This window comes from Lucilia sericata, unplaced genomic scaffold, assembly GCF_015586225.1.
Source record: "Lucilia sericata isolate MDLA Ls3-8-SP2 unplaced genomic scaffold, ASM1558622v1 Contig001637F_arrow, whole genome shotgun sequence".
NCBI classification, from domain to species: Eukaryota; Metazoa; Arthropoda; class Insecta; order Diptera; family Calliphoridae; genus Lucilia; species Lucilia sericata.
The window spans coordinates 8449-80537 of NW_023995551.1; the positions used below are offsets into that span (position 1 = coordinate 8449).

General features: G+C 31.6%; 1 protein-coding gene across 1 annotated transcript; it reads left to right on the plus strand.

Annotated features, from left to right (window-relative positions):
• Positions 1–457: 457 nt before the first annotated feature.
• LOC119612246 lies at positions 458–22142 on the plus strand (the record flags this gene model as incomplete). Its single annotated transcript, XM_037968003.1, has 4 exons — positions 458–622; positions 2666–2746; positions 9105–9185; positions 20950–22142. Coding segments are annotated over 4 exons (1463 nt in total), but the record flags the coding sequence as incomplete, so codon positions are not given.
• Positions 22143–72089: the final 49947 nt, after the last annotated feature.

Sequence of the window (72089 nt, forward strand, 5' to 3'; positions counted from 1 at the left end):
TATGACTAGACTATGACTAGACTATGACTAGACTATGACTAGACTATGACTAGACTATGACTAGACTATGACTAGACTATGACTAGACTATGACTAGACTATGACTAGACTATGACTAGACTATGACTAGACTATGACTAGACTATGACTAGACTATGACTAGACTATGACTAGACTATGACTAGACTATGACTAGACTATGACTAGACTATGACTAGACTATCACTAGACGATGACTTGAATATAATTACGCAAACTTTTAACCGGAAATGATTTTATTCCAAGAAAGTACAACATATTACAAAAGTTCTTTATCCTTAAGGGAAATAAACCCATTACATTTCTCCCATAATTATAAACAAATTTACTACCAACAATATCTTCCATTTCCAATTCAATGAAAATAACGTTTCCACCACTTGATTTTTGATATCTTTTTACTTTGTTTCCTCTACAGATACCTCACGTGCCGGTGACAAATATGAAACGACTTCAACGGTTAATGGCTATACCAAATATATGAAATTAAAAATACGTAATGTGGGTCCCAATGATTTTGGTACTTATCGATGCGTAGCAAAAAATTCATTAGGCGAAACTGATGGCAATATAAAACTTGATGGTAAGTAAATACGGGAATATTTTCTTTTATTTGTACAATTTAAAATCAACCACAAATTAAAGAAATTGAAAACAACAGCTTTAAACGTAGAGGAATTTTTAAAGAAGTATTTAAGCGAAGGAAATTTTTTTTCGATTTCTGTCTATAGAAACTTTAAGTTTTGTTCTTTATTTACAATTCACCTTGTTTTCGTTTTTTAAGGTAAAATTTCAACAAATAGAAAAAAGTCTGTTTCTGTCAATGTCTGACAAATTTCTTTTTGGCTGTTCTTTTAGTGTTCAATTTGCCATTTTTTTCGCTTTCTTTTCTATTTAATATTTTAAACATTAATTAACTTTCAGTTTATTTCCATTCCATTAAATTTTGTCTCAATTTCCTTTTGTTTAGTTAGTTTCCTATTTTTTGTGTAAAAATTCGTTTGAAAATACAAGGGGTTTAGAAAATTTGAAGGAAATATTCCAAATACAAGACTATAGATTAATCTATAGACAAGACTATAGATTGATCTATAGTCAAGACTATGAACTGGTCTAAAGGCAAGAATATAGATTGATCTATAGAAATGACTATAGACTGATCTAAAGTCTAGACCATGGTCTGGTCTAAAGACAAGACTATAGACTGATCTATACTCAAGACTATGGACTCATCTATAGTCAAGACTATGGACTCATCTATAGTAAACACTATAGACTTATCTATAGTATAGACTATAGGCTGATCTATAGTAAAGACTATAGGATGATCAATAGTAAGGATTATAGGCTGATCTATAGTCAAGACTATAGACTGATCTATAGTAAAGGCTCTAGACTGATCTATAGTCAAGACAACAGAATGATCTATAGTCAAGACTATAGACTGATATATATTCAAGACTGTACACTGATCTATAGACTGATCTATAGTCAAGACTATAGACTGATCTATAGTTAAGACTATAGACTGATCTATAGTCAAGACTATAGACTGATCTATAGTCAAGAACATAGACGGATCTATAGTCAAGACTGTATACTGGCCTATAGTCAAGATTATATACTGATTTATAGGCAAGATTATAGACTGATCTATAAACAAGATCTATAGAGAATACTATGATTGATCTATAGACAAGACTATAGACTAATCTATAGTCAAGACTTATCTATATGGTCAATAGTATAGATTGATCTATAGTCATGACTATAGACTAATATACAGTCATGACTATAGACTGTTATTTATAGTTAAGACTATTGGCTGATCTATAGACATAACTATAGACTGATATACAGACATAACTATTGACTGATCTATAGTCAATACAATAAACTGATCTATAGTCAAGACTATAGACTGATCTATAGACAAGACTACAGAATGATCTATATTCAAGACTATTGAATGATATATTTTCAAGACTATAGAAGGATCTACAGTCAATACTATAGACTGATCAATAGTCAAGACTGATCTATAGACATAACTATAGGCTGATCTACAGACATGACTATTGACTGATCTATAGTCAATACAATAAACTGATCTATAGTCAAGACTATTTACTGATCTATAGACAAGACTACAGAATGATCTATATTCAAGACTATAGAATGATCCATATACAAGATTATAGACGTATCTACAGTCATTACTATAGACTGATCAATAGTCAAGACAAGAAAACAGAGATCTTTAGACTATAGGCTGATCAATAAACATGACTATAGACTAATCTTTAGTAAATACATTAATCTGATCTATAGTCAAGACTATAGACTGATCTATAGTCAAGACTATAGACTTACTTAAAGGCAAGACTATAGATTAATCTTTAGGCAAGACTATAGATTAATCTATAGGCAAGACTATAGATTAGTCTAAAGTCAGAACTTTTGAAAGGACTATCGAAAAATTTTCTATAAAACAATTGTGTGTGATTTTTGTGATAAAAACATAAACTACTTTACATATAGTCATAACATTTAAAATAAATTTTTCCATAATTTTATATAAATTTAATTATATTTTTCTTATAATATTATTTTCCTTTCTTTCCAGAAATGCCAGCACCCACCACTGCAATTTTATCCGAAATGGCCATGTTGAATCGCAGTCTAGGTACGATGTTCAGCCGAAAAAGTAATTTCATATTTTCTCTTTTTATTCTTTATGGTTTATATATTATTTTAAATGTTTCACCGAATTTACTATATTCTTTATACTTTTTGTACGTTAAAGTTAATGCTTTTTTGCTTGAAATACCAAAAAAATAGCTTACAAAAAGTCAATGTTATTAAATAAAGTTGCTTCAATATTTTTTCTGTTTAAATACAAATGAACATGATTCATTAATGGAATTAAATATTGATTTTACAGTTAACGTTTTATTTTCGTTTCGTTAAAAAGCTAATTTTTTGCGGATTTTTTTTTTTCCTGTTTAAGTTTTAAGTTATTTATTACAGCACATTGCACATTCATTGTAATTAATTAATTTAGTAAAAACTTTAATATTTCGTTTTTTTTTTAATTTTTTTTAACAAAATATTGCTTCCTTTTGATTTTACCGTACATCACCGCGTATACTTAGTATGTAATTTTATATGTTAAGTATACGCTCTGTTGTTTACTCACATTCACAGCGAGCTTATGATACGTATGTAATTCTTCAGAACAAAGTTTTGAAATAGTTGTTTATAAATATTTTGCATATATATTAACAGATTTCTTATTGATTTTATCATATAACTAGGCGTATACGTAATATTTTATTAAAAATATCAAGTATACGTTATGATGTCTAATGAAGTTTGAAGAGAGAATTAAAAAATTTTTTTGTATTTTAACCATTGCAAATCATTGGACAGTTAAGCAATTGTATGATAGTGTGGTAGGAATAAAAGCTATTAGGGAAGATTCTAGATTTAGTTACCTTAGTTCCTTGACATTCATTTCAGATTGCAGATGTTTATCATCGCTGTAATGGGTTAAGTAGTATCAATTGAAGACGTGGGTATCTTGAACAAGTTAAATAATTTCTGAGAAACACCTTCCATTGTAATATCAACAGAACAGTGAAATACAGCCATGTTGCGGCGGTGCTCATGTGAATCAATAGAGTCACCGATAGGTAGCTTCACTCTTAAGAAAGTGCTGAACAGGTTGCTATTGGGCGATAATTTTTAGAGTTATTAGCGTCTTCCTTTTTGGGAATTAATGTTACATTAGCAATCTTTCAGCATGCACGAAATTTGCCGGCATAATATTGAATACTGAAACGATTAGCTAATGTAGGAGCTAAAAGAACACTTTTTTTGAAACCAGTGCTGGTATATCATCTGATCCAGGAGACTTATTTTTGTTGATCCGTTAAAACCCTAAAACCCGAAAGAATACATTTTGCATAGTCGATCGGTTAATCGCTTTCCGGCAATCAATAATAACTCAGCTAAAAGGTTAGCTTTATCATTAAGGATTAAAGTCTGCCAAAAATATAGTCCAACTGAATGATAGAACAAGAAGAAAAGATTTATTAGATCATCTTATCTTGATTTGCAAGCTTCTCAAATCAAAGATTTGTCAATGCATGACAGTGAAACTCAATTGTCATTTTGCATACTTTAGATATAAGGAAGACCACAGAAGTTGTGTCAAGTATCTGATTCATAATAAGTCCTCATAGTATCACGTTTAACAGTTCCTACTGATGCTTAATATCCTACTGCAGCTTAATTCCTAATTTCATAGAGTTTTAGTTTTATGCACTATATTATCTTTATAAATTTAGATATAAGGAGGAGTTGCGTCAGTTCACAATGCCAATTATCAGATTTATAGTAAGTTCTCTGAGTTCTTTCTTTGAACTGTTCTGTAATCTTTAATATCTTTCTTTTTCTTTTCAATCAGGTCTTCTCTACAAGACCTAAATGAAATAAAAGTCATTGGCAGAGGAAGTGAAAAATATTCTCCTAATTGCATCTCCATCACCAAGAGTTGTTTTTACTAAAAATAGCCTTCGATGTATTTTCATCTATCTCTTTCCAAAGTGTCTTCATTTGCTGCCTTGTCCCAGAGTGTAATAGATTTGATGTTAAATTTTTCTCTTATGTTTTTATATAAAAGGTACAGGGCAGGTTAAACTTACTGAGATGCTGTCCATATCTGCTCCGATTCTCTTTTGTTCATTCAAGATTTTGTATTTGAAATAAATCATAACCTAACCTGATATTATTGCACTGAAGGTCTCTAATAATCGAATAGTGTCTAACTATAACAGATTATTGATGCTTCAATCTATTGACTATTACCAATAGGTTTGTTTTTTAATGATCCTCGGGTTGGTTACTGCTTTAGAACACAAACTATACGATTAATAGTCAGTTTTTCAAGTAAATGAATAAAGCAGTTTGTATTTTCAATAAAAACATTAACTTAACATTGTATGGAAGCTGTTATAGATCTCTCCATCAAACTTCATACAGATCCCGAAAGGAATTTCAAATGATGCCAAAAATAGGACGTTATAACAATGGTCATTATGACATTACAAGTTATTTATTTGTTCTGAAAAATACCTTCAGTTAGCTGAGATTTCGGCTTGTATAAAATACTAATGGTCTATTCAGGAACTTTCCTCATATAGAAATATTAGTTAAGGTATCATATGATATCGTGCTAATTGGTTTCACATGAGCATAAATCTACTTATATTAGAAAAGGTTAAGAGGCAATCGACAACAATTATATCAAGCTTAGCAAGTGAGTAAATATAACATTAAGGCGTTAAGGTGTGATTGGTTTTCATTTATGGAACGATTTCGATTATATAAGGTTTCATCATTGGGTAAAGATAATTTATATGAAAGGACGGACAGACGTTATATCGGACTGTACTCTTTTCTATTTACCTGCAGTTTTAAGTGAAAGTCACTATTTGATTCATTCGACAGTACACCGGTTTGCATAGATTTTATACATTTTACTATATTTAGAACATGTGGATCGAAAAGGATAGTAGTTTCAATTTCTTTTTGAAACTACTATGCGTATGATTAATATTTATTTCATATATTTTGCTTCACTATTTCTAAAGAGAAACTAGTAACAATGGAAAAGAAAGAGGGAGTGTTATCTCAGTCTAGGATCTAAGCAAAACTTAAACCAAAAGTACTTTTTTACATCAAGAAATTAACAAAAAAAAGCTTGTTTTCTATCCAACTAGTGCGTATGATAAATATTTCATTTAAAATATTGCGTATACGCACTAAAATATGTGACTGTGTAAAACTCAATCTAACTAAGTCTGTCCATCGTAATATCAGTATGTTAAAGATATAATAGAACTAAAGCAAAAGAACCTATGAAGATGAAATTTTCATCCTTAAATAAAAAGTGAATGTAATCTCAGACTAGAACCTGAACATAATGTTATCTTTTTACTAGAATACATAGCAAAACTTAAACCAAAAGTACTTTTTTTAATCAAGAAATGAACAAAAACATAAGGAACTTGTTTTCTCTTCAACCAGTGCGTATGATAAATATTCAATTTTAAATATTGCGTATACGCACTATATATAAAAATCTCATTTAGTAGTAAGCTAAATTCTAAATTTTGTGATTTTTTAGAACTCAATCTTATCAAGTCTGTCCGTCTATATATATATATATATCTATACATACGACAACTTTCTTATATATATCGTTTATTTTCATTCGTTATTCAAACAAATACCTTTTAAAACTATTATTTTGTTAGACTTTTTAATTCATATTCCCATTTTCATTATTTGCCTTTTTGTATAAAATTTGCATTTGCATTAAAACAAACAAAAAATCACTTATTTTCTTTAAGTATTTATTCTATTCCTTAATGCAACTTAATAATCTACCTCCTGTAAACAAGCACTTAATATTATAAAAATAATAATAAAATGAGAAACTCAAAAAAAAAGAATAATAAAACTATGAAAAAAATTTAAAAAAAATAATTTGAATCATCAAATTCATTATGAGCACCATCACTACTACCACCAACACCAATAACATCAACGTCATCATCATTATTATCATCATCATCTTCGCCAAACCATGCCATACTATGCCAATACTGGATTAAAATATAAAATAAAACTGCACCTTACATTGTTTTTAGATTTGGCTTCCATGCAAATACTTGTAATATTTACAAACAGCAAAAAATCAGCAGCATAAGCACTTGTATTCAATTAAAACTCCTTCCACTACTACTACTTACTATCACATTTCTATGTTTTTCCTTAATATGTTAAATTTACAGTGTTCCACGCAACTATAGCACTCAATGTAATTCCTTCTGGAATAATAATTGTCTACTGCTATAATTTTGTTCAAAAATGTTATTTGTCTGTTTCATACATTTTCTGCTATCCTTTCTTTGTATAAACTATTTTTAAATTATTTCTGAAAAACAGAACACCAAATCCTTTTGTTTGTTTCTTAACAGATCCTTGCACTTGTTTTTTTTGCACAATTTTTTAATGTTCGCTTTATTTTATGTATTTTTTTTTTATTTTGTGATGTTTTATAATTTTGTTCCTTTCTTTTAGTTTTTGTTTGTCCAACAATAATTTTTCACACATTTTCACAACACACCATCTTAAGTTCTAGTTCAGTTCTAGTTCAGTTCTAGTTCAGTTCTAGTTCAGTTCTAGTTCAGTTCTAGTTCAGTTCTAGTTCAGTTCTAGTTCAGTTCTAGTTCAGTTCTAGTTCAGTTCTAGTTCAGTTCTAGTTCAGTTCTAGTTCAGTTCTAGTTCAGTTCTAGTTCAGTTCTAGTTCAGTTCTAGTTCAGTTCTAGTTCAGTTCTAGTTCAGTTCTAGTTCAGTTCTAGTTCAGTTCTAGTTCAGTTCTAGTTCAGTTCTAGTTCAGTTCTAGTTCAGTTCTAGTTCAGTTCAGTTCTAGTTCAGTTCTAGTTCAGTTCTAGTTCAGTTCTAGTTCAGTTCTAGTTCAGTTCTAGTTCAGTTCTAGTTCAGTTCTAGTTCAGTTCTAGTTCAGTTCTAGTTCAGTTCTAGTTCAGTTCTAGTTCAGTTCTAGTTCAGTTCTAGTTCAGTTCTAGTTCAGTTCTAGTTCAGTTCTAGTTCAGTTCTAGTTCAGTTCTAGTTCAGTTCTAGTTCAGTTCTAGTTCAGTTCTAGTTCAGTTCTAGTTCAGTTCTAGTTCAGTTCTAGTTCAGTTCTAGTTCAGTTCTAGTTCAGTTCTAGTTCAGTTCTAGTTCAGTTCTAGTTCAGTTCTAGTTCAGTTCTAGTTCAGTTCTAGTTCAGTTCTAGTTCAGTTCTAGTTCAGTTCTAGTTCAGTTCTAGTTCAGTTCTAGTTCAGTTCTAGTTCAGTTCTAGTTCAGTTCTAGTTCAGTTCTAGTTCAGTTCTAGTTCAGTTCTAGTTCAGTTCTAGTTCAGTTCTAGTTCAGTTCTAGTTCAGTTCTAGTTCAGTCAGTTCTAGTTCAGTTCTAGTTCAGTTCTAGTTCAGTTCTAGTTCAGTTCTAGTTCAGTTCTAGTTCAGTTCTAGTTCAGTTCTAGTTCAGTTCTAGCTCAGTTCTAGTTCTAGATCAGTTCTAGTTCAGTTCTAGTTCAGTTCTAGTTCAGATCTAGTTCTGTTCTAGTTCAGTTCTAGTTCAATTCTTGTTGCCACAGAAAATATAATTGAAAATTTTTCTATCCAAGTTCCTTTGGCAGAGTCCGGCTGAAAATTCATTGTTTCTTTATACGATACACTGCGTTCAATTAGCTTCTTTCAACAAAATTTATTGTACAACCCTCGTAAATTATGTTTTTAAAATTATTGTATAATAAATAACACTAAAGATTTCTTTGAAAACCGGCTTAAAAATAATAAAAATTATTTCTTCTTTTCTCCTTCTCTTTTTTATCTTTCTTTTGTCCAAAAAAATATAATTTTTTATATTTATTTATTTCCTTAATGGCCCGCCTACCAAAAAAAAATATAAAAAATAAACCTTGCTAACAACCATAAAAAAACAACAAACAAATAACAAACATCTGTCTACTAATACCAACAACATTCATCAATGTGTTCCGTTTCCTGGTGAAATTGTTTGTGTATTATATGTGTATGGTGGTAATGTTCTTGAATATATAACAACAACAACAAAAAACTTCAACTACTGCTTTTACTAACTACTTGTGCTGAAAAAAATTATACTTGTTCCCCATTTTCCTCTGGTTAACATTATAAAATTTCGTATCTGTGTATTTCCTACCATAAACTGTTTATTTGTGTGCGGTCAACAACGTCGTCTTTGTTGTCGTCGTTCATTTGTTTTCTTATTGCTGTTTTTAATATTTTTTCACATTTATTACTTCAACAATCCTTAAATAAAATAATTTCAAATAAACACCACCATGCAACAACAATTTCTCTACAAAAACAACATCTGTATCCTGGCAAAATGCATGAATGAAAAAAAAACTGTAAAATAATATTAAAAAAACAAAAAAACTTAAATAAAAGATGGCAAGCGTCGTAATAAAAATAAATTAGACTCAAATTCTTTGCCCGACTATGGTGTTGAAGAGTGGCGTGATGGTGCCGGTAAGTACTTGTTTCTTATTTCTTTTGTATTGCTAGTTTTTGTTGCTTTTGTTTAAGTACAGCAAAAATAAGAAGTTAAATAAATATTTTAATGATATCCTTTTTATTTATTTTTTGGGACGAATGAAATAATTTTGTAAAAGAGAAAGAAACAAGAATATATACATACATATAATCCTGAGTTTTTTTGAGGCCAATATACGTATATTGAAAAACATATGAAAATATACATATCTAGTCATAGTCAAGCCATAGTCTAGCCATAGTCTAGTCATAATCTAGTCATAGTCTAGTCATAATCTAGTCATAGTCTAGTCATAGTCTAGTCATAGTCTAGTCATAGTCTAGTCATAGTCTAGTCATAGTCTAGTCATAGTCTAGTCATAGTCTAGTCATAGTCTAGTCATAGTCTAGTCATAGTCTAGTCATAGTCTAGTCATAGTCTAGTCATAGTCTAGTCATAGTCTAGTCTAGTCTAGTCATAGTCTAGTCATAGTCTAGTCATAGTCATAGTCTAGTCATAGTCTAGTCATAGTCTAGTCATAGTCTAGTCATAGTCTAGTCATAGTCTAGTCATAGTCTAGTCATAGTCTAGTCATAGTCTAGTCATAGACTAGTCATAGTCTAGTCATAGTCATAGTCTAGTCATAGTCTAGTCATAGTCTAGTCATAGTCTAGTCATAGTCTAGTCATAGTCTAGTCATAGTCTAGTCATAGTCTAGTCATAGTCTAGTCATAGTCTAGTCATAGTCTAGTCATAGTCTAGTCATAGTCTAGTCATAGTCTAGTCATAGTCTAGTCATAGTCTAGTCATAGTCTAGTCATAGTCTAGTCATAGTCTAGTCATAGTCTAGTCATAGTCTAGTCATAGTCTAGTCATAGTCTAGTCATAGTAGTCATAGTCTAGTCATAGGTCTAGTCATAGTCTTCATAGTCTTCATAGTCTAGTCATAGTCTAGTCATAGTCTAGTCATAGTCTAGTCATAGTCTAGTCATAGTCTAGTCATAGTCTTAGTCATAGTCTAGTCATAGTATAGTCATAGTCTAGTCATAGTTCATAGTCTAGTCATAGTCTAGTCATAGTCTAGTCATAGTCTAGTCATAGTCTAGTCATAGTCTAGTCATAGTCTAGTCATAGTCTAGTCATAGTCTAGTCATAGGTCAGTCATAGTCTAGTCATAGTCTAGTCATAGTCTAGTCATAGTCTAGTCATAGTCTAGTCATAGTCTAGTCATAGTCTAGTCATAGTCTAGTCATAGTCTAGTATAGTCTAGTCATAGTCTAGTCATAGTCTAGTCATAGTCTAGTCATAGTCTAGTCATAGTCTAGTCATAGTCTAGTCATAGTCTAGTCTAGTCTAGTCATAGTCTAGTCATAGTCTAGTCATAGTCTAGTCATAGTCTAGTCATAGTCTAGTCATAGTCTAGTCATAGTCTAGTCATAGTCTAGTCATAGTCTAGTCATAGTCTAGTCTAGTCATAGTCTAGTCATAGTCTAGTCATAGTCTAGTCATAGTCTAGTCATAATCTAGTCATAGTCTAGTCATAGCCTAGTCGTAGCAAATAAAAAATCAAAACTATTTCAATATTAATTAAAATTTTTACCAAAAACTCTAAAATATTCATTAAATTAATAAAATTTTTTTCACAATTTAAATTTCCCAGATGACCACTCTTGATCATTTACATAAAAATATGTATTCAATTTATATATTAAAATATATTTTAAAAAATATACCTTAGTCCTTTTAAAATAAAATATCATCCTTTATTCAGTTTTATATCATTTCTCCCACATGGTTAAGTACATTTACATTTCACTGCACATATAACGAGTATTTGATGGAAATATGTTTTCATAAATTTTTTATATTAATATTATTTGTTCTTTAATTTTTTTGGGACAAAAATAGTTTTTTACACTCAATCATATTTTAATTGAATTAGTTAAAAAATTTTATGCAAAAATGTTTTTGCCAGCAATCATTTTAATTTTCTTCTTTTTGTTATTTGCCACCAAAAAAATAAGTCAAACACATCTTTATTTGAATTAAATTTAAATAAAATACCCAACTCGCTGTGTGTGGTAGTGCAACACCAAATATGATTTATATTGGAAATTTATTGAAATGAAAATACGAAACATATGCAGCATTTGGACATGCGAACGACATATTAAATTATACAAAATATGCATTGAATCATCTGCGGAAATGCATACATACCAAATGTAAATATGTATTTGTTTTTATAAGTTTTATTTTCCTGTATATGAGAGTCATATGGACAAAACTACCGTTTAAAATACCGCCAACATTTAGATATTTTAACTACTTTATATCAAATAGAACAACAAAACCAATAAACCAAACAGGGTGTAGACGAAAATATGTTCACGATTTAATAACATAATAAAAAGAATGACTCACCTATGGCTCAGCATCAAAATATTTGCAAAAAGTTTTGTATTCCAGTTCAAGTTCTAGTTCAGTTCTAGTTCAGTTCTAGTTCAGTTCTAGTCAGTTCTAGTTCAGTTCTAGTTCAGTTCTAGTTCAGTTCTAGTTCAATTCTAGTTCAGTTCTAGTTCAGTTCTAGTTCAGTTCTAGTTCAGTTCTAGTTCAGTTCTAGTTCAGTTCTAGTTCAGTTCTAGTTCAGTTCTAGTTCAGTTCTAGTTCAGTTCTAGTTCAGTTCTAGTTCAGTTCTAGTTCAGTTCTAGTTCAGTTCTAGTTCAGTTCTAGTTCAGTTCTAGTTCAGTTCTAGTTCAGTTCTAGTTCAGTTCAGTTCTAGTTCAGTTCTAGTTCAGTTCTAGTTCAGTTCTAGTTCAGTTCTAGTTCAGTTCTAATTCAGTTCTAGTTCAGTTCTAGTTCAGTTCTAGTTCAGTTCTAGTTCAGTTCTAGTTCAGTTCTAGTTCAGTTCTAGTTCAGTTCTAGTTCAGTTCTAGTTCAGTTCTAGTTCAGTTCTAGTTCAGTTCTAGTTCAGTTCTAGTTCAGTTCTAGTTCAGTTCTAGTTCAGTTCTAGTTCAGTTCTAGTTCAGTTCTAGTTCAGTTCTAGTTCAGTTCTAGTTCAGTTCTAGTTCAGTTCTAGTTCAGTTCTAGTTCAGTTCTAGTTCAGTTCTAGTTCAGTTCTAGTTCAGTTCTAGTTCAGTTCTAGTTCAGTTCTAGTTCAGTTCTAGTTCAGTTCTAGTTCAGTTCTAGTTCAGTTCTAGTTCAGTTCTAGTTCAGTTCTAGTTCAGTTCTAGTTCAGTTCTAGTTCAGTTCTAGTTCAGTTCTAGTTCAGTTCTAGTTCAGTTCTAGTTCAGTTCTAGTTCAGTTCTAGTTCAGTTCTAGTTCAGTTCTAGTTCAGTTCTAGTTCAGTTCTAGTTCAGTTCTAGTTCAGTTCTAGTTCAGTTCTAGTTCAGTTCTAGTTCAGTTCTAGTTCAGTTCTAGTTCAGTTCAAGTTCAGTTCTAGGTTAGATCTAGTTCAGTTCTAGTCGTACAACTCTGCTGTTTTTAATTTATACGAATTTAACAGTCGTATTTGTTATAATATCTGCCTTGTTTTCAACACACACAAACTCAATGTGTCAGTGATGATGAAATGCAATTTGATAAATTGCTAAAATGTAATAAAATAAATTAAAACCTCCACCATTCCAACACCACTACTACAGCTGCCTAAAAATACTAACATTTTCAATATACATACATATAAATGTATGTATGTATGTATGTATGTATTCTAAAGTATTTTTCAAATAAATACATGCAACTGAAAGTTAGAGTTTTTGTTGCATTGTTTATTTGATTTGATTAGTCATGTTCTAGTTCATTCTAGTTCAGTTCAGTTCTAGTTCAGTTCTAGTTCAGTTCTAGTTCGTTCTAGTTCAGTTCTAGTTCAGTTCTAGTTCAGTTCTAGTTCAGTTCTAGTTCAGTTCTAGTTCAGTTCTAGTTCAGTTCTAGTTCAGTTCTAGTTCAGTTCTAGTTCAGTTCTAGTTCAGTTCTAGTTCAGTTCTAGTTCAGTTCTAGTTCAGTTCTAGTTCAGTTCTAGTTCAGTTCTAGTTCAGTTCTAGTTCAGTTCTAGTTCAGTTCTAGTTCAGTTCTAGTTCAGTTCTAGTTCAGTTCTAGTTCAGTTCTAGTTCAGTTCTAGTTCAGTTCTAGTTCAGTTCTAGTTCAGTTCTAGTTCAGTTCTAGTTCAGTTCTAGTTCAGTTCTAGTTCAGTTCTAGTTCAGTTCTAGTTCAGTTCTAGTTCAGTTCTAGTTCAAGTTCAGTTCTAGGTTAGATCTAGTTCAGTTCTAGTCGTACAACTCTGCTGTATTTAAATTTATACGAATTTAACAGTCGTATTTGTTATAATATTTGCCTTGTTTTCAACACACACAAACTCAATGTGTCAGTGATGATGAAATGCAATTTGATAAATTGCTAAAATGTAATAAAATAAATTAAAACCTCCACCATTCCAACACCACTACTACAGCTGCCTAAAAATACTAACATTTTCAATATACATACATATAAATGTATGTATGTATGTATGTATGTATGTATGTATGTATTCTAAAGTATTTTTCAAATAAATACATGCAACTGAAAGTTAGAGTTTTTGTTGCATTGTTTATTTGATTTTGATAGTACATGTTTTTAAATCACACACACATACACAAACTTGCATATATTAATCTATACATGTGTAAAAGTGTCCATGGCTAAAAATAGTTTAGTTCTGATATATTTGTGGCAATTTTTTATTTGCAACAAACACCCAATTTAGCAAAAACTGCCCACAAAAAAAAACTACGACTAACAAACTGTGCAAGCCTCTATATTTACAAAAATCACGTACACGTACTGTAGTCCAATGGCTTCGGTTGAAAATTGTTTAACAAAAATTTTATTTGTATCATACGACAAAATGTATTTTTTTGCTGTTGCGATACATTAAAACGTTCGACAATAGTGACAAATTTATTTTGACCCAATTGCATTTGCATTTTGTATGCAATAGTTGTGGTGATATGTGTATAGGAGGGTTAATTGGCAATTAAATGGTAAAGTTCTAATGATTTCAAATGGACCTCAAAATTATGGCTGAAGCATATTAAGGAAAACAAAGATTTATTTGATATTTTTATTTGTTAAAAAATAGAATAAAATAAAAAATTATTCAAAATTTAGCTAAAATTTCCTTTATGTTACTATTCTCTTCTCAACTCTAAAACTTTCTCTTATCTGACTTAGCATTTCATTGTTGACAATTGAATATTTTTTCCAAACTCTAAGCAATAAATACCACTCACACAAAAAAAAGAACCATATTTGTTGCATGAGCAAATATGCCGTTTTATGTGGCAATATATTGGTTTTCCTTACAGGATATTTGTGTAAAGTTTTACGTTGCACATGTTGGTTTTTTATTTATTTATACAAAAATAGTGATTGAACTACACGTTTCAGCAACTATACACACGTTCAAAATCCAATAAAAAAACGCCATTAAATTCATATATTTTAAGTCTACTCACACACACATACACAAATGTATGCTGTCATGCAAATGCGCCTGCAAAATATTTGATTGACAGTGACATTGTTGTGTAAAAAAAGTATGAAAAAAGAGCTGAGAAAAATAATAAAAAAACTACGTTAGAATAATACAAAGCTGGTGTTGCTGATATCATCATATTTCTACAAGAACAATAACAATAAAACATTGATATTGTTTTTATTTATTTTCCATTGTTGTTTTGTTAATCCAATACAAATTGTATTTTGAGTAGGGATGCCAAACGGGAATTCCCGATTCCCGAAAATCCCGGGATTTTCGGGATTTGAAAGTACCGAAAACCGGGATTTTAAAAAATGAAATCCCGGGAAATTTCGGGATTTTAAATTCCCGAATTTTTAAGTATTTTTCCGCTATTTTATACATTATAAAGTACTAAATAAGAGAATTTAAAAAGTTTTTGGACTTAAGATGACTCTACTAACTTACAAGCTGAAATATCAAAAAAAAGTAAGAGTGCTATATTCGGCTATGCCGAATATGCTTTTCTATAACCAACAGGGTGATATTACTCATCAAATTTACTGATAGGACCTTATATGAGAGGTAGGGTGAATCATTGACCGTTTTTATAAAATTTTTCATAATTTTTTTAGACCAATTTTGGTTCATACACTTTCCGGTTGGAAGATTTACGTTCCTATAAAAGTTTCTTAGCTTTTGGCGAGTAAGAAACTTACTTATCTCAAATTTCATCTCTACACTCGTACTTGTAAGCCAGTAATGAGCGTTAAAGTATTTATCTGGATGGGACCTTATGTAGGGGTAGGGTCAATTATGGACCGAAACACATAAAACTTGGTAGAGAGATTTTGACTCGCATGAAACATATGTGTATCGAATTTCATCGCTATACTCGTATTTTTAAGCCAGTAATGAGCGTTAAAGTCATTTTTTTAACGGGACCTTATATGGGGGTAGGGTCAATTATGAACCGACCAACATAAAATTTGGTAGAGAGGTTTTGGCTCGTCAGGGATTTACGAATATCAAATTTCATTGCTATACTAAATAGGCATAGATACTATCGGATATATAAAAATAACAAGTACGAAATTATAGGCGGGCGAGGCCGACCATATAACCCCAGTTATGAGAGTAAAATGTAATTTAGTTTTCATTATAAAAGTATACCTCGCCTCCGATATATTCTAGCACTTTATTGTTAAAAAACTATTTTTCTGAAATATGCTTGGGGAAGGACGCCATCATATGAGTCGATCCTCATAAAATTTGGAGGGCGAATTTACGGTTACATAAAATGTTTTATGCTGAATTTCATTGCGACAGTTCTCTTTTTAAGCGAATTGTGGACACTAATTCTTTTTTAAAGCTGTGTTTTGTATGGGGGCTCGGATCAAAAGCCCGATCATTTCAAATTTCATCAGCGTATTTTAGGACAGTATAAAACAAAAGCACTACTCCGGAGAAACCCAATATACCATCCCTACTAAGGGTATAAAAAGGGCAATAAATAGGCATTGATACTATCGGATATCTATAATGGAAGTCAACCTGTCAATAAGATGGCGAGAAGATAATTCCCTTGGTTAGTGAACACGGGATATAAGGTGGAGGAGAAATAGGTGCAGTACAGGTGCTCTATGTAGCCTCGTATGGATCCCCATTACACATAATATTTAAATATTATTTGGAAACCATTGTAAATTTGGATATCATGGGTATTATTTCAGGTTTTTATTCTACTATTCAGTGCCTGGGATGGAAAGATTTTTATTCTAAGTATGTACTTTGAATTAATTTGTTTTTCTTTTCACAAAATGCTTATTGGAAACTAAACACCTACTAAGAGTATTCATATTGCAATATGAAATAAAACATTTTATTTTTGTCGGTAAATTATTAAGATTTTTTGAATTTTTTTTATATTTTTCGGGATTTAGAAATCCCGAAAATACCGGGATCCCGATATCGGGATTCCGGGATTTATTTAAAAATCCCGAATCCCGGGATTTCTAAAAACCAGTCCCGATTGGCATCCCTAATTTTGAGTTATTAAAAAAACATGGCGGTTTGTTTATATGATTTGGTGGGTTTATTTGAAAATAATAAAAAAATATTTATGTAGGTTGTAGCATTTGTTTTCAATGTAGAGAAAAAGGTAGTTTATTGTGACAAAAATTAAACAAATACATATGAACTACTATACTGGCAAATGTTGCAGTTTCTCGAATACTTAAAGGGATTGAAAATTTAATCCCTAAACAGAAAGTAATTAAAAATATTATTTTACAGTAATCGTAATCTAAAACCACAAACCAACGATTAGACTATGACTATACAATGACTAGACTATGACTAGACTATGACTAGACTATGACTAGACTATGACTAGACTATGACTAGACTATGACTAGACTATGACTAGACTATGACTAGACTATGACTAGACTATGACTAGACTATGACTAGACTATGACTAGACTATGACTAGACTATGACTAGACTATGACTAGACTATGACTAGACTATGACTAGACTATGACTAGACTATGACTAGACTATGACTAGACTATGACTAGACTATGACTAGACTATGACTAGACTATGACTAGACTATGACTAGACTATGACTAGACTAGACTATATGACTAGACTATGACTAGACTATGACTAGACTATGACTAGACTATGACTAGACTATGACTAGACTAGACTAATAGACTAGACTATGACTAGACTATGACTAGACTATGACTAGACTATGACGACTATGACTAGACTATGACTAGACTATGACTAGACTATGACTAGACTAGACTAGACTATGACTAGACTAGACTAGACTATGACTAGACTATGACTAGACTATGACTAGACTATGACTAGACTATGACTAGACTATGACTAGACTATGACTAGACTATGACTAGACTATAGACTAGACATTACTAGACTATGACTAGACAATGACTAGACTATGACTAGACTATGACTAGACTATGACTAGACTATGACTAGACTATGCTAGACTATGAACTAGACTATGACTAGACTATGACTAGACTATGACTAGACTATGACTAGACTATGACTAGACTATGACTAGACTATGACTAGACTATGACTAGACTATGACTAGACTATGACTAACTATGACTAGACTATGACTAGACTATGACTAGACTATGACTAGACTATGACTAGACTATGACTAGACTATGACTAGACTATGACTAGACTATGACTAGACTATGACTAGACTATGACTAGACTATGACTAGACTATGACTAGACTATGACTAGACTATGACTAGACTATGACTAGACTATGACTAGACTATGACTAGGACTAGGACTAGACTATGACTAGACTGACTAGACTATGACTAGAATATGACTAGACTATGACTAGACTATGACTAGACTATGACTAGACTATGACTAGACTATGACTAGACTATGACTAGACTATGACTAGACTATGACTAGACTATGACTAGACTATGACTAGACTATGACTAGACTGTGACTAGACTATGACTAGACTATGACTAGACTATGACTAGACTATGACTAGACTATAGACTAGACTATAGACTAGACTATAGACTAGACTATAGACTAGACTATAGACTAGACTATAGACTAGACTATAGACTAGACTATAGACTAGACTATAGACTAGACTATAGACTAGACTATAGACTAGACTATAGACTAGACTATAGACTAGACTATAGACTAGACTATAGACTAGACTATAGACTAGACTATAGACTAGACTATAGACTAGACTATAGACTACACTATAGTCTATAAACTTGACTATAGACTTGACTTTAGACTAGACTATAGACTAAACGATAAACTAGACTATAGAATAGACTAGACTATAAAACATACTATAGAATATACTATATACTAGACCAACGGTTCCCAAATGGGGGTCCGCGGACCCCTAGTGGTCCGTAGTAAAATCCTAGGGGGTCCGCGAAGACGAACAAAAAAAACCATGAATAAACAATATTCTGCTTTTATATGTATGCACAAATATATCCAATTTTTGTGCAATAATCCCAAATTTTTTGGTGACTTTTTGAATTTTATTTTTTCGGTTGTTTATCAGGAAGAAGCTAGGCCCTACAAATTTATTGTATAACTTTTATAAAGTAAAGTACTGCGTGATTTGTAATTTTTATTTCCTGTATATGTACTGAAATAATGGTTTTTATTTCAGACAAATAATACTCTGCTTTACAATTAAATTATTACAATTATAGGACTAAAATTATATATTTCCAAAACAGAGGTGACTCTTTATGCATTTCTTTATAAATATTCCAATCCGACGTGATACACAGATTTTAACTTGATTTTGTCGACCAATACATATTATTAAATTAACATCAGAAAATCCATAGCGTTTCGCGTAAATATGTAGCCAAAAACCATGAAGTAAAATAATTCGTTGGTATTTTAAAATTCAAATTTAAGTTCCAAATTCACAGTACTTTAACAAAGAGTTCAAATCATATATTATGCGGATAACGCATTCCGCAACAACATAGAAGAAGTCCAACTTTCTTATATTATTTTCCCGAAAACTTAGCTCACTTACTCAGTTCACCCTTTGCAATCGCAACAAATTTTTGAAACGTGACTCCTTAAGCACATGTGACAATATTTGATAAAGAAACCTTTTCGCTACCTTGAAGAAAAATGAACATGAAAGATCTCACGATCATAAAATTAAACATCATGTTAACATATCAACAAAGAAGTCATTCTATCTTCAAAACATGCAATTGAAAACCTATCTGAAATATTATTATATTCTAAATGTACGGGAATATTTTACAGATATGATATCTCTACATTTATTAGACCTAGGGATTAATGAACTAGGTCAATTTTCGGATGGACAATTATTTAGAACAATAAGATATCAAAATATGTATGGGGGTCCGCGAAATTAAATAAGTTCTTCAAGGGGTCCGCGAAGTAAAAATCTGTGGGAACCGCTGTACTAGACTATAAACTAGTCTATAGACTAGACTATATACTAGACTATAGACTAGTCTATAGACTAGACTATATACTTGACTATATGGTAGACACAATATACTAGACTTTATATTAGGCTATATATAAAATTGTAGACTATACTGCTGGCTATTATATAGACTAGACATTATATTTAAAGCCAATTTTTTGCAAAATAGACTATAGACTAGACTATAGACTAGACTATAGACTAGACTATAGACTAGACTATAGACTAGACTATAGACTAGACTATAGACTAGACTATAGACTAGACTATAGACTAGACTATAGACTAGACTATAGACTAGACTATAGACTAGACTATAGACTAGACTATAGACTAGACTATAGACTAGACTATAGACTAGACTATAGACTAGACTATAGACTAGACTAGACTAGACTATAGACTAGACTATAGACTAGACTATAGACTAGACTATAGACTAGACTATAGACTAGACTATAGACTAGACTATAGACTAGACTATAGACTAGACTATAGACTAGACTATAGACTAGACTATAGACTAGACTATAGACTAGACTATAGACTAGACTATAGACTAGACTATAGACTAGACTATAGACTAGACTATAGACTAGACTATAGACTAGACTATAGACTAGACTATAGACTAGACTATAGACTAGACTATAGACTAGACTATAGACTAGACTATAGACTAGACTATAGACTAGACTATAGACTAGACTATAGACTAGACTATAGACTAGACTATAGACTAGACTATATACTAAACTATAAACTTGACTATAGACTTGACTTTAGACTAGACTATAGACTAAACGATAAACTAGACTATAGAATAGACTAGACTATAAAACATACTATAGAATATACTATATACTAGACTATAAACTAGTCTATAGACTAGACTATATACTTGACTATATGGTAGACACAATATACTAGACTTTATATTAGGCTATATATAAAATAACTATACTGCTGGCTATTATATAGACTAGACTATTATATTTAAAGCCAATTTTTTGCAAAATACTTTCAGTAATCTGATTAATATTTTAAGATCTTTTAAACATGTGTATTAAGATTTTCGATTATATGTTTGTTTGCAATTTTATTTTGTTAGTATTTAAAAGAAAACATTAGAACTGCAAAAAATCCTTAAAGCTAAATTTACTTATTTTTCCTTTCCCTGCTTTACTTTTCCAAACACTCTTTGCAGGCAATGCGGGCGATAACAATCAAGCGCCAATGCGTAATCCACCCGATGCTTTTCACAATTCAGCAGGAGCATTGGCACAAAATAATCTAGTTGGTGTAATAATTCAAGCGATTAAAATGCAATCATTAGGGATTTTCAAGCGTTTAACGAATTTAAGACAAACCATAAACGAATGCGACGACACAACAGCAGGAGCAGCAATTGTTACTACTGAAGGAAAAACAATACAAAACTACGTGCATAAAATACAAAAGCTTATAGCAGCACTGGAGAAAATGATAAAATCAACAGTTTTTATTTTAAGACAACAGCAGCGACAAGAACAACCAACAAGACAACTGCGTAAAAATCTTATTATAGAAAATGAATTTAAAACATTTAAACACTTCAGTACACAGGAGACACATGTCAGCCGCCATGAAAGACAAGGCATAAACTGGCGCAGGAAATGGAGAAAGAGTCGTTTATGTTACACGCCTGATAACAGGAGGGCGATGATGACGTCAACATTGAAACAACAACAACAAGATAATTCAAATTTTATGGCATATCTATATGTGAACAATTTTCAAAAACATATAAAACAACAAGAAATTTTACATAAATTTAATACAATCTATGTAACACATATTTTTGAAACAACTGCTAATAGTAACCACAACAATATGTTTTACAACAACTCTAGCAATAAGCTTAATATAAAGCTTATGGCAAATAGAATTTATTGGTTTATAATTTTACTTTTTATAACGTTTAGCTTAAGTTTAACTTTAATCATAAATTTTCTTCCTAAATCTGTGGTAAATACCTTGAATTTTCAACAAATGTTGGTGTTGTTATTACAACAATTTCTGCGTAAAGTTGTTAACAACATACTGTGGCATATTGATGTTATAGTAAAAATTGTCTTAAAAAACTTAACAATTGTTTACAGTAAATTTAGTTTAAATTTAAATTCCACTAAAAAAACATCAAGAACAACAACAACAACAAGCAAAACATTATCCTCAACATCACTAGCAACTACTCCTGCAACATCATCATTTGCCTCATCATCGTCTTTATCTATAACCACAGCATCTGCATCAGCTTCCTCATCAGCATTACCCTGTTCCACTTTATTGTTTTGTAGATGAAATGTATCAGATTAGAAAAATTTTCATTATGTATACCAAACCACATATTTACTAAATAACAAATGAAATAGCAAGAAGATGAAAAAAATCAGTAATAACAAATAATATTATTATTATGTAGAAAATGTCAGAATTAAATTTATAGAAGAAGAAAAAAGAGAAAGAAAACCCAAAAAAAAAATAATCTCATTTAGATTAAGATCCTTTAAAATTTGTGTTAAATATAAAGTTTTATTTTATTACTTTCAACTCTATTATTTCTTTAAATTGGAAAAAAAAGCTTAAATGAAAGAAAGTTTGTGAAGGGAATTGTAAAGTTGTATTAAAGAAAGCTTTTACTGACCTTGATGCAGAAGAGCATTTCAGCTACTATTTAGTAACAACAATGAACTCAAGAATAGCTACTGCATACTTCTGAGCGACATGATCTCTCGACTATTTTGACTCTCTCTTACAATGTAACTATTTTCAGAGTTTTAGGTTTGATTTATGCTCAAATGCTTAAATCATAACCGCAATAAAATAATTTATATTTAAAAATTAAAAATAATGAAATTAATCACATAATGGTATTGATTTAAGCACGATTCGTACTTAATTTCAAAACATAAAATTATTAATACAATTTGTCAAAAACTTAACCAGTTATTGCAAATATATTCTTAACTAGATGAGAATTATATCTTAAAATGTGAATGAATATAGGATCTTTGTGGATCTATACACCATTTCATTATTCCACGATGCCTTATGGGATTCTCTCAGCTATATTTATACCCTACACCACTTTAGTGGGGAGGGTATATTGGATTTGTTTGTTTGTTGCTGATGTTTGTAACATACAAAAATATTCGTCCTAGACCCACCTTAAAGTATACCAATCGGCTTAGAAACGTTTTCTGAGTCGATTAAGCTATGTCCATCCGTCCGTCTGGCTGGCTGGCTGGCTGTCCATGTAAACCTTGTGCGCAAGCTACAGGTCGCAATTTTCAAGATAATTGGATGAAATTTGGCACGCACGTTTTATTTGGACGAAGCCTATTGAAAATGGTTAAAATCGGTCCATTATTTCACCTAGCCCCCATAGAACAGAACCCCCCGAAAAGGGCTTCTTTCTGAGCTCATAATTATGTTAAATATACAGATATATCGATAAAATACGGCACAACTAAGTTTTATAGAAGTCTTGATGACCCTACCAAATTTCATAAAGATCGGGCCCCATTTGACCCTAGCTCCCATACAAAGTCCCCTTCAGAAAATTACTTGAATGTCCCAAATTAACTTATAAACACAAATATCGTGATGAAATTCAGCACAATAAATTATTATGTAAATAAAGATATATTCACAAAATGTTATCGGGCTTGGTCCATATTTGCCCTTAGCCCCCATATAAAGCCTCTTTCAGAAAATTACTTTTTCATCCATAAATTGCTTAAATGTATCGGAACAAGGGAATATTGAAGATAAATGCTTTATTATGAAAAATAAATCACATTTAATATTCATAACTGGTGTAGGGTATCATATGGTCGGCCACGCCCGACTATACTTTCTTACTTGTTTTAATTCAGAGTTTGTTGCGTCGAATGGTTTTGCATTTGTCAGGTTAACTACCTCGAGCTCTCTTCCCTACAAAGCTATTACATTCGCTCTTTCATTTCCGACTACTCCCGAGTGGTCTGGTACCCATATGATGTAAACTTTACCTCTGAGAGAGTATTCAGTTAAAGCTTTCTTATACGGTCATAGATTTAATTCTATCACCTGATATCGACCTAATGTTGCCTTCTGGCTGTTGCTAAATATATTAAGAAGGGCTGTGGGCGTCATATTTATTCTACTCTAATTTACACATTCCGAAGTCCGAGCATCTACCTGGTAGCTTGTGTTATGATTAGGTAAACGCTGGTATATTTCTGTTTCTGGGTCTTCAATATATAACCCCAGACCCACTTAATCCCTCAATTTAGAGCCATCCGTGTAACAACGGTTTCATAATGGTATTTGCTCTAGTTTTCCACTTGACCAGTCTTCTATAACTAAAAGATCACTGTGAGCTTCATTGCTGACTACTCCCGAGTGGCCTGGTACCCATATGATGTAAACTTTACCTCTGGGAGAGTATTCAGTAAAAGCTTTCTTATAATCCTATACGGTCATAGATTTAATTCTATCACCTATTCGCCTTCTGGCTGTTGGTAAATATATTAAGGGCTGTGGGCGCCATATTTATTCTAATCCAATTTACACATTCCGAAGTCCGAGCTTCTACCTGGTAGCTTGTGTTATGATTAGGTAAACGGTGGTATATTTCTGTTTCTGGCTCTTCAATATAGAACCCCAGGCCCACTTAATCCCTCAATTTAGAGCCATCCGTGTAACAACGGATTCATAATGGTATTTGCTCTAGTTTTCCTCTTAACCAGTCTTCTATAACTAAAAGATCACTGTGAGCTTAGACCTCCTCTCACTCACCAAATTTGGATATAATGTGATTGTCACTGAAACCATGTCGCTTGGATAGGGTAGGGTATTCGCAGAGAAGGTGTGATAACTCTCCCGATAGTATTCATTTAAGGGAAGCCTAAGTCATTTTGTGTGCCTAGTTATGTCTAGTTATTACTGCAAACAACTTCGTTAGGGCGGTTTTCAAAGAGGGTCACTTTACTTAAGGTGAAATTGCAACAGAAGGTGCATTGTAGATATTCAAAGCTGATCCCATTCTGGCTAACACTGCCAGCTCATAGCCTTAATAGTTTCTGTGGAAGAGGTGATGTCAGACACGAATGTCGAAGTGCTTTACGTGAACATCTACCGTATTGGGCTTACTTCACTGTGATCTTTTTCACCCACCAACTCACCAATGCCCCTTTGTGTATCTTACACGTATGTATGTATGTATGTATGTATGTATGTATGTATGTATGTATGTATGTATGTATGTATGTATGTATGTATGTATGTATGTAAAAGCACTTTGCTCAAGTACTCAAGCTTTCCAATCTCTGAACATTTCTACCCCGTTGCTTAACTTCCGAGATGCAAAAACATCACTTCCGCTTACAACCAGACAGATGGAATGGCCTCTTTTGAATAGGCAACAACACCTAAAGACGTATTCTGTAGACCGAAACATGAATCCACCAAAAAAGCCGAGGAATTTGCTCTTTGTTGAACATACCTTGACAAGGAAACTTCAATGGTATCACTTCTATAAGATACTTTTCATTCATTTTATACACTCATAGAAAATAGCAGCCGACACACTCACTCTAGGTTTATGGGCGGGGGAAGACCCGTACATTCAACCTGTAGCGCATACACTTAACACCAATTCATTTCCCACGTTAAGTCCCACAGACCTGTACATTCAACCTGTATCGCATACACTTAACATCAATTCATTTCCCACGTTAAGTCCCAAAGTCACTTCTCTGTGGGAAATTATAGGTGTTCACGTTAAGCACTCGATATTCGTGTCGTCTATCTGTCTGTCTGTCTGTCTATCTTCTGTCTGTCTGTCTGTCTGTCTGTCTGTCTGTCTATCTTCTGTCTTTCTGTCTGTCTGTCTGTCTTTCTGTCTGTCTGTCTGTCTGTCTGTCTGTCTGTCTGTCTGTCTGTCTGTCTGTCTGTCTGCTTGTCTGTCTGTCTGTCTGTCTGCTTGTCTGTCTGCTTGTCTGTCTGTCTGTCTGTCCGTCATTCCTTCCATTCGTCTGTGTTTCCACCTAAATCTTACTACATATCAAAGTACATGTTGCGAATTTAAGATAATTTGATGAAATTTGTAACCAGGGAATAAGTATATTCAAAATTATTAAATCGGTTCTAGTGTAGAGCATCAAATACTCGGCCTTTCCCGGCTGCAATTTCTTACTTGTTTTAAATTTAATTTTAACTCAAATATTTCCTTTGAAGAAAAATAACTAAATACAATTTTCTTTACAAACTTTTTTCAACCAAATATGTAGCAAAAAAAATAATATCCTTTTTTGAAAATATTTTCCTTATACAATCAATAACTAACTATCATTTTATTCAACCAGATAGGGGAACAAACTATAAACAAAACACTTTAGATAAAATAACTTCTGTTTTATACAAAAATAATTTATAAAAAATTAAAAAAAAAATCTTTTTTAAACTTTAGTTATTTTTCAATAAAATTCCAAACCGAAAAAAGAAAATAACCATTATATGAAATGTACAATTTATAAACTATACAATAATAACAAAGAAATATATATAATAAAATGTAATAGTAATACTTTATACTAAATCTACAATTAAATGTATGTACGTATAAATAAGATAATAAATATTTATATATTTTTTATTTATAGATAATATTATAAGTATAATTTATTAAAAAAAAAGTAAATTTTATTATTTATTTAACTGCTTAAATTCATAAATTTAAGCAGCATAACAAAAAAAAAAACAACAAAAGAAATATAACTTAATTATTTAAATATATAAACTATTTATTAGATTATAAAAGTAAACAATGAAAGTAAGAAAAAAACTGTTAATCAAATTTGCATTTAATGAATTAATTATAGTTTAGTAATAGTGTAGATATAATTAATGTTTAAACTTGATAATAAGATAATTGCATAGAAATTATTAAAGCTAATCTTTATAAATGACTATGAATAAATTAGAGTGAAGACAAAGTTATAGTTTGGTTGAGTTGTTGTAAAGTGGTTTATTCATATATTCAATATATTGTTGTTATTTACTTTACTTCACTCAAAATACACAAAATCTATTCCAGTTCCCTTCTATATAAGTTCTGTTCTACTTCTGTTCTAGTTCTGTTCTAGTTCCTGTTCTAGTTCTGTTCTAGTTCTGTTCTAGTTCTGTTCTAGTTCTGTTCTAGTTCTGTTCTAGTTCTGTTCTAATTCTGTTCTAATTCTGTTCTAGTTCTGTCTAGTTCTTAGTTCTGTTCTGTTCTAGTTTGTTCTAGTTCTGTTCTATTTCTGTTCTAGTTGTCTGTTCTAGTTCTGTCTAGTTCTTCTAGTTCTGTTCTAGTTCTGTTCTAGTTGTTCTAGTTCTGTTCTAGTTCTTTTCTAGGTTCTGTTCTAGTTCTGTTCTAGTTCTGTTAGTTTCTGTTCTAGTTCTGTCTAGTTCATGTTCTAGTTCTGTTCTAGTTCTGTCCTAGTTCTGTCTAGTTCTGTTCTAGTTCTGTTCTAGTTTCTGTTCTAGTTCTGTTTCTAGTTCTGTTCTAGTTCTGTTCTAGTTTTGTTCTAGTTCTGTTCTAGTTCTGTTCTAGTTCTGTTCTGTTCTGTTCTGTTCTGTTCTGTTCTGTTCTGTTCTAGTGTTCTAGTTCTGTTTTCTAGTTCTGTTCTAGTTCTGTTCTAGTTCTGTTCTTAGTTCTGTTCTAGTTCTGTTCTAGTTCTGTTCTATTTCTGTTCTAGTTCTGTTCTAGTTCTAGTTCTAGTTCTAGTTCTGTTCTAGTTCTGTTCTAGTTCTGTTCTAGTTCTGTTCTAGTTCTGTTTCTAGTTCTGTTCTAGTTCTGTTCTAGTTCTGTTCTAGTTCTGTTCTAGTTCTGTTCTAGTTCTGTTCTAGTCTGTTCTAGTTCTGTTCTAGTTCTGTCTAGTTCTGTTCTAGTTCTGTTCTAGTTCTGTTCTAGTTCTGTTCTAGTTCTGTTCTAGTTCTGTTTCTAGTTCTGTTTCTAGTTCTGTTCTAGTTCTGTTTTCTAGTTCTGTTCTAGTTTCTGTTCTATTTCTGTTCTAGTTCTGTTCTAGTTCTGATTCTAGTTCTGTTCTAGTTCTGTTCTAGTTCTGTTCTAGTTCTGTTCTAGTTCTGTTCTAGTTCTGTTCTAGTCTGTTCTAGTTTCTGTTTCTAGTTCTTAGTTCTAGTTCTGTTTTCTAGTTCTGTTCTGTTCAGGTTCTAGTTTCTGTTCTAGTTCTGTTTCTAGTTCTGTTCTAGTTCTGTTCTAGTTCTGTTCTAGTTCTGTTCTAGGTTCTGTTCTAGTTCTGTTCTAGTTTCTGTTTATTCGTTCTTTCTGTTCTAGTTCTGTTTCTAGTTCTGTTCTATTCTGTTCTAGTTCTGTTCTAGTTCTGTTCTAGTTTTGTTCTAGTTTTCTGTTCTAGTTCTGTTCTAGTTCTGTTCTAGTTCTGTTCTAGTTCTGTTCTAGTTCTGTTTCTAGTTCTAGTTCTGTTCTAGTTCTGTTCTAGTTCTGTTCTAGTTCTGTTCTAGTTCTGTTCTAGTTCTGTTCTAGTTCTGGTTTCTAGTTCTGTTCTAGTTCTGTTCTAAGTTCGGTTCTAGTTCTGTTCTAGTTCTGTTCGAGTTCTGTTCTAGTTCTGTTCTAGTTCTGTTCTAGTTCTGTTCTAGTTCTGTTCTGTTCGTTTCTGTTGTTCTTCTCAATACTTTCATCCACAATATAAAACAAAAAACTGAAGTAATTTTTTTCATTTATATTCTTTAATTCTAAAAAAAAATATTTTTATTACTAATACAATAAAACACTTGTTGTTTAAAATTCCTTTTCTCTTGTCTCTAACTGATAAGTGTCAAACACACACATGCATACATAATGCAATTATTTATTATTGTAAAATACTTTGAATTAAATAAAAACATAATTTTATTAATTAAATGTTATCAAGTGTAAATATTGCTTACAAACTGAGTTATCAAAAAAAACTGAACTAAATAAAAACCACAAACAATGTAAATAAATTTGAAAATGTAACAAAAAAAAAATATAAAATAAATAAAATTTACTTTAAAAAATGTTTAGGAATTATTTTTATTAGTTTATGTAAAAAAACTATTTTGTATATTTTCACTTTTCACTATAATAAGAATAAAGAAGCTTAATTAAAGTAATAGAAAAATACATTAAACAAAAACTATTATAAATTTATACAAATAAATGTGTATTGTAAATATTTTATATTTTCTAAACAACAAAATTTTTAGTTAAAATGTGAACAAAAGAGAGAACAATTTATAAAAAAAAGTAAATGTTTAAAAAATCTAATCCCAAAATGTTAATAACAAAACAAAAAGCCTGCTATGAACCATTAAAATACAAAAAGAAAAAAAAATAACAAAATTATATAACTAACACAAATTCTATATATATTGCTGTTAAAACAAGACAAATGAGAGAAATAATAACTAAATTTAACATTCTATATATTGAAATAAAAATTAATAAATTACATTAATAAATAAATGTATTTAAAAAAATGAGGTACAAACTCGCATATCTGTCGTTACACTGTTGTTGTATTAAAAATGCTCTAAATTATTTAATTAACTTAACAAATATTTTTTATTTTTTTTCAGTTCTAGTTCAGTTCTAGTTCAGTTCTAGTTCAGTTCTAGTTTCAGAACTAGTTCAGTTCTAGTTCAGTTCTAGTTCAGTCTAGTTAAGTCTAGTCAGTTCTAGTTCAGTTCTAGTTCGTTCTAGTTCAGTTCTAGTTCAGTTCTAGTTCAGTTCTAGTCAGTTCTAGTTCAGTTCTAGTTCAGTTCTAGTTCAGTTCTAGTTCAGTTCTAGTTCAGTTCTAGTTCAGTTCTAGTTCAGTTTCTAGTGTCAGTTCTAGTTCTAGTTCAGTTCTAGTTCAGTTCTAGTTCAGTTCTAGTCAGTTCTAGTTCAGTTCTAGTCAGTTCTAGTTCAGTCTAGTTCAGTTCTAGTTCAGTTCTAGTTCAGTTCTAGTTCAGTTCTAGTTCAGTTCTAGTTCAGTTCTAGTTCAGTTCTAGTTCAGTTCTAGTACAGTTCTAGTTCAGTTCTAGTTCAGTTCTAGTTCAGTTCTAGTTCAGTTCTAGTTCAGTTCTAGTTCAGTTCTAGTTCAGTTCTAGTTCAGTTCCAGTTCAGTTTTAGTTCAGTTTTAGTTCAGTTCTAGTTCAGTTCTAATTCAGTTCTAATTCAGTTCTAGTTCAGTTCTAGTTCAGTTCTAGTTCAGTTCTAGTTCAGTTCTAGTTCAGTTCTAGTTCAGTTCTAGTTCAGTTCTAGTTCAGTTCTAGTTCAGTTCTAGTTCAGTTCTAGTTCAGTTCTAGTTCAGTTCTAGTTCAGTTCTAGTTCAGTTCTAGTTCAGTTCTAGTTCAGTTCTAGTTCAGTTCTAGTTCAGAACTAGTTCAGTTCTAGTTCAGTTCTAGTTCAGTTCTAGTTCAGTTCTAGTTCAGTTCTAGTTCAGTTCTAGTTCAGTTCTAGTTCAGTTCTAGTTCAGTTCTAGTTCAGTTCTAGTTCAGTTCTAGTTCAGTTCTAGTTCAGTTCTAGTTCAGTTCTAGTTCAGTTCTAGTTCAGTTCTAGTTCAGTTCTAGTTCAGTTCTAGTTCAGTTCTAGTTCAGTTCTAGTTCAGTTCTAGTTCAGTTCTAGTTCAGTTCTAGTTCAGTTCTAGTTCAGTTCTAGTTCAGTTCTAGTTCAGTTCTAGTTCAGTTCTAGTTCAGTTCTAGTACAGTTCTAGTTCAGTTCTAGTTCAGTTCTAGTTCAGTTCTAGTTCAGTTCTAGTTCAGTTCTAGTTCAGTTCTAGTTCAGTTCTAGTTCAGTTCTAGTTCAGTTCTAGTTCAGTTTTAGTTCAGTTTTAGTTCAGTTCTAGTTCAGTTCTAATTCAGTTCTAGTTCAGTTCTAGTTCAGTTCTAGTTCAGTTCTAGTTCAGTTCTAGTCCAGTTCTAGTTCAGTTCTAGTTCAGTTCTAGTTCAGTTCTAGTTCAGTTCTAGTTCAGTTCTAGTTCAGTTCTAGTTCAGTTCTAGTTCAGTTCTAGTTCAGTTCTAGTTCAGTTCTAGTTCAGTTCTAGTTCAGTTCTAGTTCAGTTCTAGTTCAGTTCTAGTTCAGTTCTAGTTCAGTTCTAGTTCAGTTCTAGTTCAGTTCTAGTTCAGTTCTAGTTCAGTTCTAGTTCAGTTCTAGTTCAGTTCTAGTTCAGTTCTAGTTCAGTTCTAGTTCAGTTCTAGTTCAGTTCTAGTTCAGTTCTAGTTCAGTTCTAGTTCTAGTTCAGTTCTAGTTCAGTTCTAGTTCAGTTCTAGTTCAGTTCTAGTTCAGTTCTAGTTCAGTTCTAGTTCAGTTCTAGTTCAGTTCTAGTTCAGTTCTAGTTCAGTTCTAGTTCAGTTCTAGTTCAGTTCTAGTTCAGTTCTAGTACAGTTCTAGTTCAGTTCTAGTTCAGTTCTAGTTCAGTTCTAGTTCAGTTCTAGTTCAGTTCTAGTTCAGTTCTAGTTCAGTTCTAGTTCAGTTCTAGTTCAGTTCTAGTTCAGTTCTAGTTCAGTTCTAGTTCAGTTCTAGTTCAGTTCTAGTTCAGTTCTAGTTCAGTTCTAGTTCAGTTCTAGTTCAGTTCTAGTTCAGTTCTAGTTCAGTTCTAGTTCAGTTCTAGTTCAGTTTCTAGTTCAGTTCTAGTTCAGTTCTAGTTCAGTTCTAGTTCAGTTCTAGTTCAGTTCTAGTTCAGTTCTAGTTCAGTTCTAGTAGTTCTAGTTCAGTTCTAGTTCAGTTCTAGTTCAGTTCTAGTTCAGTTCTAGTTCAGTTCTAGTTCAGTTCTAGTTCAGTTCTAGTTCAGTTCTAGTTCAGTTCTAGTTCAGTTCCAGTTCAGTTTTAGTTCAGTTTTAGTTCAGTTCTAGTTCAGTTCTAATTCAGTTCTAGTTCAGTTCTAGTTCAGTTCTAGTTCAGTTCTAGTTCAGTTCTAGTTCAGTTCTAGTTCAGTTCTAGTTCAGTTCTAGTTCAGTTCTAGTTCAGTTCTAGTTCAGTTCTAGTTCAGTTCTAGTTCAGTTCTAGTTCAGTTCTAGTTCAGTTCTAGTTCAGTTCTAGTTCAGTTCTAGTTCAGTTCTAGTTCAGTTCTAGTTCAGTTCTAGTTCAGTTCTAGTTCAGTTCTAGTTCAGTTCTAGTTCAGTTCTAGTTCAGTTCTAGTTCAGTTCTAGTTCAGCTAGTTCAGTTCTAGTTCAGTTCTAGTTCAGTTCTAGTTTCAGTTCTAGTTCAGTTCTAGTTCAGTTCTAGTTCAGTTCTAGTTCAGTTCTAGTTCAGTTCTAGTTCAGTTCAGTAGTTCAGTTCTAGTTCAGTTCTAGTTCAGTTCTAGTTCAGTTCTAGTTCAGTTCTAGTTCAGTTCTAGTTCAGTTCTAGTTCAGTTCTAGTTCAGTTCTAGTTCAGTTCTAGTTCAGTTCTAGTTCAGTTCTAGTTCAGTTCTAGTTCAGTTCTAGTTCAGTTCTAGTACAGTTCTAGTTCAGTTCTAGTTCAGTTCTAGTTCAGTTCTAGTTCAGTTCTAGTTCAGTTCTAGTTCAGTTCTAGTTCAGTTCTAGTTCAGTTCTAGTTCAGTTTTAGTTCAGTTTTAGTTCAGTTCTAGTTCAGTTCTAATTCAGTTCTAGTTCAGTTCTAGTTCAGTTCTAGTTCAGTTCTAGTTCAGTTCTCTAGTTCAGTTCTAGTTCAGTTCTAGTTCAGTTCTAGTTCAGTTCTAGTTCAGTTCTAGTTCAGTTCTAGTTCAGTTCTAGTTCAGTTCTAGTTCAGTTCTAGTTCAGTTCTAGTTCAGTTCTAGTTCAGTTCTAGTTCAGTTCTAGTTCAGTTCTAGTTCAGTTCTAGTTCAGTTCTAGTTCAGTTCTAGTTCAGTTCTAGTTCAGTTCTAGTTCAGTTCTAGTTCAGTTCTAGTTCAGTTCTAGTTCAGTTCTAGTTCAGTTCTAGTTCAGTTCTAGTTCAGTTTAGTTCAGTTCTAGTTCAGTTCTAGTTCAGTTCTAGTTCAGTTCTAGTTCAGTTCTAGTTCAGTTCTAGTTCAGTTCTAGTTCAGTTCTAGTTCAGTTCTAGTTCAGTTCTAGTTCAGTTCTAGTTCAGTTCTAGTTCAGTTCTAGTTCAGTTCTAGTTCAGTTCTAGTTCAGTTCTAGTTCAGTTCTAGTTCAGTTCTAGTTCAGTTCTAGTTCAGTTCTAGTTCAGTTCTAGTTCAGTTCTAGTTCAGTTCTAGTTCAGTTCTAGTTCAGTTTAGTTCAGTTCTAGTTCAGTTCTAGTTCAGTTTCTAGTTCAGTTCTAGTTCAGTTCTAGTTCAGTTCTAGTTCAGTTCTAGTTCAGTTCTAGTTCAGTTCTAGTTCAGTTCTAGTTCAGTTCTAGTTCAGTTCTAGTTCAGTTCTAGTTCAGTTCTAGTTCAGTTCTAGTTCAGTTCTAGTTCAGTTCTAGTTCAGTTCTAGTTCAGTTCTAGTTCAGTTCTAGTTCAGTTCTAGTTCAGTTCTAGTTCAGTTCTAGTTCAGTTCTAGTTCAGTTCTAGTTCAGTTCTAGTTCAGTTCTAGTTCAGTTCTAGTTCAGTTCTAGTTCAGTTCTAGTTCAGTTCTAGTTCAGTTCTAGTTCAGTTCTAGTTCAGTTCTAGTTCAGTTCTAGTTCAGTTCTAGTTCAGTTCTAGTTCAGTTCTAGTTCAGTTCTAGTTCAGTTCTAGTTCAGTTCTAGTTCAGTTCTAGTTCAGTTCTAGTTCAGTTTAGTTCAGTTCTAGTTCAGTTCTAGTTCAGTTCTAGTTCAGTTCTAGTTCAGTTCTAGTTCAGTTCTAGTTCAGTTCTAGTTCAGTTCTAGTTCAGTTCTAGTTCAGTTCTAGTTCAGTTCTAGTTCAGTTCTAGTTCAGTTCTAGTTCTGTTAGTTCAGTTCTAGTTCAGTTCTAGTTCAGTTCTAGCTCAGTTCAAGTTCTTTTCTCATTCAGTTCTTGTTTGGTTTAGTTCAAGAGCTTTTCTCATTCGATACTAATTTAGTTTTAGTTCAGATAACCGAATTTTTAGTTTAGAATTTTCGTTGATTTCTCTGTTATAGAAACATTTCTTAAATTTTTTTCTTTTATGTAAATTTTCGTATTTCAATTAAAAAAAAAAAAAAAAAAAATTTTAATGGATTACTTCAATCCATGTCCAAAATTTTGCCATACATTTTAATTTAGCTATTGTATACATAATTTAAATTTTCGTATTATTTTAATATATATTTTTCTCTTTTTACATAAAATGCTCCTCATTTAAATATTTATCTAAAATTATTGTATCAACATCAATTTCATTACAGAACATTTTTGTTTAACATTTCTCATCATATCATATTTTATTTATGAAATATTTTTTTTTTTTATTTAAAAACAAAAATGTTAATATACAAAAAACAAACAAATACCAAAATAAATATAAAACAAAAATCTATCAGAAACAGAAAATATAAAAAAGAATTATTAAACAGAAATATGTTGTTTAAACTATAAATAAAAGAAAAAAGAATTATTACAAACTGTATAAATAAAAAAGAATGATGAAAATAAAATTATAAAAAATCAATACGAATATTTTATTCAGAAGGTAATGAAGAAAGGTAATTTTAAAGTTATGTATGGGAATAAATGCTATTGAATGTCTTAATTTATAAAGGGATTAACACTCTAAAATGTTGAACAATATAGAATTTTTTTCATATTTAAAAAATCCGTTACTTATTTTAAAAATATTTCCGACAATAAATTAAATTAAACAAATTGAACATTTTATTTTAAATCCTCTTTAGAAACATTATAACCATTTCATTGTACATATGTGACATTTTTAAGCATGCATTTAAAAAATCATTAACAATTTTTAAATATAAATTTTTTTTTTTAAAAAATTAAATTTTCCCCTAAAATCAAATTAAACTTCAAGGACATACATGCATATTTGCCATATATATATGTATGTATGTATTCAAAATCCCTTTTTAATTTTTTCGCTTTTTGCACAACATAATGCTACCAACAACAATACGAAATTTAAACAATGAGTTGGCATCAAGTGGTAAAACCAAAAAGGACAAAAAGAACACTTTCAAACAGATACGCCAAAAATAAAACAGATAATGTACACACATGAATTGTTACAATCATGGTGGATTTTACAACAATAGCAGCAACGCTAAATAACAACAATACAACAATTTAAATGTGCAAAACTGTAGCGACAAACGACAACAATGACAATGAAACCACCAACTATTCTACTTAAAAATAAAATAAAAAATTATTTTTTTTATTACATGAAAAAATCACTAAAGAACCAAACAGCAAAAAAAATTAAAAACGAAATGTTTTACATCAAAGAGGAAATAAGAGGTACACTTAAAAAAAAGGAACGACGAAATAAAAATATTGGAAATGGGGAAGTGCGGTTGTTGGTATAAAAAATTAATAACAAACTTGCTTGAGTCCCACGGACACAGTACCTACTCACGATAAAATAATGAACTCATGGAAAATTCTCATAAGAGAGAACACATAACACCTATACTCTATGGAAAAGAAGTGGATCTGCACGAGAACTAAACTAGAACTGAACTATAACTGAACTATAACTGAACTGTAACTGAACTGTAACTGAACTATAACTGAACTATAACTTAACTATAACTGAACTATAACTGAACTATAACTGAACTATAACTGAACTATAACTGAACTATAACTGAACTAGAACTGAACTAGAACTGAACTAGAATTGAACTAGAACTGAACTAGCACTGAACTAGAACTGAACTAGAACTGAACTAGAACTGAACTAGAACTGAACTAGAACTGAACTAGAACTGAACTAGAACTGAACTAGAACTGAACTAGAACTGAACTAGAACTGAACTAGAACTGAACTAGAAAACTAGAACTGAACTAGAACTGAACTAGAACTGAACTAGAACTGAACTAGAACTGAACTAGAACTGAACTAGAACTGAACTAGAACTGAACTAGAACTGAACTAGAACTGAACTAGAACTGAACTAGACTGAACTAGAACTGAACTAGAACTGAACTAGAACTGAACTAGAACTGAACTAGAACTGAACTAGAACTGAACTAGAACTGAACTAGAACTGAACTAGAACTGAACTAGAACTGAACTAGAACTGAACTAGAACTGAACTAGAACTGAACTAGAACTGAACTAGAACTGAACTAGAACTGAACTAGAACTGAACTAGAACTGAACTAGAACTGAACTAGAACTGAACTAGAACTGAACTAGAACTGACTAAACTGAACTAGAACTGAACTAGAACTGAACTAGAACTGAACTAGAACTGAACTAGAACTGAACTAGAACTGAACTAGAACTGAACTAGTACTGAACTAGTACTGAACTAGAACTGAACTAGAACTGAACTAGAACTGAGCTAGAACTGAACTAGAACTGAACTAGAACTGAACTAGAACTGAACTAGAACTGAACTAGAACTGAACTAGAACTGAACTAGAACTGAACTAGAACTGAACTAGAACTGAACTAGAACTGAACTAGAACTGAACTAGAACTGAACTAGAACTGAACTAGAACTGAGTAGAACTGAACTATAACTGAACTAGAACTTAACTGTAACTGAACTATAACTGAACTAGAACTGAACTAGAACTGAACTATAACTTAACTGTAACTGAACTATAACTGAAAGAACTGATAACTGAACTAGAACTGAACTATAACTGAACTATAACTGAACTATAACTGAACTATAACTGAACTATAACTGAACTATAACTGAACTATAACTGAACTATAACTGATCTAGAACTGAACTAGAACTGAACTAGAACTGAACTAGAACTGCACTAGAACTGAACTAGAACTGCACTAGAACTGAACTAGAACTGAACTAGAACTGAACTACAACTGAACTAGAACTGAACTAGAACTGAACTAGAACTGAACTAGAACTGAACTAGAACTGAACTAGAACTGAACTAGAACTGAACTAGAACTGAACTAGAACTGAACTAGAACTGAACTAGAACTGAACTAGAACTGAACTAGAACTGAACTAGAACTGAACTAGAACTGAACTAGAACTGAACTAGAACTGAACTAGAACTGAACTAGAACTGAACTAGAACTGAACTAGAACTGAACTAGAACTGAACTAGAACTGAACTAGAACTGAACTAGAACTGAACCAGAACTGAACTAGAACTGAACTAGAACTGAACTAGAACTGAACTAGTACTGAACTAGAACTGAACTAGAACTGAACTAGAACTGAACTAGAACTGAACTAGAACTGAACTAGAACTGAACTAGAACTGAACTAGAACTGAACTAGAACTGAACTAGAACTGAACTAGAACTGAACTACACTGAACTAGAACTGACTAGAACTCAACTAGAACTGAACTAGAACTGAACTAGAACTGAACTAGAACTGAACTAGAACTGAACTAGAACTGAACTAGAACTGAACTAGAACTGAACTAGAACTGAACTAGAACTGAACTAGAACTGAACTAGAACTGAACTAGAACTGAACTAGAACTGAACTAGAACTGAACTAGAACTGAACTAGAACTGAACTAGAACTGAACTAGAACTGAACTAAACTGAACTAGAACTGAACTAGAACTGAACTAGAACTGAACTAGAACTGACTAGAACTGAACTAGAACTGAACTAGAACTGAACTAGAACTGAACTAGAACTGAGCTAGAACTGAACTAGAACTGAACTAGAACTCAACTAGAACTGAACTAGAACTGAACTAGAACTGAACTAGAACTGAACTAGAACTGAACTAGAACTGAACTAGAACTGAACTAGAACTGAACTAGAACTGAACTAGAACTGAACTAGAACTGAACTAGAACTGAACTAGAACTGAACTAGAACTGAACTAGAACTGAACTAGAACTGAACTAGAACTGAACTAGAACTGAACTAGAACTGAACTAGAACTGAACTAGAACTGAACTAGAACTGAACTAGAACTGAACTAGAACTGAACTAGAACTGAACTAGAACTGAACTAGAACTGAGCTAGAACTGAGCTAGAACTGAACTCGAACTGAACTAGAACTGAACTAGAACTGAACTAGAACTGAACTAGAACTGAACTAGAACTGAACTAGAACTGAACTAGAACTGAACTAGAACTGAACTAGAACTGAACTAGAACTGAACTAGAACTGAACTAGAACTGAACTAGAACTGAACTAGAACTGAACTAGAACTGAACTAGAACTGAACTAGAACTGAACTAGAACTAACTGACTAGAACTGAACTAGAACTGAACTAGAACTGAACTAGAACTGAACTAGAACTGAACTAGAACTGAACTAGAACTGAACTAGAACTGAACTACAACTGAACTGAACTGTAACTGAACTATAACTTAACTGTAACTGAATATAACTGAACTATAACTTAACTGTAACTGAACTATACTGAACTAAACTGAACTATAACTGAACTATAACAATAGAACTGAACTAGAACTGAACTAGAACTGAACTAGAACTGAACTAGAACTGAACTAGAACTGAACTAGAACTGAACTGAACTAGAAACTGAACTAGAACTGAACTAGAACTGAACTAGAACTGCACTAGAACTGAACTAGAACTGAACTAGAACTGAACTAGAACTGAACTAGAACTGAACTAGAACTGAACTAACTGAACTACAACTGAACTAGAACTGAACTAGAACTGAACTAGAACTGAACTAGAACTGAACTAGAACTGAACTAGAACTGAACTAGAACTGAACTAGAACTGAACTAGAACTGAACTAGAACTGAACTAGAACTGAACTAGAACTGAACTAGAACTGAACTAGAACTGAACTAGAACTGAACTAGAACTGAACTAGAACTGAACTAGAACTGAACTAGAACTGAACTAGAACTGAACTAGAACTGAACTAGAACTGAACTAGAACTGAACTAGAACTGAACTAGAACTGAACTAGAACTGAACTAGAACTGAACTAAACTGAACTATAACTGAACTAGAACTGAACTAGAACTGAACTAGAACTGAACTGAACTAGAACTGAAGAACTGAACTAGAACTGAACTAGAACTGAACTAGAACTGAACTAGAACTGAACTAGAACTGAACTAGAACTGAACTAGAACTGAACTAGAACTGAACTAGAACTGAACTAGAACTGAACTAGAACTGAACTAGAACTGAACTAGAACTGAACTAGAACTGAACTAGAACTGAACTAGAACTGAACTAGAACTGAACTAGAACTGAACTAGAACTGAACTAGAACTGAACTAGAACTGAACTAGAACTGAACTAGAACTGAACTAGAACTGAACTAGAACTGAACTAGAACTGAACTAGAACTGAACTAGAACTGAACTAGAACTGAACTAGAACTGAACTAGAACTGAACTAGAACTGAACTAGAACTGAACTAGAACTGAACTAGAACTGAACTAGAACTGAACTAGAACTGAACTAGAACTGAACTAGAACTGAACTAGAACTGAACTAGAACTGAACTAGAACTGAACTAGAACTGAACTAGAACTGAACTAGAACTGAACTAGAACTGAACTAGAACTGAACTAGAACTGAACTAGAACTGAACTAGAACTGAACTAGAACTGAACTAGAACTGAACTAGAACTGAACTAGAACTGAACTAGAACTGAACTAGAACTGAACTAGAACTGAACTAGAACTGAACTAGAACTGAACTAGAACTGAACTAGAACTGAACTAGAACTGAACTAGAACTGAACTAGAACTGAACTAGAACTGAACTAGAACTGAACTAGAACTGAACTAGAACTGAACTAGAACTGAACTAGAACTGAACTAGAACTGAACTAGAACTGAACTAGAACTGAACTAGAACTGAACTAGAACTGAACTAGAACTGAACTAGAACTGCTAGAACTGAACTAGAGAACTAGAACTGAACTAGAACTGAACTAGAACTGAACTAGAACTGAACTGGAACTGAACTAGAACTGAACTAGAACTGAACTAGAACTGAACTAGAACTAGAACTGAACTAGAACTGAACTAGAACTGAACTAGAACTGAACTAGAACTGAACTAGAACTGAACTAGAACTGAACTAGAACTGAACTAGAACTGAACTAAAACTGAGCTAGAAAAGAACTAAAATTGAGCTAAACTACATTTTAATCTGAACTAAACAAGAGCTTGAATGATTCCTTCTGCACATAATTTATTGACATTTTTCTGTAAAAAGTAAATTGTCTAGAAATGCCGATTTCGTTTTTTAAAACACACCAAATTAAAAGTTCTTAATTTTAAAAATGTAATGAAAATCCCACAACAATTCAAAAATTTATTTAGATTTACCTAAAACACTATAAAAATTAACACAAACAAATTAAACCACTTGCAATTTAAAATGGCATAAAACACGAATAAAATAGGACCCAGGCATAAAGGCATGATGCGTAAAAATGCCAGAGTATACGCTGCATAAAGTAAAAGTGTTAACTCGGTTAAACGGCAACAACCAAATAAAACGAAAGTGTATTATGTATTTTTTATTTGTTTATTTTTTTATTTTTGCACATTTGTAAAAAGTTCTTTACAGCCAAATCCAACAAAACCCACTAACACCAATGCATTATACGAACACATATGAAAAATTCACAAGAAAGGAGGGAGACGAGTCAAACAGGGAGAGGCAAGAAAAACTATAATCTATAACATAGTATGTGGACATTTTTCTAGTAGCTTAATTTACCCGAAATGAAAAATATTAAGTTCTCCTGCAACTCCTTTTAACCGCTAACACTCCTCAAGTGCTTCAACAAATATGTGTGCGAGTGTGAACACATAACCATGTGCTTTAGAGCGAAAGTATGGTTACATACAATGTTATTTATTATTATTTGCCTGGTTGTTTTTGTTTATTTTTTACACTTTTAATACATTTAACAAGTTCTACATACAAACAACAACAATAAGAGAAAGCTGAAGCGGAAAAAAATAAATGCATCAAGTTACTTTTTGATTTTATAAAATAAAACTCTTCCCAAAACAAAAATGGACCCACACGCACCCAAACACACACATGAGCATCAAGTGGAAAATGTTGAGAGATTTTAACACACACTCCCGTATTTACATTTATACGAGGATAATTGTAAAAGTTTTGCTCTAGTTCTGTTCTAGTTCTGTTCTAGTTCTGTTCTAGTTCTGTTCTAGTTCTGTTCTAGTTCTGTTCTAGTTCTGTTCTACTTCTGTTCTAGTTCTGTTCTAGTTCTGTTCTAGTTCTGTTCTAGTTCTGTTCTAGTTCTGTTCTAGTTCTGTTCTAGTTCTGTTCTAGTTCTGTTCTAGTTCTGTTCTAGTTCTGTTCTAGTTCTGTTCTAGTTCTGTTCTAGTTCTGTTCTAGTTCTGTTCTAGTTCTGTTCTAGTTCTGTTCTAGTTCTGTTCTAGTTCTGTTCTAGTTTTGTTCTAGTTCTGTTCTAGTTCTGTTCTAGTTCTGTTCTAGTTTTGTTCTAGTTCTCTTCTAGTTCTGTTCTAGTTTTGTTCTATTTCTGTTCTAGTTCTGTTCTAATTCAGTTCTAGTTCAGTGCTAGTTCAGTTCTTGCTTTTCATTCTGACCTCGTATATATATCTCTCTTACATATTTTCATAGCCACAGTGACATTAAACATATGCTTTCATGCATCCTTGTATGTTTCAGTATAAAACATTTAAAATTGTAAAAGAACACAAAAAAAAATAAAGTGGGCGACACGCCAAATGCTTTTGTTGTTACTATATGAGAGAGTATGTTGCATGTAAGTGTTTGTTGCAACATGTATTCATATTGTATATTTTTACAACAATAAAAAACAAGCACTTTGTAGAGGAGTTCATTATACGTTGTAAGTGGAAATGTTTATTGTTTTTATACTCCTTTTATTGTTTTGTTTATAGTGTTTTTTCTTTTCTTTTTTTAGCAGTTCTTTTGTTGTAGCCGCTATTTTTTTGCATGATGCTTTTTATATTTTTATCTATATAATTCTGAATTGTGTATGCAGCACATATTTGTTGTTCCACAAACATTCCCGATGCTTAAATATTTAAATTGTTTAAATAAAAAAAACAGCAATCGTAGCTATACTGTTTAAATTCAATTTTTGGCAGCAAGATTTGTTTGATAAATTAAATAAATCATTTTTTTAAGGATTTTATAAACGATTTATAGGGGAGGGCGAAAAAAGTTGGGAAAATCTTTTAATTTGGGTATTTTATAGTTGATCATTTCAGATAGTGTTAAATTTTAAATGTTGCAGGTTTTTATAATTGGAAATAAAAAGGAGAAAAATATAAATAGTTTTTCACATAAATTTGTTAAAACAATTAAAAATTAAAGAGGATTTTTAGGCGCCATCTCTCAGAAGCAAAATTTGTTGTAGATTTGTATATACAATCTTGTATTTTTGAGTTAAATCCTAATTCTAAATTCTTTAGGAAATCAACATTTAATTTTTAATCCTTTTTGTGTTTCTTTTTTTTAATAAAAATCAACATTTAAAACAAACTGTTCATCTGTATTTGACAAGTAATTGTCATACAAGAATAAACACATTTAAACAAATGTTTAATGTAATTACACATTTAATTTCATGTACAAATTGTAACCTTAACATCCTATTTGTTCATCATATACTTGCAACATACACAGGCAGACACACACTTACATATACATACATCCTTATTACTAACACATGCTAAAATTTGAAGAAAAATCTTTTTGAGAAATAATAAAAATGAACAAAAATACATATAAAGCCAAAATACACATACAATGTTATACAAACCTGACGTCAGCTCTAAAGCAAAAGGTCCTGAGTAGTTAGTATTCAAGTCTGTCAGATCCGAGGTTATGGGTTCGATTCCCACCAAAGGCACTATTAAAGGAGTCCACAACATGTGCGATGGAGACCTAGTTGTATTGCTTCTGAAAAGCCAAATAATTATAAGAATTAGACATTTTTGATTGATTAGAAAGAACCTTTTCATTTCCATGGACTATATATATTTTCGTAAGTATATTTAAACAAAAACGGAATCTTTGCATTTCCAACTAAAAGCCCGCATTTTATTTATTTATTTCTATGTAGTATTTTAAGTCTGTTTCAAGCAACATATTTCATTCTAACAGACTGTTTTAAATACAAAAGACGATGCTGTTTCACTCTTTTACATTTTGGTGTCTCTTTGCTACTAACGCTGCAAATTTGCTACATTCTTAGTACTAATGCAGCAAATTTAGTTTATAAACAAAATTTAATTACTTTTGACAATTTTCTGTAATAAAAAGTGGGTTTAAATATACAGGTAACTGCCGGTATAACGAATGATATAATGTCAGGCCCTTGCGTTAAATCAAAAAGATTGTTATATCCAACATATTGCTCTTACATATCCGTCCATATGTCCATATGTCTGCCTGTATGTCTGTTCTTCTATCTGAATGTTTGTCTGTCTGTCCGTTTGTATTGTGCGCACGATATAGGTCGCAATTTTCAAGATAACTTTGACACCTTCTTTTGATCCCAGAACAAAGCCTATTGAAAACAGTCAAAATCGGTATATTACTTCGTTTCGTCACCATACAATCGTACACCCGAATAGGACTTTTGAGCTCATAATTATGTTAAATGTTCTTGTATCTCTACTAAAATGGGCAAGGTTTAGTTTTAAATAAGTATAAATACTACTGCCGATTTTGAAAATAATTGGGCCTCATTTGAACCAAGGCCCCATACAAACTTCCCTTCAGAAAATTACTTGAAGGTCAAAATTTACTTATAAACACTATTAACACGATGAAATTCTTCATAAATAACTTTGCTGTAGACGTAAATTCCTCTACCAACATTTATAATGAGAGATCTATATTTATCCTCACCCCCATATGAGCCCTCTTACACAATCTCTCTCATGGCCGACCATATTATATCCTACACCACTTCTGAATATTAATTGTGATTTATTTTCGTAATGGATAATTTATTTTCTATATAACTTTGTTTAAAGCAATTTATGAACGAAAAACTAATTTTCTGAAAGAGGCTTTATAGTTATAGTAGTAGTTAGTTAGTTAGTTAGTTAGTTAGTTAGTTAGTTAGTTAGTTATTTAGTTAGTTAGTTAGTAGTTAGTTAGTTAATTAGTTAGTTAGTTAGTTAGTTAGTTAGTTAGTTAGTTAGTTAGTTAGTTAGTTAGTTAGTTAGTTAGTAGTTAGTTAGTTAGTTAGTTAGTGTTAGTTAGTTAGTTAGTTAGTTAGTTAGTTAGTTAGTTAGTTAGTTAGTTCTTTAGGTTAGTTAGTTAGTTAGTTAGTTAGTTAGTTAGTTAGTTAGTGTAGTTAGTTAGTATTTAGTTAGTATAGTTAGTTAGTTAGTATAGTTAGGTCCTCTTCTCGTCTCGTCTCGTCCTCTTCTCGTCTCGTCTCTCTCGTCTCGTCCGTCCGTCTCTCGTCTCGTCCTCTTCTCGTCCTCTCTCTTCCTCGTCTCTCCTCGTCTCTCTCGTCTCGTCCTTCTCGTCTCGTCTCGTCCTCGTCTCTTCCTCGTCTTAGTCATAGTCTAGTCCTAGTCCTAGTCATAGTCTATTAGTCTAGTCTATAGTCTAGTCATGTCTAGTCTAGTCTAGTCATAGTCTAGTCTATAGTCTAGTCATAGTCTAGTCTATAGTCTAGTCTAGTCTAGTCTATAGTCTAGTCTATAGTCTAGTCTATAGTCTAGTCTAGTCTAGTCTAGTCTAGTCTATAGTCTAGTCATAGTCTAGTCATAGTCTAGTCTATAGTCTAGTCTAGTCTATCATAGTCTAGTCTAGTCTAGTCTATAGTCTAGTCTATAGTCTAGTCTATAGTCTAGTCTATAGTCTAGTCATAGTCTAGTCTATAGTCTAGTCATAGTCTAGTCATAGTCTAGTCATAGTCTAGTCATAGTCTAGTCATAGTCTAGTCATAGTCTAGTCATAGTCTAGTCATAGTCTAGTCATAGTCTAGTCATAGTCTAGTCATAGTCTAGTCATAGTCTAGTCATAGTCTAGTCATAGTCTAGTCATAGTCTAGTCATAGTCTAGTCATAGTCTAGTCATAGTCTAGTCATAGTCTAGTACATAGTCTAGTCATAGTCTAGTCATAGTCTAGTCATAGTCTAGTCATAGTCTAGTCATAGTCTAGTCATGTCTAGTCATAGTCTATCATAGTCTAGGTCATAGTCTAGTCATAGTCTAGTCATAGTCTAGTCATAGTCCTAGTCATAGTCTAGTCATAGTCTAGTCATAGTCTAGTCATAGTCTAGTCATAGTCTAGTCATAGTCTAGTCATAGTCTAGTCATAGTCTAGTCATAGTCTAGTCATAGTCTAGTCATAGTCTAGTCTAGTCATAGTCTAGTCATAGTCTAGTCATAGGTCTAGTCATAGTCTAGTCATAGTCTAGTCATAGTCTAGTCATAGTCTAGTCATAGTCTAGTCATAGTCTAGTCATAGTCTAGTCATAGTCTAGTCATAGTCTAGTCATAGTCTAGTCATAGTCTAGTCATAGTCTAGTCATAGTCTAGTCATAGTCTAGTCATAGTCTAGTCATAGTCTAGTCATAGTCTAGTCATAGTCTAGTCATAGTCTAGTCATAGTCCTAGTCATAGTCTAGTCATAGTCTAGTCATAGTCTAGTCATAATCTAGTCATAATCTAGTCATAGTCTAGTCATAGTCAAGTCATAATATAGTCAATTTTTTTAAGAATTTTTTCGAGAATTTTTTTTTTTTTTTTTGACATTTCCATAAATGTTCCTTTTTTCCAAATTATCTCATATTAAATATTTAATACTTTGAACAAAATCCTTTTTCTTTCATTTACCAAATGATAATTGCTTTATTCTATAAGCTCTTAAATTTAATTATCACATATTTTATTTAAACCATTATTTTCCATTTGGTCAAACTTAATTTTATTCATTATCTCTCAATTCAACTCTACACAACCCGAACACTTCTTCCATGCTTTCAGCTCTATTAATCTACTAACATACTTTCAATTTTTTCTCTTGTTTAAAACCAATAATTGAGTGCTACAAAAATTAAACAATACTTTTCTAATTTAAACTTTTTGTGTCTTTAGAGAAAGTGCAATACAAATTTTGTCGATTTGCAATAGGAAAACTAATGCCCGACACACAATTATCAAAACATTCAAACAGACACACATACACACAGACACATATTCAGGATAAAAAAAATTGTAGCAGAAAAAAGGATACATTTAGACTTTTCTTCTGTGAATTAAATAGAATCTATGATGCATTTTATATTTTGGATACGGATATAATACATACAACTACAGCTACTGACTATGGATGACCCACATATTGTACAATTTATTTCATTCATTTGAGTTTTAAAGTTTTAAATAGAAAATAAAAGATACAGAAACATATAACTACAGATACATACATGTATGTATGTATGTTTATGCAGAGAAAAATAAAGACCTCAAATAATTTTCTAGTAAATTACGATTAGTTCTAAACAAATGGTAAAAGTTTTTATTAAAGTTCAATAATAATCTAGAGCAAGGTTTAAGATTGTAGAAATTAAAGAATTAAGAATAAATGTCTTGTTTGAATTATTTTCAGACCCATAAATGTTTGGAACCCAACTCTGCATATATCAAGCCAATTTAACATGCTGCGAACAATATTTGTACAAATATTATATTGTTTCTTTAAAAGTAAAATTTTCTAAATAATTTTTGGAGAAAACTTTTAATTTAAAAGTATACCCAGTGGGTAATCTACGGAAACAAATACTAGTTCAAACAATTGTTTCAGAAGTAGAAGCTCCTGCTTGCTTCTGCTTTTGGTAACTATTGCCTTTATAGTTGTTTTTGGTGTTATCCTTTTAATTCATTGTATGTTGTTACTTGTATTGTGACATATGTGTTCAAGGTCTGTGTTTAAAATGGGTGCCCAGCAGAAAGAGCATATAATGACTTGTACTAAATGATTTTTAATGGCAACTAACTAGAAACTAAACTAACTAACTAACTAACTAACTAACGAACTAACTAACTAACTAACTAACTAACTAACTACTAACTAACTAACTAACTAACTACTAACTAACTAACTAACTAACTAACTAACTAACTAACTAACTAACTAACTAACTAACTAACTAACTAACTAACTAACTAACTAACTAACTAACTAACTAACTAACTAACTAACTAACTAACTAACTAACTAACTAACTAACTAACTAACTAACTAACTAACTAACTAACTAACTAACTAACTAACTACTAACTAACTAACTAACTAACTACTAACTAACTAACTAACTAACTAACTAACTAACTAACTAACTAACTAACTAACTACTAACTAACTAACTAACTAACTAACTAACTAACTAACTAACTAACTAACTAACTAACTAACTAACTAACTAACTAACTAACTAACTAACTAACTAACTAACTAACTACTAACTAACTACTAACTAACTAACTAACTACTAACTAACTAACTAACTAACTAACTAACTAACTAACTAACTAACTAACTAACTAACTAACTAACTAACTAACTAACTAACTAACTAACTAACTAACTAACTAACTAACTAACTAACTAACTAACTAACTAACTAACTAACTAACTAACTAACTAACTAACTAACTAACTAACTAACTAACTAACTAACTAACTAACTAACTACTAACTAACTAACTACTAACTAACTAACTAACTAACTAACTAACTAACTAACTAACTAACTAACTAACTAACTAACTAACTAACTAACTAACTAACTAACTAACTAACTAACTACTAACTAACTAACTAACTACTAACTAACTAACTAACTAACTAACTAACTAACTAACTAACTAACTACTAACTAACTACTACTAACTAACTAACTAACTAACTAACTAACTAACTAACTAACTAACTAACTAACTAACTAACTAACTAACTAACTAACTACTAACTAACTAACTAACTAACTAACTAACTACTAACTACTAACTAACTAACTAACTAACTAACTAACTACTAACTAACTACTAACTAACTAACTAACTACTACTACTAACTAAGTAACTAACTAACTAACTAAGTAACTAACTAACTACTAACTAACTAACTAACTAAGTAACTAACTAACTAACTAACTAACTAACTAACTAACTAACTAACTAACTAACTACTAACTAACTAACTAACTAACTAACTAACTAACTAACTAACTAGTAACTAACTAACTAACTAACTAACTAACTAACTAACTAACTAACTACTAACTAACTAACTAACTAACTAACTAACTAACTAACTACTAACTAACTAACTAACTAACTAACTAACTAACTAACTAACTAACTAACTAACTAACTAACTACTACTAACTAACTAACTAACTACTAACTAACTAACTAACTAACTAACTACTAACTAACTAACTAACTACTAACTAACTAACTAACTAACTAACTAACTAACTAACTACGAACTAACTAACTAACTAACTACTAACTACTACTAACTAACTAACTAACTAACTAACTAACTACTAACTAACTAACTAACTAACTAACTAACTAACTAACTAACTAACTACTAACTAACTAACTAACTAACTAACTAACTAACTAACTAACTAACTAACTAACTAACTAACTAACTAACTAACTAACTAACTAACTAACTAAATAACTAACTAACTAACTAACTAACTATGGCTATAATAACTGATTTTTTTTATAAAATATTCGACAATTTTCTTTAAGAAAAAATTTGTCAAAAATTTTTAATAAAAAGTCAACATTTTTAAATTGAAACAATTAGCTTAGCGTTTTAAGATTGACAATTTAACGAAAATAATTCTTCAATGAAATATTCTCAAAATATTCTCTGAAATAAATTTTTCAAAAATTTTCTACAAAAATGGAGATTTATCAAAAATTTCTATAAAAGAAGCTTCATCTAAAATGAATTACCACAAGTTTTCTATAAAAACATACCTTTTTCTAATGAAAATTATATTCGTCAAACTATTCTATAAAGAAAAGCTAATAAAAATATTCTACGGAAAGAGAATTTGTCGGAATTTGTTGAAATTTTAACTAATATTTTCTCTTATTTATACTTTAATTAAAAATGGCCTCTAAATTGTAAACTTGTTTATTCTAAATTGAATATTTAACGAATAAATACTTTAACTACTTAACTTTATAAGAATATCAGTTACACAAATATAAATATATTTATAAAGTTTCTTTTGATATGTATATTTTATTAATTATTTAAACAAAATGCATTCATATTTGCCTTGTTTTTGTATTTAAACAAATAAGTGTCATCATGTTTATTTAATTTATGATGATGTCATTTCTGTTTGTTTGCTGTTTTAATTATAATTGAAAGAGAGTGAAAATAAACTTACATACATGTATAGATACATTTAGCAAATACACACCGACATATGTACATATGTGCATATGTATCATGAACATGTTAATACATCTGCACATTTGTATTTCTTATTTGCACATTCACATACTCATGCAATCCTTCCATATGTACACTGTATATACATACATATGTATGTACGTATGTTAGGTTTAACATGCTCATGCTGTAAATGTTGACAATTTAATTTTTTTTTTTAAATAAAGTAAAACAATTTTTTTCTGCCTGCTTGTTATTTGACAAACTAAATAAAACATCTGATGAAAGAGAATTTCGGAAAACGAGGTATGTTATAAAGTTCTAATTATTTCTCTCATAGCATATATGTAGATACTTTTGGTTAGACCCTCGTATCATAATTGAAAAACAAAAAGTTTGTAATGTTTACAAACAGGTGTCTGTATAGTTTTCAGTTTTTGGCCCCCATAAACAATTTGGCTTCCTTTAGATGCAGCGCTATACATACTTACACATACATATGTACATATGTATAACTTATAAAAGCATCTTAACATTTATTCATATATTTTCTGGAAAATATACATACAGAGTCATACATACATATGTATGTATGTAAATACATATGAATATGCATTCATTATTTAAAATCCTACATACCGTTCGTTCCTTCTTTATTTTTGTGTGTTGACAATGATTTAATTACAAAGAGAGTTTGACGTTTTTCATTTTGAAATTTGTATCTGAATTTGTGTATTTGTTTGCAAGTGTAAGTACTTAGTTGTGACAAAATATATAAAAACATGTACATTCACACACACATATTTATAAGATTTATATCACAGTTTAAGCTTAAGTTATTAGAAGGATAAATAAAATCATATATAAACATACATCTAGAATGACAAGAAAGAAGTATTCCAAATTCATAGCCAAGTCTATAGTCCGGTCTATAGTCTAGTCTATAGCCTATAGTCTAGTCTATAGCCTATAGTCTAGTCTACGGTCTAGTCTATGGTCTAGTCTATAGTCTAGTCTATAGTCTAGTCTTTAGACCAGTTTATAGTCTAGTCTAGTCTAGTCTATAGTCTAGTCTATAGTCTAGTCTATAGTCTAGTCTATAGTCTAGTCTATAGTCTAGTCTATAGTCTAGTCTATAGTCTAGTCTATAGTCTAGTCTATAGTCCTAGTCTATAGTCTAGTCTATAGTCTAGTCTATAGTCTAGTCTATAGTCTAGTCTATAGTCTAGTCTATAGTCTAGTCTATAGTCTAGTCTATAGTCTAGTCTATAGTCTAGTCTATAGTCTAGTCTATAGTCTAGTCTATAGTCTAGTCTATAGTCTAGTCTATAGTCAGTCTTAGTCTAGTCTATAGTCTAGTCTATAGTCTAGTCTATAGTCTAGTCTATAGTCTAGTCTATAGTCTAGTCTATAGTCTAGTCTATAGTCTAGTCTATAGTCTAGTCTATAGCTAGTCTATAGTCTAATCTATAGTCTAGTCTATAGTCTAGTCTATAGTCTAGTCTATAGTCTAGTCTATAGTCTAGTCTATAGTCTAGTCTATAGTCTAGTCTATAGTCTAGTCTATAGTCTAGTCTATAGTCTAGTCTATAGTCTAGTCTATAGTCTAGTCTATAGTCTAGTCTATAGTCTAGTCTATAGTCTAGTCTATAGTCTATAGTCTAGTCTATAGTCTAGTCTATAGTCTAGTCTATAGTCTAGTCTATAGTCTAGTCTATAGTCTAGTCTATAATCTAGTCTATAGTCTAGTCTATAGTCTAGTCTATAGTCTAGTCTATAGTCTAGTCTTTAGTCTAGTCTATAGTCTTTAGTCTAGTCTATAGTCTATAGTCTAGTCTATAGTCTAGTCTATTGTCTAGTCTATTGTCTAGTCTATTGTCTAGTCTATTGTCTAGTCTATAGTCTAGCCTATAGTCTAGTCTATAGTCTAGTCTATAGTCTAGTCTATAGTCTAGTCTATAGTCTAGTCTATAGTCTAGTCATAGTCTAGTCATAGTCTAGTCATAGTCTAGTCATAGTCTAGTCATAGTCTAGTCATAGTCTAGTCATAGTCTAGTCATAGTCTAGTCATAGTCTAGTCATAGTCTAGTCATAGTCTAGTCATAGTCTAGTCATAGTCTAGTCATAGTCTAGTCATAGTCTAGTCATAGTCTAGTCATAGTCTAGTCATAGTCTAGTCATAGTCTAGTCATAGTCCTAGTCATAGTCTAGTCATAGTCTAGTCATAGTCTAGTCATAGTCTAGTCATAGTCTAGTCATAGTCTAGTCATAGTCTAGTCATAGTAGTCCTAGTCCATAGCTATCCATAGTCTAGTCATAGTCTAGTCATAGTCTAGTCATAGTCTAGTGCATAGTCTAGTCATAGTCTAGTCATAGTCTAGTCATAGTCTAGTCATAGTCTATCATAGTCTAGTCATAGTCTAGTCATAGTCTAGTCATAGTCTAGTCATAGTCTAGTCATAGTCTAGTCATAGTCTAGTATAGTCTAGTCATAGTCTAGTCATAGTCTAGTCATAGGTCTAGTCATAGTCTAGTCATAGTCTAGTCATATCTAGTCATAGTCTAGTCAGATTCTAGTCATAGTCTAGTGATAGTCTAGTCATAGTCTAGTCATAGTCTAGTCATAGTCTAGTCATAGTCTAGTCATAGTCTAGTCATAGTCTAGTCATAGTCTAGTCAGTCTAGTCTAGTCATAGTCTAGTCTAGTCATAGTCTAGTCATAGTCTAGTCATAGTCTAGTCATAGTCTGGTCATAGTCTAGTCATAGTCTAGTCATAGTCTAGTCATAGTCTAGTCATAGTCTAGTCATAGTCTAGTCATAGTCTAGTCATAGTCTAGTCATAGTCTAGTCATAGTCTAGTCATAGTCTAGTCATAGTCTAGTCATAGTCTAGTCATAGTCTAGTCATAGTCTAGTCATAGTCTAGTCATAGTCTAGTCATAGTCTAGTCATAGTCTAGTCATAGTCTAGTCATAGTCTAGTCATAGTCTAGTCATAGTCTAGTCATAGTCTAGTCATAGTCTAGTCATAGTCTAGTCATAGTCTAGTCATAGTCTAGTCATAGTCTAGTCATAGTCTAGTCATAGTCTAGTCATAGTCTAGTCATAGTCTAGTCATAGTCTAGTCATAGTCTAGTCATAGTCTAGTCATAGTCTAGTCATAGTCTAGTCATAGTCTAGTCATAGTCTAGTCTTAGTCTAGTCTTAGTCTTAGTCATAGTCTATCTAGTCTAGTCATAGTCTAGTCATAGTCTAGTCATAGTCTAGTCATAGTCTAGTCATAGTCTAGTCATAGTCTGCTCATAGTCTAGTCATAGTCTAGTCATAGTCTAGTCATAGTCTGGTCATAGTCTAGTCATATTTTCCTGGATGCTGTACCCTATTGCTGGTGCTACGAACATATTCTTAACTTCCTGATCTTTCCAACTATTCGATTCTTTACTGTTAAGTCTAAAATGTTTTCATTTATTGTTGCTACTAACTACATGCTAAAACTACTATTGCTACTGATGATGATGATGTTGTTATAACAAATGTATCCAAACATTGTTTTAATTAAAACTGTAAATTATATAATAAATGTTCTTCATCATGATTATTAATATGAGTCAAAAGTTTACAAAAAATAAAACAAATTCAAGCATATTCTTATGAAAACAAGGCAAAACCCGAAGAAATATGTTCACAAATATTAATGTCTTGATAAAGTGTTAATGGGCTTAAGAAAAAGAAACTTTAGAACGTTTGTTTTAGTAATAAGATTGAAAATGAATATAAACAAGATGTTAAAGTTGAAGTATAGTTTAAAAAGGTGAAATAATATGGACAGGTACCTTTTGTTTGAGAAAGGTTTCTGATAAGTTTAATAGACAGCGGCAACTAGAAGGTATGTTAATATATCTCTTCTTAAACAAATTTATTTATGCTTTTAACCCAATTTCAGTTTATTTTGAAATTCTCAAATTGATTTATGTTTATCTATAAAACCAATCAAATTAAATCCATTTCAATTTTTCCACAATTTTCTTTATACAAATAATCTGCAATTATTTGCAAATAAAATTCCTTTTTATCCATTTATTTCCTGCCAAAAATCTACCATAATTTAAAATCTGTCAGTTTGGTTATTGGCAAATAACAAATCGAACATAAATCGTTTATCATGCAACACTATAATAACAACACTTATTAAACCAATAAATTATTGTTAAATAATTTAATCCTTTTTTGTTGTTGGTGGCTATTTATGTGTAACAAAAACAACGATTTATAAAATGTTTATGAGTTTATATGTTTTACGGTGTGGTATTATATCCAGCAGATCTTGTACTGTTAGAAGATAAGTTACCAAACACTAGAGAAAATAACTACCTTAAAGGAATACATTGACCACTACAAGAACTGTGGGCCGTATTATAAAATTTCATTGTTTTATACTCTACCACATATGTATAAAATTGTTGTTAAACTGTTCAACCAATTTTTATGATTTAAGCATCACTTTACCACTAGAACAAAATGAAATCTGAAATGTGTTTCTTGTAGGAGTTTTTATACGAATTTTTCAAAAACCAATAACAATACATCACCACGTAAAACAATAAAAATATAAGAGAAAGAATATTTCCCTTTCTGCATTATTCTTTCTTTAGACGATAAAAGAAAATCATGCATTTTTGTAGTTTACGCAGTAATTGCTTAAATAGTGCTGAAGTTTAAAAGATGGCAGGAGAAGAACTGGAAGTGAACTAACTAAACTAGAACAGAACCAAAATTAACTAAACCTGACCTAGAACAGAACTAGAACTGAACTGGAACTGAACTCGAACTGAACTAGAACTGAACTAGAACTGAACTAGAACTGAACTAGAACTGAACTAGAACTGAACTAGAACTGAACTAGAACTAAACTAGAACTGAACTAGAACTGAACTAGAACTGAACTAGAACTGAACTAGAACTGAACTAGAACTGAACTAGAACTGAACTAGAACTGAACTAGAAACTGAACTAGAACTGAACTAGAACTGAACTAGAACTGAACTAGAAACTGAACTAGAACTGAACTAGAACTGAACTAGAACTGAACTAGAACTGAACTAGAACTGAAACTAGAACTGACTAGAACTGAACTAGAACTGAACCAGAACTGAACTAGAACTGAACTAGAACTGAACTAGAACTGAACTAGAACGAACTAGAACTGAACTAGAACTGAACTAGAACTGAACTAGAACTGAACTAGAACTGAACTAGAACTGAACTAGAACTTGAACTAGAACTGAACTAGAACTGAACTAGAACTGAACTAGAACTGAACTAGAACTGAACTAGAAACTGAACTAGAACTGAACTAGAACTGAACTAGAACTGAACTAGAACTGAACTAGAACGAACTAGACTGAACTAGAACTGAACTAGAACTGAACTAGAACTGAACTAGAACTGAACTAGAACTGAACTAGAACTGAACCTAGAACTGAACTAGAACTGAACTAGAACTGAACTAGAACTGAACTAGAACTGAACTAGAACTGAAACTAGAACTGAACTAGAACTGAACTAGAACTGAACTAGAACTGAACTAGAACTGAACTAGAACTGAACTAGAACTGAACTAGAACTGAACTAGAACTGAACTAGAACTGAACTAGACTGACTACTGAACTAGAACTGAACTAGAACTGAACTAGAAACTGAACTAGAAACTGAACTAGAACTGAACTAGAACTGAACTAACTGAACTAGAACTGAACTAGAACTGAACTAGAACTGAACTAGAACTGAACTAGAACTTGAACTAGAACTGAACTAGAACTGAACTAGAACTGAACTAGAACTGAACTAGAACTGAACTAGAACTGAACTAGAACTGAACTAGAACTGAACTAGAACTGAACTAGAAACTGAACTAGAACTGAACTAGAACTGAAACTAGAACTGAACTAGAACTGAACTAGATACTGAACTAGAACTGAACTAGAACTGAACTAGAACTGAACTAGAACTGAACTAGAACTGAACTAGAACTGAACTAGAACTGAACTAGAACTGAACTAGAACTGAACTAGAAACTGAACTAGAACTGAACTAGAACTGAACTAGAACTGAACTAGAACTGAACTAGAACTGAACTAGAACTGACTAGAACTGAACTAGAACTGAACTAGAACTGAACTAGAACTGAACTAAGAACTGAACTAGAACTGAACTAGAACTGAACTAGAACTGAACTAGAACTGAACTAGAACTGAACTAGAACTGAACTAGAACTGAACTAGAACTGAACTAGAACTGAACTAGAACTGAATTAGAACTGAACTAGAACTGTTCAGTTCTAGTTCACTGAACTGAACTAGAACTGAACTAGAACTGAACTAGAACTGAACTAGAACTGAACTAGAACTGAACTAGAACTGAACTAGAACTGAACTAGAACTGAACTAGAACTGAACTAGAACTGAACTAGAACTGAACTAGAACTGAACTAGAACTGAACTAGAACTGAACTAGAACTGAACTAGAACTGAACTAGAACTGAACTAGGACTGAACTAGAACTGAAATAGAACTGAACTAGAACTGAACTAGATCTGAAATAGGTTTATATATGAACTATAGCCGTATACTAACTACTACTACTTTACTAACTACAAAACTTACATCTTTATGTCATCAACTTATTTACCCTTCAATTAACAACCTCTTATATATTCTGTTAAATCTTTAAAACTAAACATTAGATTACCCACAAAAATATTAATCTCAATTTAAAATATTCATCGTTCTCATCCTTGACTAACAAACATTTATTTTACCATATCATTTTATCAATTTATTACATTTTATTACCTTACTAATTGTTGCCTAATAATTCCTAAAGGTACAATTTTAAAACCAACATATCAGTATACGGAAAAAAAATATTTATATACAAAACTTTTTGATTTATATTTATGATTTTAAATACAGAAGAAACCTTAAACGGAAACCACAAACAGCTTGCCATACACTTCTAAACAAATATTTTTAAAGGCACAGCACATACAAGCTCGAAGCAAAAAAGGGTTTTCATGTGAAATATACATTATAACCACATATGATTTCCATAATCAATCATCATAATTATAATGGCTTTATTGCCTATAAGAAGTTTTCTTTAGTTTTTTTTTGCCTTCACGTTATATTTTAACCTTATAAATGTGTATAAATATTTAAATGTGTTCATGTTAATATAAGAGGGAGTGTGTTTGGCAGGAATTTATTTACTTGCAATAAAAAATCTTTAATGGAAATCATAAGTGGGAATGAACAAACGGGATATAAAACGAATTGTGAATGCCCTGCACAAGTTAAGAGTAACCACTAAGTCTTAGTCTAGTTATAGTCTAGTCATAGTCTAGTCATAGTCATAGTCGGTCATAGTCTAGTCATAGTCTAGTCATAGTCTAGTAGTCATAGTCTAGTCATAGTCTAGTCATAGTCATAGTCATAGTATAGTCTAGTCATAGTCTAGTCATAGTCTAGTCATAGTCTAGTCATAGTCTAGTCATAGTCTAGTCATAGTCTAGTCATAGTCTAGTCATAGTCTAGTTCATAGTCTAGTCATAGTCTAGTCATAGTCTAGTCATAGTCTAGTCATAGTCTAGTCATAGTCTAGTCATAGTCTAGTCATAGTCTAGTCATAGTCTAGTCATATAGTCTAGTCATAGTCTAGTCATAGTCTAGTCATAGTCTAGTCATAGTCTAGTCATAGTCCTAGTCATAGTCCTAGTCTAGTCATAGTCTAGTCATAGTCTAGTCATAGTCTAGTCATAGTCTAGTCATAGTCTAGTCATAGTCTAGTCATAGTCTAGTCATAGTCTAGTCATAGTCTAGTCATAGTCTAGTCATAGTCTAGTCATAGTCTTAGTCATAGTCTAGTCATAGTCTAGTCATAGTCTGTCATAGTCTAGTCATAGTCTAGTCATAGTCTAGTCATAGTCTAGTCATAGTCTAGTCATAGTCTAGTCCATAGTCTAGTCATAGTCTAGTCAAGTCTAGTCATAGTCTAGTCATAGGTCTAGTCATAGTCTAGTCATAGTCTAGTCATAGTCTAGTCATAGTCTAGTCATAGTCTAGTCATAGTCTAGTCATAGTCTAGTCATAGTCTAGTCATAGTCTAGTCTAGTCTAGTCATAGTCTAGTCATAGTCTAGTCATAGTCTAGTCATAGTCTATTCCGATTCCATAGTCTAGTCATAGTCTAGTATATTCTAGTCATAGTCTATCCTAGTCTAAGTCATAGTCTGAGTCTAGTCTTAGTCAATAGTCTAGTCATAGTACTAGTCATAGTCTATCATAGTCTATCATAGTCTATTCAATAGTCTAGTCCCATGTCCTAGTCATAGTCTAGTCATAGTCTAGTCATAGTCTAGTCATATTCTCGTCATAGCTAGTCAAGTCTGTCATAGTCTAGCATATTCTAGTCATAGTCCAGTCCATATCCTAGTCATAATCCCTAGTCATTGTACTGTTCCATAGTCTAGTCATAGTCTAGTCATAGTCTAGTCATAGTCATAGTTATAATCCTTTTATAGTCTACCTCATGCTAGTCATTGACCCATATATGATGGACAACATGTCGTATATTTATTTTTTATATTTTATATCGCGTATACGCCACGTATTTAAAGTGAAGTTCTACATTTGTAAAATGTAGAAAATGTACAATTGTATGGCAAGTTACAAACTACAGCTCAAACCCACATATACCTACTTTTAACTATCAAGTACCTAACATGAAAATGATGGCTTATTATAGACCTACTTGTAAGAAAACAAAATGCCCAAAATAAGAAACAGAAAAATGAAGCAAATAAAATCCCTAAAACACTTAAAGAAGACACAAAGTCTAAATGTTGAACAAAATGTTTTTTCATCAACGATAAGAAAAGTCTATTGTTTGGTTAGCTTTATGGGAACACATAAACATGTGCCCATAAATTTGGGTTTTTGTTCTTTTTCCTATTCAAAGTATCTTCCCCGATATATAAAAATAAACGTCTAAACATTCATCTTAATGTAAAAATATCAACACCACCCCTTTTTTTGTGGTAACACCCTCTATTAAGCGAAATACACACAAACATATACACTGATGCTTATACAAGTAAATGACGATAAAATGATGAATAAAATGATGTATGAATTTAGGAGTGTGTGAAATGCTGCAGAGGTGGAAAGGTCAGTGTTGTCTTAGATATAGTGATAACAACAAAGCAATATTATGAAATTTTCCACGTAGTCTTATAAAGTATTCCTTAAGAAAATCTTTTTCAGTTTTTACTAACATTTGACAAATTCCTTTTTCCATCCCTGTTTAGCAAACATTTATCTGGGATAATATCTATGCATATTTTATTATTATTATAATGTTATATGTAGATTTTTATGGTTTAGTAGGGGTCTTAACCTAAGAGCAGCAGCAACAACAACAATAACAGCGACTACACAAAAAAAAGTTGTTAAAACAGAATAAAACAAATTGTCTTGTCATGACATGACATTGTCATAAATGGGTTACTTTTGGCTTCTGCAATCCGTTTTCTCAGCTTTGTTTTTTCCCTTTAGTTTACCTTTGTGTAAAATATGATGTAGTAAAAACATGATAAAGGTTGGATTGTTTAAGGATTTTTTCCACTTTCTTGGCTAAAGGATTATGAATTTTTTTTATTTGTTTAAGGGAGCTTGTGGGCAATAAAGGAGCAAAAAATTATGTCATTTGTTTTTTGTCGATTGCCAAAAACTAGGGGCACTTATTCAATTCAATGATTTTTTCATTTGAATTAAAAGCAGCGATTGAGATTTTTGATGGCTTAACGGATTTCTGGAAGGGAAAAAAACACAAAATTTTGATCAAATATTACAAGACTAAGTATGTGGCTATAGATTGGGTTACCTGCTAAATTTTGTATATGAATATGTTCTATATTAACCAGCCTATATACAAGAACTGAAACAATTGACTACAGACTATACCTTAGACTAGAGAATAAACTAGACTATAGACTAGACCATAGACTAGACTATAGATTATGGACTAGACTATCCTATAGACTAGACTATAGACTAGGCTATAGACTAGACTATAGACTAGAATATAGACTAGACTATAGACCAGACTATAGAGTAGATTATAGACTAGACTATAGACTAGACTATAGACTAGACTATAGACTAGACTATAGACTAGACTATAGACTAAACTAGACTTTAGAATAGACTATACACTAGACTATAGACCAGACTATAGACTAGTCTATAGACTAGACTATAGACTAGACTATAGACTAGACTATAGACTAGACTATAAACTAGACTATAGACTAGACTATAGACTAGACTATAGACTAGACTATAGACCAGACTATAGAATAGACTAGAGACTAGACTATAGACTAGACTTTAGACTAGACTATAGACTAGACTATAGACTAGACTATAGACTAGACTATAGACTAGACTATAGACTAGACTATAGACTAGACTTTAGACTAGACTTTAGACTAGACTATAGACTAGACTATAGACTAGACTATAGACTAGACTATAGACTAGACTATAGACTAGACTATAGACTAGACTATAGACTAGACTATAGACTAGACTATAGACTAGACTATAGACTAGACTATAGACTAGACTATAGACTAGACTATAGACTAGACTATAGACTAGACTATAGACTAGACTACTAGACTAGACTATAGACTAGACTATAGACTAGACTATAGACTAGACTATAGACTAGACTATAGACTAGACTATAGACTAGACTATAGACTAGACTATAGACTAGACTATAGACTAGACTATAGACTAGACTTTAGACTAGACTATAGACTAGACTATAGACTAGACTATAGACTAGACTATAGACTAGACTATAGACTAGACTATAGACTAGACTATAGACTAGACTATAGACTAGACTATAAACTAGATTATAGACTAGACTATAGACTAGACTATAGATTAGACTATAGACTAGACTATAGACTAGATTATAGACTAGACCATAGACTAGACTATAGATTAGACTATAGACTAGACTATAGATTAGACTATAGACTAGACTATCGACTAGACTATAGACTAGACTATAGACTAGACTATAGACTAGACTAAAGACTAGACTATAGACTAGACTATAGACTAGACTATAGACTAGACTATAGACTAGATTATAGACTAGACTATAGACTAGACTATAGATTAGACTATAGACTAGACTATCGACTAGGCTATCGACTAGACTATAGACTAGGCTATAGACTAGACTATCGACTAGACTATCGACTAGACTATAGACTAGACTATAGACTAGACTATAGACTAGACTATAGACTAGACTATAGACTAGACTATAGACTAGACTATAGACTAGACTATAGACTAGACTATAGACTAGACTATAGACTAGACTATAGGCTAGACTATAGACTAGACTATAGACTAGACTGTAGACTAGACTATAGGCTAGACTATAGACTAGACTATCGACTAGACTATAGACTAGACTATCGACTAGACTATAGACTGGACTATAGACTAGACTATAGACTAGACTATAGACTAGACTATAGACTAGACTATAGGCTAGACTATAGGCTATAGACTAGACTAGACTATAGACTAGACTATAGACTAGACTATAGACTAGACTATAGACTAGACTATAGACTAGACTATAGACTAGACTATAGGCTAGACTATAGACTAGACTATAGACTAGACTATAGACTAGACTATAGACTAGACTATAGGCTAGACTATAGACTAGACTATAGACTAGACTATAGACTAGACTATAGACTAGACTATAGACTAGACTATAGACTAGACTATAGACTAGACTATAGACTAGACTATAGACTAGACTATAGACTAGACTATAGACTAGACTATAGACTAGACTATAGACTAGACTATAGACTAGACTATAGACTAGACTATAGACTAGACTATAGACTAGACTATAGACTAGACTATAGACTAGACTATAGACTAGACTATAGACTAGACTATAGACTAGACTATAGACTAGACTATAGACTAGACTGTAGACTAGACTGTAGACTAGATTATAGACAAAACTATAGACTAGACTATAGACTAGACTATAGACTAGACTATAGACTAGACTATAGACTAGACTATAGACTAGACTATAGACTAGACTATAGACTAGACTATAGACTAGACTATAGACTAGACTATAGACTAGACTATAGACTAAACTATAGACTAGACTATAGACTAGACTATAGACTAGACTATAGACTAGACTATAGACTAGACTATAGACTAGACTATAGACTAGACTATAGACTAGACTATAGACCAGACTATAGACTAGGCTATAGACTAGACTGTAGACTAGACTATAGCCCAGACTATAGACTAGGCTATAGACTAGACTGTAGACTAGACTATAGACCAGACTATAGACTAGACTATAGACTAGACTATAGACCAGACTATAGACTAGACTATAGATTAGACTATAGACTAGACTATAGACTAGGCTATAGATTAGACTATAGATTAGACTATAGAGTAGACTATAGACTATACAATGACTATATTTCATATTTGGTCATGGTATAGTTTAATATGTTCTGTTTGTCTGTAGTTAAGTATTAATTTTATAGTCTTGGCTATGTTGTGACAATAATTTGCTCTTTAGTTTCGCTATAGTCAAGTCTAACCCATAATTTGACTGTAATAGAGTCTGATCAGGAAATTCACTATATTCAAGTTAATATGCTTGCTTAAATTTAATTCTGTAATTACTTTATAGTCTTGTCTTTAGAAAGGCTACTGAGTTCAACATTTAATGACCTTTAAATGTCTCATATTTTTTACCACTTACATTTCCTAGAATATTATCTTCCCTTCTTCTTTTAAAAACATATCAAATGTTATAATTTAAAATAACATTTAATCCTTAATCAACCGTTAATGCTCTTTGAACTAAAACTTTCGTTCTCATTCATATTTATAGGTCAAAGCGTACTATGTTTATACAATTTACAATTGATACCTTTTTAATGAACACAACTGTAGAGAAAAAAATCTCTAATCTAAACAAATACAATGAAGACAACCGCATGTATAGACAGAGGTTTGTTAAAATCAAACTGCGGTTATTGACCAAATAGTGTTTAGAGAGAGAAAGTTAAAGGATGCAGAAAAATGTACTAACAAAAAGCAAATGATGTCAATAATAAAGGGACAAACGTAAAAAGGATTAAAGGAAAGTAGTGAAAAGAAAATCGATTGTGGTTTTTGCTGCTAAAAAATCGATGCAGAACTTTAACAAATAGTCTTAATGAGTGATGTAGCAAACTAAAATGCTGTGGGATTAAAAACTAGGGTATTTTTCTAGGTAATGTGGCCCATTGTGCACTTTACATTTTTTTGTAATATTTGCCAGTTTTAAGCATAAAAACACATTTTAATTGCCGAAGTTTTTGCATTACAATACTTTAGAGTTTTTCTTGTTATTTTTCAGCTGAAAAGTATGCAATGAAAAAAAGAAGAACTACAAGGAATATTTAAAATTTTTTTCGGTGCTTAAAAGGATATTGACTTTTATTTGCAAACAAATAAAATGAATTTACATTAGAATCCTAACTACAACATATAAATGAAGTGAAGTAAAATTTTTAATATAAAAACTTTTACTTTTATAATGAAAAACTATCCCATAAACTAAATTTATTAATGTGCAAATACAGATTTTACATAAACGAACAAGAACTCCTACTTATGCTCTCATGTAAGTGTATAAGAGAAAATTAATTTTCACATTTTAATTTGAAAACCTCCAAATTTCTGTTTTCATAGTGTTTTCTTTACTTTCTTCGGCTTTTTTCCACTTAAGGCAATTTTTGTGTTGATTTGTGCCAACGCCAGTTACAATATTAAAACTAAAAAAAATTCCAACTCCTAAAAGTTCATTAAAACAATCATTTTTAACCGTTTAGTTTTAGTTTATTGTTTTTTCGTTGTTTTTTTTTTCAAACATACATATTTATTTTACGAGTACGAAAATTTTAAATTTAGTTTTAGTTTTTATTTGCCACTGCTGCTGCCACTATTTCATTCATTTTGCTTATGTGCTGCAGAGAATTTGTTGTTTAAATTGCACAAACAAAGTTTTACACATTTTTAATTGTTTTATTTTTACAAATTCACCTTTTGTTTTGAGAATTATTTTTAATGAATTTTGGGACTGAAAATACAAAAAAAAAAAAAACAAACAAACCTAAACATATGGTCCACAATGAAGTATTTATTAGGAAAAAAACAATATTTGTTACTGTAATTAAAAGCCTGTAAAACAGTGGTGGGCGTAGCCGAGAACACTCAGCTAGTCTATAGTCTAGTCTATAGTCTAGTCTATAGTCTAGTCTATAGTCTAGTCTATAGTCTAGTCTATAGTCTAGTCTATAGTCCTAGTCTATGTCTAGTCTATAGTCCTAGTCTATAGTCTTAGTCTATTAGTCTAGTCTAATAGTCTAGTCTATAGTCTAGTCTATAGTCTAGTCTATGTCTAGTCTAGATCTAAGTCTATAGTCTACCTATTCTATAGTCTAGTCTATAGTCTAGTCTATAGTCTAGTCTATAGTCTAGTCTATAGTCTAGTCTATAGTCTAGTCTTATAGTCTAGTCTATAGTCTAGTCTATAGTCTAGTCTATAGTCTAGTCTATAGTCTAGTCTATAGTCTAGTCTATAGTCTAGTCTATAGTCTAGTCTATAGTCTAGTCTATAGTCTAGTCTATAGTCTAGTCTATAGTCTAGTCTATAGTCTAGTCTATAGTCTAGTCTATAGTCTAGTCTATAGTCTAGTCTATAGTCTAGTCTATAGTCTAGTCTATAGTCTAGTCTATAGTCTAGTCTATAGTCTAGTCTATAGTCTAGTCTATAGTCTAGTCTTAGTCTAGTCTATAGTCTAGTCTATAGTCTAGTCTATAGTCTAGTCTATAGTCTAGTCTATGTCTAGTCTATAGTCTAGTCTATAGTCTAGTCTATAGTCTAGTCTATAGTCTAGTCTATAGTCTAGTCTATAGTCTAGTCTATGTCTAGTCTATAGTCTAGTCTAGAGTCTAGTCTATAGTCTAGTCTATAGTCTAGTCTAGTAGTCTAGTCTATAGTCTAGTCTATAGTCTAGTCTATAGTCTAGTCTATAGTCTAGTCTATAGTCTAGTCTATAGTCTAGTCTATAGTCTAGTCTATAGTCTAGTCTATAGTCTAGTCTATAGTCTAGTCTATAGTCTAGTCTATAGTCTAGTCATAGTCTAGTCTATAGTCTAGTCTATAGTCTAGTCTATAGTCTAGTCTATAGTCTAGTCTATAGTCTAGTCTATAGTCTAGTCTATAGTCTAGTCTATAGTCTAGTCTATAGTCTAGTCTATAGTCTAGTCTATAGTCTAGTCTATAGTCTAGTCTATAGTCTAGCCTATAGTCTAGTCTATAGTCTAGTCTATAGTATAGTCTATAGTCTAGTCTATAGTAGTCTATAGTCTAGTCTATAGTCTAGTCTGTAGTCTAGTCTATTGTCTAGTCTATAGTCAAGTATATAGTCTAGTCTATAGTCTAGTCTATAGTCTAGTCTATAGTCTAGTCTGTAGTCTAGTCTATAGTCTAGTCTATAGTCTAGTCTATAGTCTAGTCTATAGTCTATCTATAGTCTAGTCTATAGTCTAGTCTATAGTCCTAGTCTATAGTCTAGTCTATAGTCTAGTCTATAGTCTAGTCTATAGTCTATAGTCTAGTCTATAGTCTAGTCTATAGTCTAGTCTATAGTCTAGTCTATAGTCTAGTCTATAGTCTAGTCTATAGTCTAGTCTATAGTCTAGTCTATAGTCTAGTCTATAGTCTAGTCTATAGTCTAGTCTATAGTCTAGTCTATAGTCTAGTCTATAGTCTAGTCTATAGTCTAGTCTATAGTCTAGTCTATAGTCTAGTCTATAGTCTAGTCTATAGTCTAGTCCTATAGTCTAGTCTATAGTCTAGTCTATAGTCTAGTCTATATTCTAGTCTATAGTCTAGTCTATAGTCTAGTCTATAGTCTAGTCTATAGTCTAGTCTATAGTCTAGTCTATAGTCTAGTCTAGTCTAGTCTAGTCTAGTCTATAGTCTAGTCTATAGTCTAGTCTATAGTCTAGTCTATAGTCTAGTCTATAGTCTAGTCTATAGTCGAGTCTATAGTCTAGTCTATAGTCTAGTCTATAGTCTAGTCTATAGTCTAGTCTATAGTCTAGTCTATAGTCTAGTCTATAGTCTAGTCTATAGTCTAGTCTATAGTCTAGTCTATAGTCTAGTATATAGTCTAGTATATAGTCTAGTGTCTATTCAGTTAGTTAGTTAGTTAGTTAGTTAGTTAGTTAGTTTAGTTAGTTAGTTTAGTTAGTTAGTTAGTTAGTTAGTTAGTTAGTTAGTTAGTTAGTTTAGTTAGTAGTTAGTTAGTTAGTTAGTTAGTTAGTTAGTTAGTTTAGTAGTTAGTTAGTTAGTAGTTAGTTAGTTTAGTAGTTCGTTAGTTAGTTAGTTAGTTAGTTTAGTTAGTTAGTTAGTTAGTTAGTTAGTTTTAGTTAGTTAGTTAGTTAGTTAGTTAGTTAGTTAGTTAGTTTAGTTAGTTAGTTAGTTAGTTAGTTAGTTAGGTTAGTTTTAGGTAGTTAGTAGTTAGTTAGTTAGTTAGTTAGTTAGTTAGTTAGTTAGTTAGTTAGTTAGTTAGTTAGTTAGTTAGTTAGTTAGTTAGTTAGTAGTTAGTTAGTTAGTTAGTTAGTTAGTTAGTTAGTTAGTTAGTTAGTTAGTTAGTTAGTTAGTAGTTAGTTAGTTAGTTAGTTAGTTAGTTAGTTAGTTAGTTAGTTAGTTAGTTAGTTAGTTAGTTAGTTAGTTAGTTAGTTAGTAGTTAGTTAGTTAGTTAGTTAGTAGTAGTTAGTTAGTTAGTAGTTAGTTAGTAGTTAGTTAGTTAGTAGTTAGTTAGTTAGTTAGTTAGTTAGTTAGTTAGTTAGTTAGTTAGTAGTTAGTTAGTTAGTTAGTTAGTTAGTTAGTTAGTTAGTTAGTTAGTTAGTTAGTAGTTAGTTAGTTAGTTAGTTAGTTAGTTAGTTAGTTAGTTAGTTAGTTAGTTAGTTAGTAGTTAGTTAGTTAGTTAGTTAGTTAGTAGTTAGTTAGTTAGTAGTTAGTTAGTTAGTTAGTTAGTTAGTTAGTTAGTTAGTTAGTTAGTTAGTTAGTTAGTAGTTAGTTAGTAGTAGTTAGTTAGTTAGTTAGTTAGTTAGTTAGTTAGTTAGTTAGTTAGGTAGTAGTTAGTTAGTTAGTTAGTTAGTTAGTTAGTTAGTTAGTTAGTTAGTTAGTTAGTTAGTTAGTTAGTTAGTTAGTTAGTTAGTTAGTTAGTTAGTTAGTTAGTTAGTTAGTTAGTTAGTTAGTTAGTAGTAGTTAGTTAGTTAGTTAGTTAGTTAGTAGTAGTTAGTTAGTAGTTAGTTAGTTAGTTAGTTAGTAGTTAGTTAGTTAGTTAGTTAGTTAGTTAGTTAGTTAGTAGTTAGTTAGTTAGTTAGTTAGTTAGTTAGTTAGTTAAATTCAATTTAAATATTCAATTTGCAAACTTTTCATTAAATTTGTTTAAAATCCCAATTTAAACTTCCTCCTTAATTCGCCTAAAAATCCAAAAACTTTTTAATACGTGAAAGTGTTGTTTGTATGCTTGCATTTTCCTGCTATTCAAACTCGTGTGTGTATGTTCGAAACCATGCCATACAATCATCATACATATTTAAAATTTGAAGTACTGCAATTTACAAATTCAATTTCAAATACTTGTTAATTTTTCAATCGCACCAAACAATCACTATTCTACAACAAAATTCTTTCCCCATTTTGTTTTTTAACAAATTTCGTCGAAACTTCATTCAACAATCAAACCAGCAATTGCAGTAGCTAACACCAACAACAAAATTGTTCCCAAAAAAACAAAAACGTAATTCGTAAAAACTAAATCGAGGCCTATAACATTAGTGCACCAAAAAAAATTCGAAACTTTAGCAAACCCCCTGGAAAAAAATGAAATCATCATCATTTCTCTTCATCATCATCAATAGCAACACCATTACTGTGTTATTATTATTCTATGGAATGAGCAAATTTGCAAATAGTTTTATTCATTTCATTTGTGCATTCATTTTGTTCACTCCCTTAATACGATTTTAGTATTTTTTTTTTTACTCCATTTTATTTTTTAATACGGTTGTAATTTATTCTGCGGCTAAAACTTTAATTGAGTTTTAAACCATTTTTCTGTTTTGTTTTTATTTGCATTTTTTCGATTTATTTTTTTTTTTTTATTTTACGAATTCAACACAAATGTTAGTGGAAATTATTTGGTGAAAAACTGAAGATAGAAAATAGAGCATATGTGGAGAAGAGGAAAAAATTTAGAAAAGTTGTGGAATATTTATTCAGAGAAAGTACAGTGGAAAGGTAGCAGAAGCAAAGATTCAAAACTATTCCGGGAAGAGACTCAAAACCTTTATAAATATAAACTACTACATGTCATTAACAGCAGCACCAAATGGATTGGAATCAGAACCTCATTAGAGTTCATTTGTACTTGCACTGCTTGGTCTAAAACAAAGAATGTTATGGGAGTAAGTTTAGGATTAGTTTTCGTTTAATGATTACGCTATTAGTCCATTGGTTGGATTCCCTTACAACTTTACTTTCGTTAAGGCTTTGAATTACATTCGGAATCTTATTGCATTTTCCATGCAATCAATTGTAGCAAAACAAAAACTGTAAAACAAGTTCCAATAAAACAAAAAGGCATTGAACGAGAAAATCAGTCTCCCATATACATGAACACTTTGGCTGCTAAACAAAACAAAGAAACAAACTAGAAATGGGTTTTAAAAGAATACAAAATTCTTTCAAAAACTTTGCAAATCACCACAGAACCAAAAACAAAATAAAACTGTTCAGCATTACATTTTTCTGTCTGCCAAAGACAATTAACCAAAAAATGAAATTGTTTGTTTTTCTTATACTTCTGAATTGCAGCAAAATTTAAACTTAAGTTTTTACAAAACAAAAGTTTTGAACATTTAGTACTTTGTTAAATAAAATTAAGTCAACACAAACATGTTTGTTACAGTAAACTAAGTATGGATGTCAAAGTATATAGAACGAGTGTTTTTTGTTACTGTTTACTAATGCCAGTCACGTTATTTGTTTACCCTTAGCTGTGACACATTTTTTGTATTGAAAACTGAAAGAGTCACTAGTATCAGCAGCACCAGCAGTCTCACCGGGCAGCCATTACAATCTCATATGAATTGATGCTGATATACTTGGAAGTATTTGGTATTATCGGTAGTCTTAAGTATTAACGGTAGACTTAAATATTAAGTCAATTAACTAACTAACTAACTAACTAACTAACTAACTAACTAACTAACTAACTACTAACTAACTACTAACTAACTAACGAACTAACTAACTAACTAACTAACTAACTAACTAACTAACTAACTAACTAACTAACTAACTAGACTAGACTAGACTAGACTAGACTAGACTAGACTAGACTAGACTAGACTAGACTAGACTAGACTAGACGACTACTAGACTAGACTAGACTAGGACTAGACTAGACTAGGACTAGACTAGACTAGACTAGACTAGACTAGACTAGACTAGGACTAGACTAGACTAGACTAGACTAGGACTAGACTAGCTAGACTAGACTAGACTAGACTAGGACTAGACTAGACTACTAGGACTAGACTAGACTAGACTAGACTAGACTAGACTAGACTAGACTAGACTAGACTAGACTAGACTAGAGATAGACTAGAAGACTAGACTAGACTAGCCTAGACTAGGACTAGACTAGACTAGACTAGACTAGACTCGAACTAGACTAGACTAGACTTAGACTAGATAGACTAGACTAGAACTAGACTAGACTAGACTAGACTTAGACTAGACTAGACTAGCTGACTAGACTAGACTAGACTAGACTAGACTAGACTAGACTAGACTAGACTAGACTAGACTGACTAGACTAGACTAGACTAGACTAGACTAGACTAGACTAGACTAGACTAGGACTAGACTAGACTAGACTAGACTAGACTAGATAGACTAGACTAGACTAGACTAGACTAGACTAGACTAGACTAGACTAGAACTAGACTAGAGCTAGACTAGAACTAGACTAGACTAGACTAGACTAGACTAGACTAGACTAGACTAGAGACTAGACTAGACTAGACTAGACTAGACTTAGACTAGACTAGACTAGACTAGACTAGACTAGACTAGACTAGACTAGACTAGACTAGGACTAGACTAGACTAGACTAGACTAGACCTAGACTAGACTAGACTAGACTAGACTAGTTAGACTAGACTAGACTAGACTAGACTAGACTAGACTAGACTAGACTAGACTAGACTAGACTAGACTAGACTAGACTAGACTAGACTAGACTAGACTAGACTAGACTAGACTAGACTAGACTAGACTAGACTAGACTAGACTAGACTAGACTAGACTAGACTAGACTAGACTAGACTAGACTAGACTAGACTAGACTAGACTACTAGACTCGACCTAGACTAGACTAGTGACTAGACTAGACTAGATAGGACTAGACTAGACTAGACTAGACTAGACTAGACTAGACTAGACTAGACTAGACTAGACTAGACTAGACTAGACTAGAGGCTAGACTAGACTAGACTAGGACTTAGACTAGACTAGACTAGACTAGACTAGACTAGACTAGACTAGACTAGACTAGACTAGACTAGACTAGACTAGACTAGACTAGACTAGACTAGAAGACTACTATAGACTAGACTATCGACTAGACTATAGACTAGACTAGACTAGACTAGACTAGACTAGACTAGACTATAGACTAGACTATAGACTAGACTAGACTAGACTATAGACTAGACTATAGACTAGATATAGACTAGACTATAGACTAGACTATAGACTAGACTATAGACTAGACTATAGACTAGACTATAGACTAGACTATAGACTAGACTATAGACTAGACTATAGACTAGACTATAGACTAGACTATAGACTAGACTAGGACTAGACTATAGACTAGACTATAGACTGACTATAGACTAGACTATAGACTAGACTATAGACTAGACTATAGACTAGACTATAGACTAGATAAGACTAGACTATAGACTAGACTATAGACTAGACTATAGACTAGACTATAGACTAGACTATAGACTAGACTATAGACTAGACTATAGACTAGACTATAGACTAGACTATAGACTAGACTATAGACTAGACTATAGAATAGACTATAGACTAGACTATAGACTAGACTATAGACTAGACTATAGACTAGACTATAGACTAGACTATAGACTAGACTATAGACTAGACTATAGACTGACTATAGACTAGACTATAGACTAGACTATAGACTAGACTATAGACTAGACTATAGACTAGACTATAGACTAGACTATAGACTAGACTATAGACTAGACTATAGACTAGACTATAGACTAGACTATAGACTAGACTATAGACTAGACTATGACTAGACTATAGACTAGACTATAGACTAGACTAAGACTAGACTATAGACTAGACTATAGACTAGACTATAGACTAGACTATAGACTAGATATAGACTAGACTATAGACTAGACTATAGACTAGACTATAGATAGACTATAGACTAGACTATAGACTAGACTATAGACTAGGATATAGACTAGACTATAGACTAGGACTATAGACTAGACTATAGACTAGACTATAGACTAGACTATAGACTAGACTATAGACTAGACTATAGACTAGACTATAGATAGACTATAGACTAGACTATAGACTAGACTATAGACTAGACTATAGACTAGACTATAGACTAGACTATAGACTAGACTATAGACTAGACTATAGACTAGACTATAGACTAGACTATAGACTAGACTATAGACTAGACTATAGACTGACTAAGACTAGACTATAGACTAGACTATAGACTAGACTATAGACTAGACTATAGATAGACTATAGACTAGACTATAGACTAGACTATAGACTAGACTATAGACTAGACTATAGATAGACTATAGACTAGACTATAGACTAGACTATAGACTGGACTATAGACTAGACTATAGACTAGACTATAGACTAGACTATAGATGGACTATAGACTAGACTATAGACTAGACTATAGACTAGACTATAGACTAGACTATAGACTAGACTATAGACTAGACTATAGACTAGACTATAGACTAGACTATAGACTAGACTATAGACTAGACTATAGACTAGACTATAGACTAGGACTATAGACTAGACTATAGACTAGACTATAGACTAGACTATAGACTAGACTATAGACTAGACTATAGACTAGACTATAGACTAGACTATAGACTAGACTATAGACACTAGACTATAGACTAGACTATAGACTAGACTATAGACTAGACTATAGACTAGACTATAGACTAGACTATAGACGACTATAGACTAGACTATAGACTAGACTATAGACTAGACTATAGACTAGACTATAGACTAGACTATAGACTAGGACTATAGACTAGACTATAGACTAGACTATAGACTAGACTATAGACTAGACTATAGACTAGACTATAGACTAGACTATAGACTAGACTATAGACTAGACTATAGACTAGACTATAGACTAGACTATAGACTAGACTATAGACTAGACTATAGACTAGACTATAGACTAGACTATAGACTAGACTATAGACTAGACTATAGACTAGACTATAGACTAGACTATAGACTAGACTATAGACT